This window comes from Ornithodoros turicata, unplaced genomic scaffold (genome assembly GCF_037126465.1).
Source record: "Ornithodoros turicata isolate Travis unplaced genomic scaffold, ASM3712646v1 Chromosome88, whole genome shotgun sequence".
In the NCBI taxonomy this organism is placed as follows: Eukaryota; Metazoa; Arthropoda; class Arachnida; order Ixodida; family Argasidae; genus Ornithodoros; species Ornithodoros turicata.
In genome coordinates, this window is record NW_026999396.1 from 176,096 (window position 1) to 248,184 (window position 72,089).

At 46.0% G+C, this 72,089-nt stretch overlaps 1 long non-coding RNA gene across 5 annotated transcripts; it reads left to right on the top strand.

The window, feature by feature from the left end:
• Window positions 1-19,075: 19,075 nt before the first annotated feature.
• Window positions 19,076-27,160, top strand: LOC135374646 (uncharacterized). Of its 5 annotated transcripts, XR_010417045.1 has the most exons (5): window positions 19,076-21,298; window positions 21,865-21,895; window positions 22,092-22,292; window positions 23,459-23,666; window positions 27,065-27,160. It is a non-coding gene; the product is annotated as an uncharacterized LOC135374646 (long non-coding RNA). The 5 variants fall into 5 exon arrangements; XR_010417044.1 differs by having other exon boundaries at window positions 19,076-21,895; XR_010417042.1 differs by having other exon boundaries at window positions 21,865-22,292.
• The last annotated feature ends 44,929 nt before the right edge of the window (window positions 27,161-72,089 follow it).

The window sequence follows — 72,089 nt, forward strand, 5'->3', positions numbered from 1 at the left end:
TACTACTATTAACGCGTGAAGAGTTTAAATTTACCAATTTTCCCAAGTTGCAAAGCATCTCGTTAGCACTAGTGGCTATTACATCAATATCAGAGCCACTGGAAAACACGCTTGCATCGTCCGCATACGAAATAAATTCACAACTGACATCAATGTTAATTATGTCATTTAGATATCGGGTATCAGATCCGGGTATCTCAACAAGGAGCCCAGATGCGTGGTTCCCAAAACGTACCATATTTTACAAATGAGGCAAATTTGCGTTTTTTTTATGTCCTCAAAGGCAAACATTAGGATCTTCACAACTTCCGATGCAATGCTACCCACCCCAGACAATATGTAAAAAAATGTGTTAAATAGTTATGAAGATACGTGGCGTCAAACTGCGTAGGAGACGCAATGGTCGAAATGTCCACATCAGAATGATAATTCAGTAAAATAGAACCGCCGATTATTTTCAGCTACTTCAGCGCCAATATGCCTCTTAAGGACGAGGTTTTAATATATGTTTGGAAGAAAAAAAATTCACCACCGTGCATGATCCGGCGTGAAATCACCCTATAATAACTGAAGTATATAGTTCAGTGTATCGCAGACGTTGCGTTTATTGAGCAATGCATCATTAGTCATGAAGCAGTCACAACTTACAAGTCATCTTTACAGGTGAGTTGTACTGGTTGTACATGCGTGTGGGAGTATTGGTATTGGTGGGAGTCTTGTGTATTTCTTCACAGAATGCGTCGCACAGTAGAAATTTTAGGAGCACCACCTAATGCAGCTGAGGGTGCATGCGTTGTATTATGCATGCGTGGTAGTTATACTACGACTGGAAACACTCTACTCCTTTAAGATAACAGTTAACGGAATCATGTTAAATGCGTAACTCATTTCAGCTGTCTAAGAAGTGGCGTTCCACACGTGTTTTCCAGCACCACCACCACAACCACCACCTGCACCACGTTATCGAAAATCGTGAGCGTCAGAAAATCGATTTGCTTAGTCACGTCACGTCAACACATCATGCTGCGGTATAATCTGCAATAATCATCCGAACTCCTATTACATGAACGGATTGAGGAATCGTTAACACATATGCTTCAACGGGGAGAAACGCACATCCGAGAAAAACGAGAACAAACAGAGTCTCACCTGGTGGACAATGGGCGTACGCATTTGAATTTGTAGCGTGGAGAAAGCTTGGAGAATCACAACTGTTCAAGCAGCGTCGTCCGCGTGCCTTGCCCACATATCGTGCGACGTTGTCTCGTTCGATGCCATCTATTCCTGTGATATGTTTGACACAAGTGAAATATGAAATTAAAAAAAAAACTACAGACACCCAGCACAAAATGAGACAACTAACATTTGCTAGACCGTGCATGATGAGAGACTGTGAGACGCCAGAAGCCAGAGTGACCGTTAACGAAGCGAAAGAAAAGACGCTTTGCACACGGAACCATGCACGTGTTCTCAGAAGGCAGGACCCGTATAACAATTGAAAAACAATAAGCGTCAATATAGGCGTAAAGAGCTAATACTCCAACGCAGATCCTCAGTTTATCCGTCAAGACGAAATCGTATGCGTCAGTATATCAGAGTAAATCATGTCATCGGTCCCATTTACGCATGAAACTCCGCCCGTTACGCTCACAGCGAGCGCGTTTACGTGTAAAACAGGGCTTGGAGGATACGGCATCTGCGATTTTGTCGAACTTTACGCTTAGTAAGGGTAAGATTGGACGTAAGCGTAAATTTATCCGTTTCGTTTCTGAGAGTGTACGTCATCTATAGTAGTGACCTATTGTTCAACATACTTCCAATTGTGTCCTTGATAGGCACATACTGGAGTGATCTTTCTTTCTTGTTTTTATCTCTACCAAGCCGGATTTGCTTCGGAGCAACATAAGCAATGTGACCTCGAAAGCACTGTCTTCTTCTGTACTCTGTGTGAAATACGGTAGAATTAGATATACTGCATCCTGAAGCGTCAAATCTCTGATGAGGCTCTCAACTTTTTCTGTCCCTAGCTGTGGTTCCAGTTCTTTTCGCACTAATTGATGTATGTTTTGTTTACATAAGTTACTCAGATGTTTCATATTCTGTACAATGCTTTGGATGGTGGACGTTGGAACCAGGTGCTTTGCTTCAAGTTGAAGATAAAACAACCCTAGGTCGTACTCAATAAGTTCCTCTAACTCACTTCAAGATAGTTCAAGCCTTGGTGTTTGGCTGGTGGACGCAACAGAGAGTGACGCACCTGACTCAGACACGTTCATAGAATCTTCTAACTGGACTTCTGGTTCGTCATTAACTGGGGTGTTCTCTAAACTAAGCCAGGCCTCCACAGCTCCCCGCATTTGCGGCAGTAGAAAAATAAAATCACGTCACAGTCACGTGGTATTACATCGTCAGGCATCATGACGGATGCCCATTGGCCGAAGGAGGATGCGCGCTCCGGGATTGGTTGATAGAGTTTCGAAATATCTGACAGCTCACTTTTCGCGGGCAGTCGGCCAGGCGGACAGCTCCAAGCAAGGTCGCTGCGTCTCCACGGCTCGCCGATGTCGGTTGACCACAACGACCTAAGAGAAGTGTATGCGCGGGTTTGTTCGTGAGTTATAGTGACTCTGGCCACGTACTGATCTCCGATAAAGTGTCAACCTACGGACATTCTTGTCGGGTCGGAACTGGAATGCTTGGTGAGCTGACACCTGAGGAACACTTTCGAGCGCAGCCGCATTTTCAAATACAGTTACTAAGAAGAGAGTGTTCGTAACGACAAAAGTATTTCCCGTGACTGTGTGACCTACGGTGCATCGCCAGAATGAGAAGAAGATCTGTGAAACGCACGCATTCGTGGACTTCGCAAGCCTCCAGAAGTAGACTGTGTGTGTGCTGTGCAAGTTCGAACTTGGTTTGGTAGCTGTCTATTCAAGGAACGAAACGTCCTGTACGCACGGTGAATATATGAGTCAAACATTTTAGTCTATATGTTGCATCAACAAATATGTATTTAGCCTATCAAAAATGCCGTAGTTACTCTATTTTGGAATAACGGGCGCCAGGTATGAAAACCAGTAGAAGTCAATGGCAGCCAGGGCCGGCGGAAAGCCGAGCCAAACGGAGAGGTTGCTGATTGGTTGACTGCTAGGCATCACGACGCATTTTCATTGGTCGTATGTCCAGTGTTGCCTGAGTTATCTCAAACTATGGGCTCTATGGGGAGCTGTGGGCGCCTGACTAAGCGTCGCTTCTGACCTGGTACGGCTTGGGCTCGACTTTCCGTGCGTTCGAGACAAGTGCGATGTAAAGCTTGATTTCACAGAAAACGTATTCTGACAGCCATCATAAGGACAAATTACCGCTTCTCCGTCATTTATGTGTTCCTTTAGCTGTTTCGCACTATGCATCAGAGAGTGAGACACTAGGTATGTTCAAGCTGAAAGCGGCATTTCGGAAGTATATTTTTCTCCCGATACCGACAACAAGAATGCAACAGTGCGTTTGAAACGTCGGCAATAGAATGTCGTATATACGTATTTTTTACGAGTATAGGTGGAGTTGACGACGGCAAGCTTCTCTCCGTCGTTTTCATTCTTGTAACATGTCAATTACACCTAACTTATTGTCTGCGTCCTTTCATTGAATTTTGTGCGTACTACTTACATCTTCATCCAGCCCACTGACATGGTGACGACGCGTCGCAGTATTTTGTCAGACTGCGTCAGTTTTTATGGCATCAGCTACCCTATTATCTGGTGGTTTCGCCATTCTACCCTCTTTATATTTAGCCTATGTCGACTTTCATACCGCTTAACTCAGAAGTTGTTTCAAAATCATCATCTTAGTTTTTAAATATACTTCATCGACGATGGTTCATACTCTAGTACATCACAGATTCAACACTCCTCATATCCTGATATATGACTCCTCATATGACGTCCAACAAACTCCTCAAAGCAGTCACCGAACACTTTAACGTTCCTGGTCACAATTTTGACAACATTAAACTATATATTCTAGAAACTGGGTTTAGATCCACACGTGACAGACGTGATAGGGAGTCTTATCTCATATACAAGTTTAACGCTCTTGACCCGTCTGGTATCAACAAATCACAAGGCACCCTAGAAACACTTCGCAAATAAAATATACTTTTCCCTTCTACCTCCATTATCATCTGTTATATTCTGCATGACCACTGCTTTCTGCTCTCTTTATTGCGTGACACAACTTTGTATTACAAATATATATATATAAAAAAACCTTTGCTCGTTCTGGAATTTTCGCCACGTTACCACTAACCTCCTTATCTTTCGCTATGCTTGCCAATTCTTCCCTGTTGTCCCGTTTCGTCCACGTGTTCGTGAACCTTCCATTCTTCTGTAACCAGTCTGTAGCCTAGATCACTACGTTCACATAATCCCCTCCACACTCTAACAAAGCAGCCATTCACTCCGGCCGTGGAAGCCCGTACGGACCCTTTCTTCCCTCCGGGCTGTTGGCCCACAATTCGCATGAACCTTTAAACACGTCATACCTAACCCTTTAAATACCATGCCAATGATGAGGACGGTGCCCAGAAGAAGAACAGTCTTTGTTCGAAATATCGGCGGCTTCTGTCCAGAGGCAACTCCCTTCCTACATCTCTACTGGTTCGCTGGATTTCTACCCATCTGTGATCAACAATGCTATTTCACTTTTGGAAACTCAAACATTGTCGTCACCGCATACCGCTGGGGGAGCGGCGGGGCCGAAGGCTTAGTCCCTGTCCGAGGGTCAGTATCCACGATGTGTTTGAAGCAAAGCGTCGAACCGAAACGGTTTTTTTTGTTTGTTTGTTTCGGGTTCGGTTATAAGGTTTCGGTTCCGCTTCAGCTTCGGAGTTCACATACAGGGTGTCCCAGAAAACGTGTCATTGGATTATAATAAAAAAACTACACCACCTAGAGTCATGCGGTTGACGGCATTTGTTCTTACTGGGTTTTTGCCACCACCTCATGCGAATGTCGTGTAACGTAAGTATAATTATGTCAATTTTTGCGAGCACAAGTCGGAAATTTGCCTAGCAAAGGTCACTTTTTTACCCCACCGATGTGAAGAGCGTGTCTTATTTAGTCAAATTAATGATAATTGACAGGGATATTCAGAAGCTATCCCATCGGAAAAAATAGCCGAACATCATGCTCTACGGAGGTCGCAGAGAATAGCGCACGATGAATTTTTCAGCGCAATATTTGTCAGTCCGACGAAAGGAGGGTGGAAACCCAGCCCTCCCCGACATCGCAGAACGAGATAAAACATGCACGGCTTATCACGTCCGACTTTGGCTGGTATAATGCTTTCCCTCTCCCAATTTTAGGAACTGTTACTTTTTCTACTATCACTCTGTGGGCTCGCTTCGGAACCTCCTTTCGTCGCACTCAGAGCGATTGCGCTCAAAAAGTCATCGCGCGCTATTGTCCGGCGCTCCGAAAAGCGCTATTTTTTCCGATGGGATAGCTCGTGAATATCACTGTGAATTATCATGAATTTGAGTGGATTCGGCACGCTGTTCATATTGGTGGGGTAAAAAAGTGACCTTTTTCTTGTCAAATTTCGTTACAAAGTAGTGCGTTACCGGTAACGCGTTACATTCGAGTAGTGAAATATGGCAACGCGTTACATTTGGGAGAAAAGTAATGAGTAACGTAACGTCATTACATTTTTACTAACTAACGCGTAACGGCGTTATGCGTTACTGCGTGTTCGAGGGACATTGCTTCATCGTCTAAACTTGAAAGCTTGAGCGAGGACCGTGCCTGCAGAATCCGGGGATTTTTTCTATTAATCTTCAACAATAACAAGAAGGTCACATCGGCACCCACGAAGAACGCAGGTTGAGATGACACCTTTGTTTACCACCTCTATTTTTCACTCCCTCTGGTACTTTTCAGACGAATGGGTCAAAAGCGACAGAAAAATAGCCTCTATACCCTCTGAACAAGTAACAAAGTACCGAGGGATTGGCTGTTTGGATTTGTACTGTGTGAGATAAAAGGTCACCGTCTCTATCAACCTTGACAAGGAGCACAACTAGTTCTGCGTTGCAATAAATCGTACATGTACGTAAGTTGTGTTCATGCGTGACGCTTGTTTGTGCCCAACATTGCTTGTATTAATTTGCGGAATGCACTTATGTGACTCAACCAAAAATGGTACATATTATAAGGACAACTGGTGAAGTAACGCAAAAGTAACGGCATTACTTATCAGAAGTAACGGCGTTAGTAACGCGTTACTTACTACCGCAACAGTAACGAATAACGTAACGCGTTACTTTTTGAAAAAAGTAGTGAGTAACGGTAGTGCACTATAAAATAAAAGTAACTTCCCCACCTATGTCTCCAAGGTCGAAAATAAAGTGTTTGTTGCTGTTTTGTATTGCCAACTGTAGAATGGGACAAGCTTGTCCACATCACGCTTCAAAAACGGCCGAGTGGTTAAGGCGATGCACTAGAAATCTATTGGGGTTCCCCCGCACTGGTTCGAATCCTGTCGACCGCGTCAGAGTTGCGACGCTTCAAACATAAAGAAAGGAAACTGTTATAGCGGCGATCACCGCAAACACGAAGTTCGAGTCTGGCGACCGCTACATACCATCAGTGGCAGTTATCCAACTTTGCTGGTGTGATGGATGCGTTTAAAATGAAAAATGTTCGTCACTGCCGCTTCCCTCGCGGTGCGCGATGACGACGACGCTTGAGTTAACTGGTGCTGACGGCCCCATTCCGTGAAACATTCTATCGAGCCAGAAAGGCTCCTTTTGCCCCAAAGATGTTAATCAAACTTTTGGGAAGATAAGATACCAATAACATAAATTACCAATGACAGTAATTGGATATAATCACCCGCCTATTTTAAACCTGGCGACAGTCACCATTTTTTAGGAAAATCTTTAAGGAAATATCCAAGACAGAAACCCCGAAAAGATGTGCATTTGCCTAGAAAAAATAGGAAGGCTAACCTCAGGGACCAGCTCCCTGTGGCATCCTAAACATATTTGAAGCCAGAGCCTCCAACGGAAGCGGAACCGAAACCGAAAACCGGAATCAACCGGAATTTTTAGCTGGAACTCCCCGACTAGCTGGAACTCAACCCGACACAACCCTAATTACTAGCTCCATCTTGGAGCTGAACCGGAACCGAGGCGATAACACTTCGGTATCAGGTTCGGTTCGGGTTGATGTGTGGTGGGGGGGTGATGTAAGGATTCGAGCGGTCTGCCTGCCTGGATTGGCGGCTCGTTGCTCGCGGATGCGATGAAAGGGGGCCCTGTTGCTCGAAAAGCATATATGCATAAAGAAATGCAACTAAGAGACCTTACCTCATTTTTAGTGGCTACCTATAATTTGAAGCATATTCTAACCTCGAACCGGTTTGGAACAGGATTACAGACTCCGAACCGCGTAATCGAAACGATATACAAGGTGCTCCAGAAAACGTGTCATTGAACTATAATAAAACAACTACGCCACCTAGAATCATGCGGTCAACAGCATGTGTTCTTATTTGTTTTTTGCCACCTCCGAATGTGAATGTGATGTACTCCAAGCTTAATTATGTGAATATTTGCTAACTGAACTCGGAAATTTGACAAGTAAAGGTCACTTTTTTACCCCACCAATATGAACAGCGTGCCGAATCCACTCAAATTCATGATAATTCACAGTGATATTCACGAGCTATCCCATCGGAAAAAATAGCCGAATATCATGCTTTTCGGAGCGCAGGACAATAGCGCGCGATGACTTTTTGAGCGCAATCGCTCTGAGTGCGACGAAAGGAGGTTCCGTAGCGAGCCCACAGAGTTGGAGAGTGGGGAGTTTCGTCGCCACAGGAAGGTTGGCAATACAAAGTCTCTGTGTTGTGTGTTAGTTCCTTTAGTTTGTGCCAGTGTAAAAGGAACTACCTCCATAGGTAGTTCGCCTGCTTGATGACAATACACACAGTCATCTCGGTGCCAGGTCTGTGGGATCCGTGGCATCCCTGATGTGGCAGTGGAGGCCGTTCTTACTGAGTACAGTCCTGTTAACAAAGTAGCTCGCGTGAAGTTCCCTCAAAAGGGGCTAGAGGGAAGTGAAACGGACAACCGGAAATGCGGACCCCAGTGCTAAACTTCATAAGTGTGCCTCGTAAGTGCTTGACCGTGAACTATAACGGTATCAAACAAGTTTGTATGCGGTGCAGCTTAGAGGGACACTTTAAGTAAGACTGCGCGACCCCGGTGTGTGCTCGCTGTGGTGATTTTGGGCCTGTGAGTGCGATGCTTCGTGTAAGCGCTGCGATGGGGATCACGCTGTACCTGAATGTTTGGCTCCGACGTGGGCATCCCGTGTTTCTGGTGGCGGTGTGCTACCAACTGCTCCCGTTGGAGCGCCTCCCGTGTCGGCGCTCGCGCACGAGAGTGTCACGGCTGAGGTGGTACATTCAGCTCACGATACCGTTAGTCTGGCGGAAGGGCCATTCAATGTTAGTGATGGCAGTCATAATATTAGTGGGGATGCAGTTAGTGGTGCCGATGCCGGTGACTGCGTTCTAGGTGTCTCTGCTGTTAGCGCCGTTACCAGTCCTGCTAGTCCAGTTAGTGTTGCAGCTGTAGTAGTCAGCGGCGGTGCTCTTGATCCAAGAGACTCTTCCCCAGTTGAGCACGCATGCTGTTGCTGATGGCATTGTGGGAGGCTATAACTCCCAGATTACCGAAGCGATAGGTGACGAGGATGACAGTGTTGCGTGATCAGATTCCGAGGGCTTGGTGATTGGTGAGGACACTAAGATAGTGCACGTGGGTGATTGGGATTTTCCCGTTCCTGTCGCTAAACGTAGGCGCCTGTCCTCTGACGGCTCCCAACTGCATGATGGCTATCAAACGGCCGATGAGCCCTAGTGGTAAATTAATAATAATGTAACGGCATATCTTCTTGTGATTTCTTGCGTCTTTACGTGCCTATATAATTGGTACCAAACGTACACAGGCAGCTGCATTTCGCGCTTTGTATTTCATTTTTTTTATACTTTTTTTAAGGCCTTTGCTTTGGTGTGTTACACGCGCTGGATACTGTATGCAGTTGAGGGTGGATAACAGTTATATATACTTTTTTTACTACATCAATATTCGGGCCAAAGCGGGCATCCTGGAGACAGGGTAATCTGGAAGCCTTCATGGCTGGCCAGTTCCAACCTATTATTGGTCTCCCGAATGACATCAGTGCTTAGGTGGCTTGTGAGTCACTTTCTACGTCCGTGTTCACCCTTTTTATCCATTTTTGCCATACCTGTTGGGTGCAATGAAACTGTATTTCGAGTTTGAGTCGTGCTGTCTGATTTAGCCCCCGTCAGTTTGTTGTACCGTACTCGCACACCTCGTCTTCTTCGCGGCTACTATGCACCCCTCCGACTGCAGCTGTACAGCGATAGCGTTGCGGACTCTTACGTGTGCGAGTGGTATCTCCAGTTACGCACGCTGGATAGTAAAACGCCTTACTGCTGGGTATAGTGCAACGGAACCCATGCTCGCCAGTGTGGGCTACGACCAGTTATGTCTGCGCTAGGTTCCCTCCGGAGAAACTGAAGCTTCATGTGACTCATTTCACGCCAAGTTCGGAGACACATGCAAAGTGCAACCTCTGCTCTTCTTTGATCTCTCACAAGGGTGGGAACACAACAAATTTCCGGCGACATCTAAGGAAGAAGCATGTCGGTGTCAATCATCGACGGCACTTACAGACAGAGTGGGGTTGTTGCAAATAAGGGAAAGAACGAACTTGAGGCACAGCACGTGCGACTTGACGCTTTTTTTTCCGGAGGTTCATCTGGTCGACATCCTAGCGGAGCATCCAGCTTCGGTGCCTTGTGACTCCTCTGGCTTCCCGACAAAGGACCGCTGACATTCTGCCACCAGCCATGCCGAGCAGAGTTGATCCAGCGCTTCCTTTCCGCATGCCTCTCGTCAAGAATCCGCATTAGTTCATCGAATGCCCCTCAACGGGGCATTTACAGCACGGTGGCGTTACCGCTTGAGGCAGACTGTCTTCCCAGCCGTCGCTGTCTCTATATGTGATATAGTTCAACATGTCCACTGGAAACATGGAGTGCATGGAGGTAGCAAGAAATAACCACTCCGGATTAATTACATATTAACACCTTAGTTACGCCCTAACTGACTGGAGTCTGCGATATGCCGACCTAAAACGTGGGCATCAAACTTGACGCCATAACAATTCGTGAAAGGCACGCGATGGTGACAGTTGCGGCTACACGCATGTCTGTGAACTTCCCGGGTTCGAACCCTGGTGCCGGCTGTGCTGTCTGGGGTTCTTCCTGTGTTTTCGTGAGACGTTTCCGGACAGCTAGGGCTCCCGCAATCGTTCGATGATACCTAAGGACATCAGGCACAGGGGTCATGCCCGCAAGATAATCAAATGAAAAAGAAATCAGTGGGGTTAGCTTGAGCCAAACCATGTCACCAACATCACATTTATTTGATTTTGAAATCTCAGTCGTCGTCGTCGTCGTCGCTGTATAGCGGCAGGGAGCCTGAGAGGCGACCGCTTTGATTGTGGACGCTTTCGCCACACCAGAAAACTTGTGTAGCTGGCACAGATGATAAGTAGCTGTTACCAGAAACCAGTTTGTGTTTGCGGCGATCGTCGTAATAACATATTACTTGCCCATTCAAAGCCCATTCAAATTTGAACGCGCGGCCGATAACAAGGTCGTCGGGGCAGTACCGCTTGCGGTCCTGTTCCGGGAAGATCTTTTCGTGATCTTTCAAAGCCTCATATACTGGAGAGGGGCACCTTGATGATGGGGTCTGTCCTCGGCTGGATCGTGTCTTTGATTGCGCGGCCCATAAAACTGTCGTCGGGGCAGTAGCTCTTGTGGTACTTTTTGTCTCATCCTCCAGTTGGCAGTACGGCAATACACGTATGACACTACATATATTTGTAAATGGAGCTACCTCAATAGATAGGTTCCATATTGGGCGATAATGGACCACCAATTTGATCCCCGGTTGATCGGCTGTACCAGCAATGGCAATTCAGCCGTTAGATTTTTTTTTTTTTTGTGACGCGTTGCCATTGGGCGTGTTCTGCGCCGACATTCTCGTCAGTCCCGTGGAAAAAGAGAGCAATTATTTTAAAAACGTGCGATACGAATATTTAGGTGCTTGTAATATTCGTCTCACATCACGCTTAACCACTGAGACGTTCTCGGTGCGACCACGCTAAAGGGATAGGTTGCCGAGACCGTCTTCGTGAAAACTGAATGGTAAAAAGATTGCAAAAAAATCACGCCTAAGAAAAGAAAAAAAAGGAAAGAATGTATGAAGAAAAGGAAAGAAATGATGTTGTAAATAGAATCCCGTTAGCGTGTGGCTTTGTATACATAGGTCAAGCATCTCAATTCGTTAACCAAAGGTTGGGCCAGCATGCAAACAGCCCAGACTTAAATTTGTCGGATCATCTAAGAATCTGTAATAATTGTCAACACCTATGGTCCCAGACGGCGGTGCTGGCGTGGGAACCACACAGGCGAAAACGTGTTTTTGAGAGAAGCGTTGGCCATAAGAGTGTGGGCAATTTTATCAGTGTGCCGTCTGTATGTATCCACCCGGCCTCCCCTCCCCCTCCCCCAAGCGCCTTCTTTAACCTCCTTCAACTCATTTTGTCCTCAATTCTCAATTCCCCTCTCTCTGTATTCCCTCGCACCGTCTACATGTTCATGAAGTTCGTTGTTATCAACTAAACGTCTTGCTGGTTTTCAGCCTTCGTGTTTGTGTTTGTTTACGTGTCTTGCCCATCGCCCAGGCTTGCCTATCATGGAATTTATCCACCAGCTAGCCTGCATTTACGCCATTCTCTCTACAATTGCAGACGTTGAGCTATGCACCTCTATGTGGTCAAGACATTGTTGTTTCGTGTAACCGACATCGAGGAGGCTGTCTTGGCTATTCTTTCAGGATTTTTTAAACTGTGTACAAAAAGCCGTACAACACACTGTGCTCACTGGAAAGGTTGTGTTTTAAGGTGACTGAGTCGCGCGCCCTATCCCCAGTGATTCGGTTTTTCAACTGGCACAGGAACATTCTTGACAGCTCTGCTTAGACTTTAGCCTCTCACTGCTGCATCTTCAGGCTGTCCAGCTCCAAGCGAGCTTCTTTGAGGCATTTGACTTAAGCTTGTCTTACACGCACCAATTGTATCACTCAAGCATTGTTAGGTTCGTCGTTTTTGAAGCCTCTGTGTACACAATATATTCTATTATATCCTTTCTCTAAATTTGGAAACTACTGTAGCCAATGCAAAGATTTGGAGTAGTCAGTTACTGGGCTTTTCACTTTCCACACAAGCAACCAACAGCTTTATACCAACTGCCTACGGGGAAGACTTCACGCAAATAATTTGCGTGCATTTTTTCTTTACCTTTTGCGCTATGTTTTTGTGTCAGTGTAATTAACTGGCCAAAACAACTCCACTTTGCTGTGCAGCTATGTACTACATGTCGTATCACTCAAGGCAACGATGAATAGTAACTGACTGCCAAGCTGAGCATTGCGTCCCTCCTTTTCAGTTTCCACCGGTGTGGGCACTTAATGTACCGCCGTACCCTGCAGGGCAGCGTAAGAGGTATGACCCAACGCTAATGAGGCTGGTGCCGTAGCTTTGAAACCGCGAGTGAGAGGAGAGAAATGGAGACCACAGTTCATGATCTAACGGGTTGGCGTGAAAGTCTCAGCTCTGTGGTATCACTCAGTGCGACTGGGCACACAATCAAAGAAAGTCGTCTGCAAGCCCTCTGTCAGTTTTCGTTACACTGAACGACTCTGCGGCAGGGACCTGTCAACTATGACTGCAGCTTATAGTGAGAGCAGAGAAAGTGTGCAAGGCGACAGTCGGTCATAGTGCCCACGCACAGGAAACAACAATGTTGGAACATTGGAAGAGGTTGCGATGTTCCATTCTTCTGTCTTTGATGTTAAACTTGGCCTGCAAAATCTGTTGAATAGTTTCCTTGTCCAAGTTAGCTTCCTCCGTTATTTCTTGAATACGTAGCCTTCGGTCTTTTCAAATCACATCACGAACTCTCAACATTTACATTAACTTCTGTGTGTGGTGCCCGGATGTATTGTCATCTTGCACGCACAGTTTCCCTGCCCTCCGAAAATCGCTTGTGTTGGTCAAACGCATGTGACGGTGGCAAGCACTCCTCACCTGGCTTCAGTCAACAGTTGGAAAGCCTCTGCTACAGATACACGCAGCTTCACGGAAAGCCTTATGTTAACTCACTGCTCAGTCTTGCATTCCAGTTTCCAATTTCCAACTGTTTCCAACTGCGTGCTAGCGGAGGACAACATTTGAAGATGCGCCCGGTCGCATTGATTGCGAGCATGGACGTGGAACTTGTCTCACGCCAATATGTTGGGTTACGCTGTCTTGCAGCTTCTCCATTTCTCTCCTCTCACCCGGTTTCAAAGGCATGGCATTGCCTCGTTATTTATCTTCCGTCACCTCTCTTTGTTAACAGTACAAAAGCATGCTTACGGTGCTTTAGTTCCACCCTTCCTTTCCAGAGCGCAAGCTCTTCTTGTATTTGTAAAAGCAGTTTCCGATTTATGTACGCCAGTGCCACTCAGTGCAGGCTATTTCCATCTCAAATCGAACAATCCGGTACACTTGATGTCTCGAGGAAAAGAATATATGTTGAAGCCATCGGTGAGATAGGAGAAATAAACGCTTTCGGAATTCTCTGCGCTGCGCGGTTCGGGAAATAGGAGAGGAGGAAGAAACTGCCTCTCAGAAGACAATGTCGTCGCGCGCAGGTTTGAGCGTTCCCTACAGGGCTATTTCTTGTTGCATTGTAGTAATTTCTTGATCTCGCTTTAGACCACCTAGGGCACAATATGTTCCTTGGTTGGCGGTGGTGTGTCGGTTTTTGTTTCTCTGCAAAAAAATGTCAAAGTTGACTCAAAGCACCGAAAAGCACCGTATTCACTGCAAGTTTGCGGGAGATGTAAAAAACGGATAAGATTGAGCTTTATGCCGTTTAATTTGTCATTCATGGGGCTATCAAATTATATATCATTTGTCACTGTATTCTGTCAGGAACGTAAGCGATACCTCATTAAGTAGCACCATACCATTGAAAAATGACGAACTTCGGAAGCCTTTATCTAAAAAAAACCACCAAAAATTATGCTGTAAAATTGTATATGGCGTAGGTAGTCCCTTACACTATGCACAGCAGAAAAATCAAAATTCGGAATTCTTTGCCACTATGAATTCTTTGCCACCCCTATACACGGGGCGCATTCAAGTGGTGGCCCCGTGGCCCGCGTGTCGCAAAATCGAATTTTCCAAAGGGTCTTTCAACTTCTACTCATCTGTCTTCAACTTTCAAGTGTTCAACTTTCTGTCTTCACATGAAAGTAATTAGTACAGTTTGAAGCCGTTCTTAGCGTTTATGTTCATAACAGTGCTGTAATCGCTGAATGTACATTGTGGAGCAACCAGATGTGCTAGCACTTTTTTGCGGGATGTCACACATGCATTGCAATGCTGGGAGCCCGTGAAGAACAGAATGCTTTTACATCTTTGTAAGAGGTATATCTGTTCAGGGTAATTACAAACAAGTCAGGAGAGACGCAGTGACCCCCAGCATTCTTTGAAACATTTCCTTTCTTACCGCTCCATGACCTCGGACGGTGGAAATCACACACAGGAAGGTGTCGTTGTGTAGTGTCTAACGCACACATTCAAGGCTAATTCATGGTGCCTTTTGTGAACCTTACTGAAACAGCCCGACTGGCGCCACAGTCCAATATGCTCTTCGGTTCGACATGCTGCGACCATGGGAAAATCCCAGTCGGATTAACTCTCGGAAGACACCTCGATGGCATCTTTGTTGTACAGAGCTGACCGCGTGTATTGCGCTGACCACCGCCTCACACACAGGAAAAAAGTGCTTCGGACAAAGAACTTCCGCGTTGCTTCAGAGATCGTCGTAGCTGCCATAAAGAATGTGGTTCTAGCGGATCAAACCGATGGCGTATCAGAAATGGCCTAGCTGTACAGAAGCTGCTTGAAGTGCTTCACAGCAAAGGTGGCTGAATCACAGCAAATCCAGCAATGTCACCCACATTCCAAGGAAGCTCACAGAGTGAGCCGTTTGTGCACCAGCCCGACATGGTCGAAGAAATCATATCATCTGAAGCCATTAACGTCACACCGCTTAAGTAAAGACGGAAGTTGGTGAATGCATATGCACAGCGGAAACACTCCCAAATACGTGAATAAATGGGCAGAAAGAGAGGCCGTAAACTGGAGACCCCTTTCGGCGTTGCCTTGCCAGGAACGTCCCGGAGGAGAGGCCAGGATTGCAGCGAGTTAGCATGTAACGTGAGAAGAACCTATCAAGAAAACCTGTCAAGAACCTGCCATCAAACGTAACGTTAAGGAAAGTGGCTCCTACAACAGCCTAAAGCAGTTCATGACACGAGCACTCTCATCCACCCAGGATGGATGCTCTGCATTACTTACGTTATCTTCTTACCTTCGTTACCTCGTATTCTTCGCTGTCAAATTGTTTTTATTCTGTGTACTGTAAAGATGCTTCGATATGATCACTGTGGACAAATATTCCTCTTATAAAGACGCAAAAGTATTATAAAGCATTCCGCTCTTCACGGGCTCCCAACACTTGCAATGCATGTGTGATATCCCACAAGAAATGCGACCACATCTGGTTGCTCCACAATCTACATTCAGCGCTTACAACACTGTTATGAACGCAAACGCTCACAACAGCTTCAAATGCTAGCAGTTACTTTTCATGTGAAGACAGAAGTTGAAAGTCCCTTTGGAAAATTCGATTTCACAACAAGCGGGACACAGTGCCATCGCTTGAAAGCGCTCCGCGCATAGGGATGGCAAAAAATCCACAGCGCGCCTACCAATCAAGTCCGAATTTTGATTTTTCTTCTCTGCATAGTCCAAGGGACTACCTATAACATATAAAATTTTCGACGAAAGTTTTTGGTGTTTTTTTTTTAGATAAAGGCTTCCGAAATTCGTCATTTTTCGGTGGTATGGTGCGACTTAAAGAGGTATCTCTTACGTTCCTGAGAGAGTAGAGTAACGAATGGTATATGATAGCCCTATGAATGATAATTAGAGGGCATAAAGCTCAATCTTATCCGTTTTTTATATCGCCCGCAAAGTTGCAGTGAATATGGTGCACTTCGGCGCTTTGAGACAACTTTGATATTTTTTTTTTTTTGCAGACAAACAAAAACCGACACAGCACTGCCAACTCAGGAGCCTATTGTGCCTTAGGTGATCTAAAGCCAGATCAAGAAATGACTACAATGCTACGATAAATAGCCTTGTAGAGAACGCTCAAACCTGTGCGCGATGACAGCGTCTTCTGAGAGGCCGTTTTTTCCTCCTGTTCTATTTCCGGAACCGGGCAGCGCAGAGAATTCCGGAAGCGTTCATTTCTGCTAACTCACCGATCAACATATTTTTTTCCCAATCATTCGAGACATCAAGTGAATCGGATTATTCGATTTGAGATGGAACTAGCCAAGGGGTATTTCCAAGTGTGATGTGTCTGCCTATCTCAATATTTGAGAGCGTTCTCATTGGTTTCGGCGTCTCTGATTAGTCGCAAACCCGGTACCCTCGATCAGCATTTTCGGTACGGCTTCTCGAGAAGGAGCACCAGAGGGAGAGCACACGACGACAACTTCGCCTGGCATTCTAGGGATCTCAGGATGCTAGGAAACGTCTTCGGGGTGCATCCAATCGCACTAAGAAAACTTTTCTGGAACTCATCCTACACGCAACCAATGTCATGACACCTCCTGTTCGGCATCGCGCAAACACCTGCGTAAAACCCATGTTGCGTGAACGGCCCGTTACGCAATATGCAGTTTTCTTCGCGTTACTGTGGCTGTTTCGAATTTTTCCAGTGATATTTTTTTCCGTAGTGATTCCGAATTGTTAGGGAATTTTGTGACACAGATCCTCGTCCACGATCTTTGCGAAGAGCTGACGTTCGACGTTCCGTGCGTAGACATCCCATCCAGGCAAGCTGAACGAATAAACACGTAAAAAAGCGCAGGGCAAGTCGGAACCTAAAGTAAAGCAGACGAAGAAGAGTGCGTGCTTACAAGACCAGTGAACGAGACGCCCTTCTGAAGCTCAAGTGTGTCGGCCGTAAGATACTTCATGATACCTCACCACCTCCCAACCCGGCTTAGTTGTCCCGTCTCACAACACGATGACTTGCAGCTAGCTGACCGGGCATCCGCAGCATGAAAACTTTTCTAAAACTGTTTGTCATGAAGTAGTTTTGGGGGCTCATATCGAAGCAGTACGCGTACCTGGTGCTGTTACCGCGTCAACGAACATGCATGCATTTAGGATCCGACAAACTATTTGACGGAGACTGCAGATTATTCCGCAGTGGGTGCCCTTCCGCAGGACTGAAGTTTGTTCTTCAATGAGAATTGGTCTTCTACTGGAGGCTGTTGTTGATTGGTGTTCGGAATATCGGTGCTCCCGACTTGAGGCCTTTACTTCACTTAATGTGACACAGGAGTTCTTTGACGCAGATTGCAACATTAAGCGAGCTTTAAAGCCGACTACTTTTCAGTGAGTTTAAAGAGGTCAGAACAGAAGGTGTAAAAGTACTTCTGTAGCCTACACTCCGTTCCGCAGATACTAAGTACTTCTTGAGTTTGTACTCGACAAATCCCGGTACACTCCAGAAATGTCATCTGTAAAGAAGTATCCTAGTCGCTTGACAGTCGCCATACGTATTTATTAGTAGTCGGAGAACCACTGCCGTATATTCGGTTGTGCTTCGTGATGACGAGACGCCATTGCCACCCCTTGTAGACATGGAAAGCGTGTGTTTTAGTCGTCTCCACTGGGGAATGCTCTTGTGGCGAAATACGACGAAGAGTCGACAAAGCGCCACTATAGGGACTAATCTCTTGTCGTCAGAAAATCAGAGTACGTGCATCTGAACTTCGAGAATTAGCCGAGGCAGGCCAGAAGTATGGACGACACAAACGCGTGAAACACCCGGAAATAAAGAATACAGGTATCAAAGGAAAAGGTGTTGACGTCAGGAATGGAAACTCTGTTCCATGTCCATGGGAGGAAGATTACGCCTGTCGCATCCTCCAGTTGTCTACAGTCTCTTGTGGAGCGATCTCGCGGCTGGCTAACGTCTACTCGTCTTCCCCGCCACGTTCAGGGTGAGCGGCAAATCATGTTCTCGCCAACTCGCTAGGACTGTACTGCATTCTGCAGCGACCCTCCCGTGTTTGGATTGTTCGCGTGGTATGGCCAGTACGAAAAGTAAACTCTCCTAGACAGTTCTTATCTAGCTTGTAGGACTGTAACGTGAAGTTAGTGCCTGTCCAAAGGGGACTACCTCCATAGGTAGCTCTCCTGCTCGATGACAATACACATCGTGCAGTTGGTAATACGAGGCGAATGGGAGCAGCTCCTTTTGATGACGCGGTCCGCCTCCAGGTGGGCCGTGTGTTTGAACGCGCTGCCCGTCAAATGCCCGACGAGGCAGCAGTCGTCAGGCACTTGTGGTGCCGTTTCCGCGAAGTTTTTTTTTTTCTTGAGGATTACATTACCTCAGCCATGGCTTCCCTTGAGATAGTGCCTGAAATACAGGAAGGTCGGACAACCAATCACACCATTTTCATTCTCACTTACATCTTTCATTCTCTCACCGATTCACATATGAGGCTGAGCGATGTGGATAAACGACTAAAACGGTGAGTGAGAATTAGCCGAGGCGGCCGACAAACACTCGTTGTCCGTCCACGTCGAACTTGTTGTACTCGAACTGAAGGGAAGTCAGAGGACTCAGGTTCGATACTTGTCGTCAGCACCTTTTCCCCGTGTTACACGTATCTTAATTCCACGTATCTCACTTTGTATTTGGGGCAGCAGCTATCCTATTGATGTGTTGCTTCACGATGGCGTTTATGTCCATACTGCCTGAGTAGTCAAATTTTGTAGCCCACCTAGCAGTGCCTATCTAGCAAAACAATTGCTAGATACGCTAGCTAGCGTATTTAGCATCAACAAACAAGACCGCCCCCGTCCCCGCCCCATCCCGCTCTTGCGAATGTTAATTAGGGCTAAACCACGTGAGCGCCAGCCCACAGATACCGACCTCACTGTATCATCTGAGGAATTAACCACGTGGGCACCAGCCCACTTTCACGACTCTATCTGGTAAGCCATCCCTGCAACATGCCTTTCTTAATATTATAATTAGGTGCACGCCCTACTGTGTTGGAGTAAACCACGTCAGAGTGATACCGACCTCACTGTGTCATCTGAGGAATTAACCACGTGGGCACCAGCCCCCATATCGTAAGCCAGCCTCCAGCAAGTCCCTCGCACGCGCAACACGCGCTTCTTATTATAATTAGGTTGCATGCCTACTGTAGATTAGAAGGAACTACATAAAAGCACAGTTGCAAGATCGTATTTTAATTATGACTGAACTACCCCCCAGTCCCACTACAGCAGCACCCCATCATCTCACGAAGGTTGAACCAGCCCACGAAGCTGTCGTTATACTTCTTAATAAGTTTACCTCCACCCTCTCGCAGATTTTAAACCTGACCAGTTGTGGCTGACCACGTGGGGGCACCAACCCCTTTGCTTGCCTGTAGGATGCACTCACTGAATGTCATCTTAATTGTGTAGTTCCATCAGAATGATATACCTCTTGTTTTAAACAAACTACGTTAACAATGAATAATTAGCTTAGTTATGAAATCAGAAATGTGCCATAACCGTTCATCCATCTAAGGATCTTAGTAAAATGAAATAATAATAAGATTACGAACATTAATTCTTTATGGATAGTTGCACAATTCTTACTCGATCCTGCAAAAGCGTATACGAAGAGGGGAGTCAAGTCCTGTAGGTCCCATAAACAAATACAGAGGAAGCGTGGACCTCCACGCGAAAGCTTGTACAAATTAAACTTAAACAAAAATCTTCAGTGTCGGCTTCTGTATTTTGTTTATTGGATCCCTGCAAGGATAAAACGATAGCTCGATTCGTACATGGCACAACATTGTTCAAATATTTTTTTTCTTATTACGTTTTAAAGTCGACAAGTAGGACACCTCGCTATCGTCTACCTAATGGAAATGGTTGATGAGCCAATCGACTCCTTCCGAAGTGCGAGGAGACAGTATATACTTAAACTTCAGAGCGCTAAGAGCGTAACCGGAAATAAAAAAAAAAGCCTACAGCTCTGACCTTCGACAACCGATCGAAAAAAGAAAAATGCACCGGCCCCCCCGCCACAACATCGTTGCGAATTGCAAGGATATGGCATAGCTAGTATTGAGAAGTGATTATGGACAGGGTGCTAAGGGCGTGTAACCGACAAAAGGCTTACCGCTTCGAAATTCGACATCCGACGCATCATGGGGGAACATCATGATATTCATTGTAGAGATTTCATTAAACATGCTTGGACTTGCAGTCGACCAGGCTACCTCTCCCCATTAATCCGTTTTTGTGTACGACACGGATTAACTCTCGAGAAATGATAAGATCACTTTTCCGTATTCCATTAAGATGTTGTTGTGTTAGCGACGCTTTGCATATTAGACGACGGGATGGCTGAAGGTCACGCTGTTTCCACTCAGACTGTGATATCTCTTCTGCTGATTTGCATGAGTACACGAGCAAGTCGAATAAACGCTCGAAGATACACGATGTTATTGCAATAGCAAGCATTTGCATATAAGACAACTCGTTGGATAAAGGTCGTACCTTTTTACTCTAGCCGGTGTCGCCTTTGCAACTCGAAAACAGGAAAAATAATTACTATGCGATACATGTTGCGCCGCAGGAAAAAGAAGAAGAAAAAAAGACGCAGTATACTAATGACAGCCACCTCCATGCTGACTGCTTTGACTTCTGAACAGAGCGAGCCAGCCCGGGTAAAGCCGTAATTACCTCTCAAGGATAAACGATAATATCACTTTCCTCATCACGTCTTTGGGGCGAGACGGTCGACGCTGCACTCTCATAGGCAAACGAAGCGACTTCTATATAAGACGGTTCGTCCGCAACGCTTTCCGGACTGAGCTGGAATGTCAAGTGAATGCCACTTGATTGTTTTCAGGTGGATTCACTTGACATTCCAGCTCAGGTTTTTCCGTGCGGGTGTTTGACTGGAAAAGCAGACTAAGGTGAGTACATGCTTTTTTATCTTCTCTTGTTATAAGTTCTTCCCCTGTGAGCGTGCAAGGTCACAGCCATTTATGGAATGCATGTAGGTGAAAGAAAAAAAGAAAAGAGGTTCATTCCTTCCCGCTGCCGACATGCAATCTTTGTGATTTTAAAGTGCACCTTCTTAGATCATCGCAGTAGATGAAATGAAAAAATAAACGATTGCAAACAGTACAACATTATTTTTTTTATTTAGGACATTGCATTGCGTTGTATGTTTTGGAGGACATTGCTAATTTACAAGTCGGCTTCACCTAACTTCTACGTGCGTTGCGGGAAGTCAACGTTAGGAAATGCTCAGTCTTGCTGGATTGCTTGTTTCTTTGCATTTCAATTCAGCGGAACGGTGTTTTTTTAAATTGTTTGACTTTGGTTCTTCATAAAACATATTTTCCAGTTCATCGTCTTTGTTGTAACTACTCCGACGAGGTTGAAGGGTCATCTCACATTTTGGGCTTGTAAGATCGACTTCTTCTAAGCATTTTTTTTAGCTTCTCTTTTTCATTTCATGTTCGGGTAACAACAGAACACTTCACCTGCACGTCAATGGCAAACAGGTCAGAAAGAAAGGAATGTGTCTACCTTCATTTGTGAGATGTAGCTAGTCTTCACCCAACTCCTACGTGCATTGGGGGAAAGCCTACTTTAGGAAATGTTCAGTCTTGTTACTGCATGTTTCTTTGCATTTAAACTTAGCGAAACGGTGTTTTTTTTATCGTTTGATTTTGCTTTGACATAAAACATATTTTCCAGTTCATCTTCCTTCTTTTGCTGTAACTACTCCGAAGAGGTTGAAGGGAAGAGTTTGACATCTTCCTTGACAACAAGGCAAAAATGTGTGCTATACAATGGAGAAGAGGTGGAAAACTTTTTTTTTTCAAGTTAATCCACTCGGGATTCCAGATGAAGATTTTTTTTCTCCGTGAGAGTGTTTGACTGGAAAGACAGACTGTGGTAAGTACATGGATTTGCCCTCCTCTTTTGCAATACATATACTATATATAATGCTTTTCTATGAACATGCAAGTCATTTATGGAAATGCAAATATGAGGAACGACAAGGTTTCATGCCTCTCGCTTTCAGTGGCGACATGCAGGTCTTTGTGATTTAAGGAATGCTTTCCTAGCCCATCACAGGAAGTGAAAACGTTTGCAAACAGTTACATTTTTTTTTTATTTAGATACAAGGACAGTGAGATCACAGCCCTTTTAGATAGTGAGATTCCATAGCCAGAGTGATGTCGACCAATTGTTCTGCCAAGAGAGTAAATGTTGCCTGGGCAACGGCGAAGTTTTAACTCACGTTCTAAGCACAAACAGCATACATCTGAGCATTCGTTATCGTAATAGGTCCTTGTAAGATTGGCTGTCTCTAAGCATTTTGCAGCTGGCGTGTTTCGTTTCGTGTTAGGGTAACACCAGAACGCTTCGGTTTACCGTTTTCACTCCAAATGCGTACCACAAGCAAGTCAGAAGGGCACGAATGTACATAAACATATTTTTCCAGTTCAGCTTCTTTGCTGCAATTGCCCTGATGAAGCTGAAGGGAAGAGGATGGAAGCTTCGTTAGCTCGATGATCACCACAACAAGCAAAAACGTGTGCCACACAACGGAGAAGAGAACACACAAACATCTATCCATGTCTGTTCACTCACAATGAAATGAGAGGGCTTAGTACAAATGTACATTTTTATTTCCCTGATACATGAGCGGTGATTTTTTTTTTTATGCTCCATTGTGCACCAGTCGATGTTTGAAGAGGTCAAGTGTTAGCTTGCTGATGTAGCCTGTTAAGTAGTGCCAACCTTCAGACTCGGCTTGTTCCATGAAACATAGACTCTCGGCAGCAAGATGCATAGCGTCAACCTCGTCAGCATATGTCAAAATTTCGTCCACGTGACGTGACCATTCAGCAAGTAAGGCAAAAGGTGATTCCGAGGCAAACGTACAGGCGGTGTGAACTCTGGCATACATTGTTTTTGCAGTTTTCCAAGTAACCCTGTCAGGAGGTTGATCTGGCAGCGCTTGAAACAACACCATATCCGTCACAATTTTAAAAGCTTCCACGAGCGAAGTTCTGCCTACTTGTGTTAACCCACATTCCAATATCTCTTTGTAGGAGACGTGTTTGAGACGACACACAGGCTGCATCCGAAATTCGTGTGTGTAACCTCTTCTCCATCTGCCACACACATCTCTACCTAGCACAGGCTGCTCTTCATCTGCGTCTGATGATGACAACCATGCGCCATCAAGCCGAGGATCAACCTCAGGCCATGTTGTGTCATCGGCGGCTGACTTGTCTTGACTGGTCATTACAAACCAAGGTAATTTTCTGCAATCCACTTCTTGTCCAGACTGCCAGTGAACTGAACCAAGTACTGAGCTTCCCATTTCTAACTCGTCGTTTTATGATCTTCTCTACTTTTGGAACCTCTCTCACTCGTACAATTTCACTCTCATAAAACCCACCAATGATGTCTTCATTTTTAAGATCACGTAATAGGTACGTGTTAGGATACCCTAACTTGATCGCTCTCACCACGAAGAGTTCTGACGTAAATGACCCTAAATAACGTTTTATTAGCTGATGTCTGTATTTTGCTATTCGCACTACGTCTCCAACGCTGTAGCGCGGCTTTTTTGGTGGTCCAACCGGGCTGGGGTACAGTCTCTCTCGGAAAATGTGCTCGTTTTCTTTCTTTACGTCCACTGGTCTGGCAGAAAGCGATCTGTGTACGCGATTGTTGTAAGCTTTCACTACTTGAGGTAAAATGTTCACATATCGCTTGTGACCCTGGAAAGTGAAGATACGGTACAGTGTGGTCACAATTGTTCGCTGACATCGCTCGGCGATACTGGCCTTCATAGGAGAATTTGTATGGATGAGCCGGATCCCCCTTGCTTTCAGAAACTGTTGTACCACCTTGTTTGTAAATTCTGTTCCACGATCTGTGTGCAAAAGCTTGGGTGTCCCAATTCTTTTAAAGGCAAGTTTAAAAGCTCGAATAACCTCGGAGATCGTTTATTACGAATAGGTACAATGCAAGAAGCCGAGAGAAAGCATCTATACAAAAGAGCAAATAGCGAAAACCATCGTTCTGGTTCTTTAGACTTTGCAAATCCTTTAGGTCAGCCTGGAATAGTTCACGAAGTCCAAGTGCAATGGTTTTTCGAAACTTCGTGGGTCGCTTGTATTCCTTATGCAAACTGTACACATCACTTGTCTCCAGAAATTTAGTGACTTTGTCCTTCTTTTCGCCTATGGCTCGAGCAAGTCTCTGCACTCCACCAAAGCTGCCGACATGTTGCGGGTCATAGTAAGCTGCCATTAGTACTTCTTCCTACTGCAAACTCTAAGAGCATCGAGTGATAGATAAGCGTTGATTGTAGCTGAAACGTCTCCTCTCATCCAGGGAGGTTGCCTGTTGTGAAGTTCGTACTTCAAAAGCTCAACAATAGATGAGTGTGGCACCACCTTTCCGTGACAGATAACTCTTCCGTACTCGTCGTAAGCCAGAACCGTTGTCATCAGCTGAAGCATAGCTAATACCTTTTTATGATGTCTTGGAGGGAAGTGTGACAGTATTTTTTCTTCTTCGAAGTAGCCTCTCTCCTCGGATTTCAGTACGGTGTCCATGTGAGCTGTCGTGCGCGCTTCGCGGCTCGTGTGAGCGGTGGTGACGCACGTCGAGGTGTGGAAGCTTCACTTACGGAATGAGGTGAAGGAGTGGCCAGAGTTTTCTCTGCTGTATGTTTTTGAAGACGAGATGGGTGCACAATAAGTGCTGGTAAGTTTAGCTTGACCAATAGCGGCAAAATCCGATCAAAATAGGGTGGTCTTTGAACATTTCTTGCTTTCGTCACGAGATAGTATACGAGGTCAATTATATTAGTATTGTCTACTCGCTCACCGTCGACAATTATCTGAAATGTTTTCCTATCCCATGAGATCGTTGGTTCCAGAAGACGTAATAGGTTTTCTGATCTGATTTTATAGCCACTGCTCATGAAATCAACGACAGTATTACTTTTTTCCTCGTCTGTGTTTCCTCTTCTCTCGCTGTTGTTGAACCCAGTGTAGGTGTGCTCTCACTCACAGTGGGATGTAGCAAGGAGTGAAGATATTGGATTATCTCTTTTGCTTTGATATCGTCTGGTTCATCTTTCTTCAATATCTGTGGGATGGGGGTTCCCGGTAAGGCACAAGCTCGTATTTCTGCATCGACTACACTCCGATTGCTTTTGCTATCGCCCTTCCACCTAAAGTCGAGAGGAGACCCAGCAAAGGTGGCAAAAGGAACTGTAGAAAACCACCAGATTGTTGCAATACCTTTCGAACTTTCTTCACTCCTGTAGTGTCTCGTTTTGCCAAAAAGCGGATAGGTGTTGCATAAGGTTGCAACTGATTTCTCACTCTTGGAGCTACCTTAATGTTTCCTTTACAAAGATTCATACAAATCTCTCGAATAGCAGTTAGTTGCTCTCTCGTAGCATGTTCCAGGAGAAAATAACGTTGCTCCGGCAACTTTGCATCAGCAAAGCAACTGAAGGAAATGAATATTCTTCTTGACACGTTTCATGTTTTATATACTATTTGTCGCTGGTCGTCTGGAAATATATTAGTCCACACCCTAATTGGTCTGAACAGTTTTGGGATAGGGTCAATTACAAGGTATGAATATGGTTTCTTGCAAGCATCTTTATATATACTTGGCAGTAGTTCACTTTCTTTCGACCAAACAGTTGTCGTGAAAGTATTTGCATTTGGTCCGCAGTGCGGGCGGAACGACATAAAATTAAGGCACTGCTGTTAAACTGAATGCATCTATACAGAGGATCATTAATAAATAAATATTGTGTTATGAAAATAGCTGAACAGTTGAGGTGGTGACAGCCAGCTACATAAAAATTGCAGATTTCTTTGAGCCTTTGTTTGTCGGCTAAGCAATCATCAAATATAATTAAAGAATTTCTTACAGTATCAGATTAGTAGGAATATCCTGACTGAAGGTTACCTCTGAAAATTATCAAAGATTGGTTGTTTGTACAAGTATATGTACAATATATGATCAAATGGTTTGTCGAAGACAGCAGCTCTATGTTTAATTAGACGTGTAACAAGTGTCGTCTTTCCACTCTGGCTTTGACCTGATATGGTCATTGAGACCGGAGTGGTAAACCTATAAGGTCCAACCTCAGCCATCTTTTGCAAACGAATGAAGCATGCTATGAAATCACAACATTACATAAAGGAAGGTTACAGCAAAGACGAGCCTGTACATCACTCTCAGATTGGCTAAACTGAAATACAGACCTTCAAGGTTGTAGACATTCAAGGTTGCGCACAGCCGTGTTAGTTATCAGACCAGGAGCATTCCATAATGGAAGGTTACAACAAAAGCAAAGACAAGTCTGTGCTCTAAGCTTGCCCAAAGTCGAAGTACACACGTTCAAGGTTGTAGACATTCAAGGTTGTGCACGTAGGTATGTTGGTTACCAGACCAATGAAGTTAGATAGGACACGCTGAAACATGTCTTCACGTATAACGTTGCAAGGATGTAGACGTTCAAGGCTGTGCACACATGTTAGGGAGCTGCATGCAATCGCTATATAAGAGCGGACATAGAGAGTGGTTCTTCATTCAGAACGTCAGACTGAGGAGGTGTGTTACATATTCCTGTGGAAGATGTAAGAGTTTACAAATCTATTCTTCTCTTTCAGTTCATTCTATACAGCAAGAGGAGAAAGCAAATTGTCATCATAACAGCGAAGCCTCCATAACACAAGTAAGCTATGTCATCCGTCATGGAAAAGTTGATAAACTGAAAAAATGTGGTGACGGTGAAATTCAGAAAATGAGCAACATACCCAAAAACGAAAAGTTTGAAGTGCGGACATTCAGAAAATTGACACTATGTATGGCGAGGCCGTATACGTGGAGCTCCGCATGGAAAACGACAAGCCAGTGAAAGTGTATCTACCTGGACGCTTCAAAAAATTGTCGGAGGAAGAGCTAGAGGAAATGCGACTGCTTCCAAATCTCAAAATGGAGAAGAAAGAACGGTTTACCAAGATGGTTAAAAAAGTCATTTCGCCAGATATTATCTTCACCAATTCGAAGAGAAAGTGATGAGATATGGTGACGTGTCACTTATGTGCCCAGCACGAACGGCAGTATTATGCAACAGCATTAGGTCTTCAGATTCACTTGGCAAATGTTCACAATCTTCAAGCCCCCTGCATTCCTTTTGTGAGACTTTGTGCACACTGCGAAACTATACTAATCGGTTCGAGCTACATTACACGACAGGGACGTTAGCGGACATGATGTTACAACCTTTTTTCACGAGTACAGACAGTACATTGCTGATGTCTTACGACACTTTGGTTTCCCACTGCGCTATTTTGTATTGCTTAAAGTGGAACTTGGTCGTCACACGCCAGGACGATGAGTTACAGCTCGAAATTAGTTTCGTGCCTTCCAAAGTAGTGACAGTATGGTCAGAGGCAGATGTAGAACCTTCTATCACTCAAGTGGACTGCTGAAATAGCACAAATTTGGAAAACCTCGAAGTAGAAGGTTCAGGTTTTTTTTCTCTTTCGCATTCATGCCTGTATCATGAACATTGGACGTTTGATGCCTCAACTGATTGGATGTGCCCAGTTTGAGTTACCGCCAAGAATTTGAAGCATAAGTTTCGTTCTCTGTTGTGTGTGGACTTTGGTTTGCATGAAGATGAGCAGAACATGTGTTTTGCCTTCTCTGTAATAGCTGCCACTGCATCCTGCTACTGGTTATCGCAGGCGTAGGGCATCTTCGTACAGACCATATATTTCTGAGTATGTTTTTCCGAAAACATTCCCGGTAGCTTTCCCCAAAAGAGGTTGAAGCATTCGAAAAAAATAATGGTATCAGTATCAATGTGTACGCCTACGAAAGGGAAGACAAATCTCTGTACCCCATCAAGGTTTGTCGATGACGAGCGTGAGAAACATGTGGATCTGTTGCTAATCGACTCTCATTTTCTGCTTATCACAAATTTTAATGGATTATTTCAACCTAGCGGACGGTTTCATTGCAAGAGGTGTATGATGGGCTTCTCATCAGACAGAATCCTCAGTGATCATTTAAAGATGGTTTGCATCAGAAGGTTGCTAAGACAATTTACCCTAAGAAAGGAGAGACGGTAGCATTTGCCGGGGAACATCTCATGTCGGAAGTCCCTTTCTACTGTGTATATGATTTTGAAAGTGTTTTGTCACCTTGTTTGGAGAAACAAACGTGTATGAGGATCACTGTCCTTCCTCATTTTGCCTTTTGGTTATACGTGCATCCGACTCACACGTGTTGCAAAAGCATCTTTTTCCGTGGGTCCTAATTGTGTCACAGTATTTATGGAGCTGCTGCGGAAATTGCATGACGAAATTTTAGGATGGATACATGCTTTTGCACCTCTAGAAATGACTGAAGAGAATGAGCGTCAACATACAGCAGCCACTCATTGTAATATCTGCAAAGAATCCTTTGCTAAAAGACAAAAAGTTCGAGACCATGACCATGTAAGCGGAGAATTTCGACAAACACTATGTCAGACGTGTAACCTGAAACTGAGAGTGCCACCCAAGATTCCAATCATTGCACATAATGCTAACTATGACATGAGTTTTCTCCTGTCTCATTTACATCTGCTTAAGAAGTCAGACATCAACGTGATTGCCACCAGCTGTCAAAAATTTAAAGCAATTGACATCGGCTCTTATCGATTCTTGGACAGTTTGAGTTTCTGAACGCAAGCCTTGAAACACTGGTGAAAAATCTACGTGATAAAGGTGAATCCAACTTTCAATGCCTTCGCCAGTTTTTTCCAAATGAGGAACACTTTCAGCTGGTTGTTCGTAAGGGGGTCTTCTGTTATAACTTTGTCACCAGTTTTGAAGCCTATGATGAGCCTTCGCTACCACCTCGAGATAAGTTCTTTAACATTTTGAATGGAACCGAAGTAAGTGAACAAGACTACAACCACGCGCAGAATGTGTATGAAAAATTTCGGCTCAAGAGTCTTGGAGAGTATTCGGACTTATACCTTCTGACAGACACACTGCTTTTAGCAGATGTGTTTCAGAACTTTCGAAAGTGGACACTCGATGTGCACAAGATTGAACCGTTCATTTTGTATCCCTTCCAGGATTAAGCATGTCTTGTGCACTAAAAATGAGTCAGGTAGAACTAGAACTAATTAACGACCCCAACGCGTACCTGCACATCGAGAATGGCTTACGAGGAGGTGTCACACAGTGCTCCCTGAGAAAAGCAACTGCGAATGTGCCAGGAACAGAACAGTTTGATCCCGAAAAAGAAAAAAAAATAATTAACTACATTGATGTAAATGGCCTGTATGGAGCAGTCATGAGAGAACCATTGCCTTACGGAGGATTTGAGTGGCTCACTGAGGAGGAAATTGTTAACTTGGATATAGCTCAGATACGAGATGATAGCCCTGTGGGTTACTTTCTTGAGGTAGACCTAGTGTATGACCGAGCAACTCATGAACGCCACAGAGATCTTCCCGTTGCCCCTGAAAAAATGTCCGTTCGTTATGAGCTATTGTCAGACTATCAGAAGGTGCTCATGAAGAAGTTCAATCTTCCACAGAAAGCTACCGAAGCAAAACTGTTGCTAACATTATGTGATAAAGAGAGGTACTTTCTCCACTATCGCAATTTGCAACTGTATCTGCAATTGGGGTTGCGTCTCACTAAAGTTCACAGGGTTCTCAAGTTCAATCAAAAGCCCTTTCTGCGATCCTATGTCGACTTCAATCACGAACTTCGGAAGCGAGCTACAAACGCATTTGAGAAACAGCAATCAAAGCTAATGATTAATAGTGTATATGGCAGGACATGTATGCAAGTCAGGAAATTCGTAAATTGTCGCCTCACAGTAACAGATGAGCAAGTGTTGAAGCTTCTACGTAAACCAAACTTGAAACAGTTCCGCCCTCTGAGCTCTCACGTCATCTTGTTCCAATTTAGTCAGTCTGTTCTTCGCATGAAGCAACCGCTGTACCTGGGCTTCACAATATTGGAATTGTCTAAGCTGAAGATGTTTGATTTTTATCATAACCATCTTCTCCGTGTAGCCCCTGATACACGACTGCTATACATGGACACTGATTCTTACATTGTGATGCTGAGTGACGATAAAGTACTCCACGAACTAGCTGACGAGCATCTAGACAACTCTGGATATGACCCTGATCACCCACTCTATTCGACAAAAAACAGGATGGTACTAGGAAAGTTTAAAAATGAGCTTCCTCGTGATCACATTCTTGGCTTCTGTTGTCTGAAGCCAAAGCTGTACGCCCTCGATCTGTGCAGCAAAAAGCAGTACAATCGCGCTAAGGGTGTTAAACAAAGTGAAGCACAAAAACTACTCCATACTTCTCTATGTTATAGCGTATGCTCTCGAGCAGGGCACAATGCATAAAGTTAAACAGAACCTCATTGTGCACAAGACAATGTCAACAAAAAGTTGTCAGTGACAAAAATAGCCCTCAATCCACTGATACGAAACGCTTTCATTTGTGATGATGGAATTGACACGCTACCTTTTGGCTATGGTTGAATTTTTTTAATGTGTACGGATTGGGTCTCTCTAATGAAGCGATGGTGTTGGGGTGTGCACCGTCACGAGGTTTCATTACAGAGTTGGCATACGGAGTAGGAGGGAACTCATCTGTTATCACCCCCGCAACAGATGTTGCCCTTCTATTCCTGGTCCCACAGAAAAAAATTGTAATAAAGATGTTACATCCATATAGCTATGGTTTGTCATATATTAGAACAATGTCATGTTAGAACCATGAACTAAAGCTACTTGCATTATTCCACATCTATGGTTGTCAGTGTGGGATTACTTACAACTGTGAGTTAGGAGCTAGAGGATATTTGTTAGCCACGAGTGATGACTAAGCTGAGACCTGGTTTGATGAATTTCATGTCTTCCTGAAGTAATGTGTAGCTCTTGATGTGAGTGAAAGAGAGACAGTTTGCTTTCCCATATTGCTGCATGCATTTGAGATGGAAATAACAACTGACTTTGTCTGCAAGTCACTGTTTGTAAATGGACCATCTCAGACGAATTTGATTATATGTGCGTGAAATAACCTGTTTTCTAAGAATTTGATTATAAGAGTATGTGATAACCAGTTTTCTAATAGCATGTATGTAATCTATAACAACGTCTTTGTTTGCAAGTCAGTGTTTGCAAATAGCCTGTCTCAGATGAGAGTCACTGTTTGTAAATGATCCGTGTCAGAAAATTTTTGATTATACAGTCAAACTTCTTTACAACGAAACTCAGGGGACAGCAAAAAAAATTCGCAGTAAAGGTATTTTCGTTAAAAAGGATGTCCATTATTGGACCTATAGGGCTCCAGCAGGACCGCAAAAAAATTGCTGTAGTGGTATTTTCATTAAAAAGGTGTTCGCTATAAAGGAGTTTGACTGTATGTGTATGAAATAACCAGTTTCTAATAGCATGTATGTAATCATCAACAATGTCTTTGTTTGCAAGTCACTGTTTGTAAATAGCCTATCTCAGATGAGATTTTTTTTTATTACCAATGATTCATTATATAGTGTGCAAATTAAGTGACAAATAAAGCTCTTTTCCTGCAAACTGGAAATTTTATTGAATGCTCATAGTACACTACAGCATGACATATCCTCTGTTTTTCTTGGGAAATTTTTCGAACAAGTGTTTCTATCAATCTGTCATTGTGTCTGAAGTTGGTTGGTGAAAACTTCTGAGTGCACTCTTGAAGAGAGAAACCACAGGCTAGAAGACTACCTACATACAAGCAGTACAGTCCACATGTAGCAGATCCATATCCCTGAAGTCGTTTTGCATTGTAGGTGAAAGGAAGATGTTGGGTGAATAAACTGGTAACTTTCTTTGCAAACTGGTCGTATGCCGTAGCTGTCGAAATAAGAAATGCTGTTGTTCTTAGAGATGTAACATAAGGTCCAGTGTTCTCCAGGAGAGGATCTAGGAGCTGTGTTTACAACATACAGCCCTGGTTCAGCTTTTTGACTTGCAATTTCATTGCATGCGAATGTTCCACGAAACAGTGGTCTTGTGCAGTGATTTCGAGCAAAGGCTGCATAAAATTCCCATTCCTCCATTTTTTTTTCTATACGAATTTGACTCGTCTGTCTTTGTTGATTTCTAGCACACGAGGTGTTTCTGAAACAAAGAGAACTGTAACAGCCTCTGTAAGATTTCCACCAAATGTTAGGGTGAGACGAACATTGGCTTGTACCACTGGACTCAGCGACTGCACTTCCACATCTGGAGTGAGATGGTAGTAGAGCATAAACGTTTCTTTCTCATATGCAGCCGGAGCTAGAGGTATGTCTTTCCGCTTCAGCTTGTGAAGCAAATTCATATATCCTTTAGAGTAGATCGATCGTTGAAAGTCAAAGTCATCTGTGTACTGTTGTCCACCAACATCAAGCACAGCTCTCTTAAGCTTGAAATTTTCAAGTTTAAATGGATTCCTTTGTCTGTTACCCTGGTAGGCTTCACTTCTAACCATCAATACTGTCAGCTTTGAGGGAACTCGTTCACTGTAAAGGTCATCGAAAATCACTTGAGATTGATTTGGAGCAATTGTCCTGTACTTAATCTCTAATCCTCGAAGGAGGTATGATGCTGGAGTTGTCTGAAGTCTTCGTTCGATGCCGACGAGTACACTTGGAGAAACCTGCACACGTCGCAGGTACAACACAATTCGTGAAAACTCTATAGTGTGTTTTTCAGTCTCGCTGGCAGGTGCAAGAAGTCGAAAATCATCTGTGTTCTGACGAAGGACAACTCTTATGTCGACTCCATTGAGAAGAAACTTTTCCTGTTGACATATATCACTGAAGATAGGGGAATAAAGATCGCAGAGTGCCGAACCTTTGGTCCGTTTGTAGCGTGCAAAAATTCCTTTTGCCTCAACAGGAGCGGCAAAATTTTCAGATTCTCCTACTGGATCTGGTTCGTAGAGCATTGCAGAGAGGGTGTGGAGTTTGAGTAACAGTATTAGCATTTGTTATTATGTCAAGTATGAACGATAGCATAATTTTCGAAGTTAGAAACCAGTGTCGAATTAAGGTAGACGTGGACATGATGAAAGAGCGAGGATGCAAATGCTTGCACAGGTATCACACTATCTGGTGTCACTGTACTGCCAACTGTACTTGATGCTGTATCTCCAGTTTTCCGTACAATTTTGCATTGAATGTGTAGAAAACTAGACTGCAAGTCAAAGAATCCACCTCCGAGACCTGGAACATTATATTCGATTACACCACTTGCTGTAGGGGCAGAAACTGGAAAAAACTCCACATATTCTGACTTCTCCAAGGAAAAAGTTTGTTGGAGGAAGAGAAAACAGTTCCAATTGGTTTGTGGTGCAGAGGCAGGAATTCTTATGTACTATTGCGATGCTAGACATTTTCTGTAGTAAAAAAATCGACCTTTCTTCGCTTCTTCAGGGATTTTACTGACCGACCCACCCTCTTACGTTTGCTTTTATTGTTGACAGATTGTTTTCTTTTCCTTCCTTTTCCTCTGAGCCTCTGAAGCAACTCGTCACGTGTTGAATGGATTGTACGACCAACTCCTTTCCTTAGAGCTTCTCTAAACGTTGATCCCTGCTTAACTTCTTCTGCTATGTGTCGTCCAGTGTCGAGGAGCTTTCGACCCACGTAGGGAGCTACCTTCTTCGTTAGTATAGGTATAAACTGCTGCACTAAATCAGAGAAATAACCAGATCCGACTTGATAAAGAGGAGCTGAATAATTGGCAGTGGTTGATCACGTTTGCCCGTCCATAATGTGCTATGCAACAGGGGTGCCTGTGTTATATACATTTTCGAAAATGCAGTGTCACTCCAACACGTCCTGAGCCGGCAATGAATGGAATGAAATCACCTATCTCGTTTGCCAGTTCGATTTGAATGGTGGTCAGTTCTTTTGCTATCACATATTTATAGTAAAGATTAGTGAAAGAATATGAAATCACTTCATTCCGACTCTGCACTCTGAAAGGGAGTAAACGGAGAAGAGGTGCCGTGATATCACCGACAGCTTCATTCTCGATGATGTCACTGTAAATAAAGATATAATTTTGTGCTGGAAAAAAGACAGACATCCCGCTGGGCTACAGCAAAACTTGAGAAGGGTTGTCCTTTTTCCGAATCCAAGCATCAGAGCCAAATATGGATGAAATGTGACATAACCCTCGCTACGACCTTCCAGCTGACAAACTCCATTGTATGGATTATAAAACAAAACACGTGCACTTTCTGGTAGCCCTAGCTTTGTTCGGTATGCATGATTTATTGCATCAACTAGGTCCTTTCCCGACTCGTAATACCCTTCTGGAATTTCATATTTTGTTGTACGTGAGCGGTACGTGATTAAAGTAATTTTTTCTTCTGTATCCTCTTGATACTTCAATACTTTTACTGGTTGACCTTCATCCACTTCCGAACATCCAATAATCTTTTCAGGAAAACCAAGCTTGGCAGGGAGAGCTAGGCTCAACTCAAGTCCGGTATTGAGTGGCAGTTGTAGCTCATAATGTCCAGTGACACGTAGAATCCTTGCTTGGCTTTTTAAATGTTTCGTTAGGAATTGTCGAATTGGTAAGATAATGTTTTCTCCTGCGCGAAACTTAATTTGCTCTGTTGTGAGTGTAGGAGCAAAGAGACTAGTTTCAGATATAGCGTTAACAGTGTCCGTGACGTTCTTAATTGCAAACGGGACATTCACCTCTGTCAGGGCAACTTCCCACTTCCCATCTAAGTGCACGGGATGAGCAAGTTTAACTCTGAACTTACTCATCGTGTTATTAGGGAATACATCGGTGGAAGCGTTTGAGAGTAAATTGATGTAGAACTGGTCTGCCATTTTTTATTGTTCTGACTAATCTCCGTTTGCATGCACCGTTTTTATAAGACTGAGGCGTGTGCCCAGTCTTAGTTATTTACATAGTAGGTGTGCATGCAACTAATAAGAAGCGCGTGTTGCGCGTGCGAGGGACTTGCTGGAGGCTGGCTTACGATATGGGGGCTGGTGCCCACGTGGTTAATTCCTCAGATGACACAGTGAGGTCGGTATCACTCTGACGTGGTTTACTCCAACACAGTAGGGCGTGCACCTAATTATAATATTAAGAAAGGCATGTTGCAGGGATGGCTTACCAGATAGAGTCGTGAAAGTGGGCTGGTGCCCACGTGGTTAATTCCTCAGATGATACAGTGAGGTCGGTATCTGTGGGCTGGCGCTCACGTGGTTTAGCCCTAATTAACATTCGCAAGAGCGGGATGGGGGCGGGGACGGGGGCGGTCTTGTTTGTTGATGCTAAATACGCTAGCTAGCGTATCTAGCAATTGTTTTGCTAGATAGGCACTGCTAGGTGGGCTACAAAATTTGACTACTTGCCTGTACCAAGATTTATCCCGCCTTCCTCAGAAGCTTGTCAACATTGTCTTTTTTGTTCTGAAGTGTTGCGTCATCACATTGCGCCATAGTACGGAGCCTGTATCACCAAATCAGCATGTCTTTCACTTGTCTAAACTGAAACGTCGTCGTCATTGCGTATGGCTAAGGGGAAGGACAAAGGAATGCTTTACTTCTGAGTGCTCCCGCCACACCGGCAAACTTGTAAAACTCGCGCTAATGATTAGACTCAAATTACGTACTTGTAGCGATCGTTTGCAGTAACAGTTAGAGGGTGTTAGGGGTCGTAGTGTTTCGGGAGTACTCAGTGGCTCGTGCAACGTGGTCACGGATGTCCAACATCTATAATCTTCAGCTCCCTGCTGGTTTTTCTTCTCGGATTGGACCACACCAAGAAAGAGACTGAGAGTGCTTCTTACCGCGCTAACCGAGGAAGCTCTATAGCAAGTGCGATGTCGTGACACCAGGCAAAATCGCCGTTTTGTATCTATCAGCTACATAGTGAATATTGTCACCCAGCACTTTAAGCAATTTTTACATAACCGCTTCCGAGTTATGGATGAAATAAACTTTGGGAAAGAGTGGGAGTGGCAGCCTCTAGTGCAAGTCAGAGGAGGGAAATTACGAGTGCTACAAAAGGAACTCTGCTACTGTAGGAAAGCTGGCCGTTTCGCATTTCAACCAGGATAAACTTGTTCATGCCACTCATTTCCTCGTCATAGGGTTTTAATCATGATTCTTAGGAGCTATCACAAAAAACAAAACTGTAGTGGGACAATTGTGTGTGTAACTACATAGATAGAATGGTTTTTCCTTGTTTTGGGGGTTTGGGTTTTGTGTGTTAAAGAGTGGCCACCTTTAGGTGATGTAAATAGAATACCTGTTAATAAAATTTTCTGAACAGTACGCTAGCGGTGAGGCACGCCGTCTTCGCGTGTAAGCTACTGGCGTGCCTGTGGTCCTGTTTTAAGAAATATCTTGGAATAAGCAAGTCAACGTTTGAAGAAGCTGTGGGGATACATATTGGGAAAGTAACCAGACAAGAAAACAAATTTTACATGCTAATAGCAGTCGAAATCGCGTATCAAGTATGGGTACACAGGTGCAGAGTGGTGCATTGTGGTGACTGTAGGGGTAAAGAACGAATGAGAATTATAATCATCTACTACGTACAGCTCGAAGCAGAGTTAACTGGAACGCCGCTTCGACCAGCGGAACAAGGGGCGACCCAACCTGGCGGCATCTGGTAGGAGGTTTTCACATTTGCATTCTAGTCGGAGGGGGGTTCGCTCTGGCGTGCCAAAGAGTGCGCAATCACGCTCGCGTTATCCACGCTGCGCTCCTTTGTTTTGACGACCATGTCTGAGCAATTGCGAAGAATCGATGACATCCCGATGGTGCGCGCCTGGTTAGCACGTGCGAACCAGTCGTCTCTCGCCTCTCCTAAACCTCCAAAATTAAATATAATGTGGTGAAGTGAACCAGATGAGAAAATTTTCAGAAAAAAATGATGTGGGGCAAAAAAAAAAAGATTTATGAAAGATGGGAGAAGCACATTAGGGGAACGTGCAGTCGAGGTAGGGACGAACGTCTTCCGACGAAAACTGAAGTCAGGACAAAGGTCATGGTGAATTTGTCTAGCTCTGATTATCATTCAGTACGCCAATGATACCAAACCTTCACGCTGGCTCCCCGCACAGTGTGTCAGCATGCACAAAAATATCTGCGTGTACTAATTGGCTGTTTTTCCGAGAAAACCCCGAAAACCGTGAGATGTGACACTACGGAAGCCTTGCTTTCTTATTATTTAAAAACTCATTACGATTGTTTCGCGAACACCATCGTTAATTATTTCAGACCTCTTTGCATCCTCTATTCTGAGCATATATACTTGGGATGGGAGTGATTGGCTGAAACGATAAGGAAGATGAGCTCACTTATTTTGTGACTCATCTAACCAGTCAACAATACAAACTGCGCAGTACTCTTTTCCCGAGTAGAGATAAACTACCAAGTGTGGATAGCATGTTGCACACCTATACAAAGCTGTCTTGCTCGGGGTCCGTCACATGTTTTACGCATCGTTCGAGCGGGTGTTCGCAGAGTTCTACACAGGGTGCTGTGGAATTCGGAAGGCGCTGGCTAACTTCGTCTGTGCTCTTCGAAGAAACGCATGGAAACTGACCTGATTTTGCGGGCAGGAGTTGGTACTATACTAGTTCTAGTTGTAGTCCTATAGTTTTCTGAGATAGTTACGTGGGAGCCAGTGCGTGTGACTGGAGAGATGTAAAACTTCTGGAAATTTTTAATCGCTCCAAAAAAAGAAACAGCAAAAATGGAAAGAAACATTGTTACTGCTGAGGAGAAGCACTGCCGGGCAAACAATAGCATACAATGAGCTAGAAGCTTTTGTAGTGCACATCCCGTAAGCATAAACGAAGAGCAGAGCATCCCATGTGGCTGCTGTCTACTCAGCGATAGGCCAACCCGACCACTCTGTCTAGAACTCCGATATTATGTGAACGTGATGACCATCATTTGGAGCGGACAGAAGGAGCTCGAGGTTGGTGGTAGTTGCCGGATTAGAGGCACCTACGGCACTGTTGGCGGGTTCGAACGCACCAAAGGCACGAAAATTTGAATTTTTGGATTTTGCGGTCTGGAAATTTTTGGATTTTGCGGTCTGGAAATTTTTGGATATTCTTTCGGTGACGAGAATAAAATAAAAAAAAACTTTTTTTTCACTCAAATTTTCGGTTTCTTTTTTACGGGGCTTCGCATCTCTAGACTGGGCTTCCGCCTCGATGCGAATACATGCACTCTTTCATTAGAATGCAAGTCACGCTCTTCACCATGCAGGACGGGTACGCGGGACTTTAAACGTTAATCGTCATAACAGCCAATGTATGTATGTAGAGTCTGAAAAAAACAGAAGTTGTTTTTTTTTTTTTTTCAGATGCCTAGCAGGCTCACATGCGATGTGGAAAGATTCAGCTTACAAAATGGCGTGGTTTTCGAGACTCCCAACAAAATCTACTCCTCTGAGGACATCCGGCTTTGTTTTTCTCCCTCGCATATTCCTTGCCCCAAGGATCCTCTAAGCACGTCATCCGTCACATGAGCGTGACGTCCCCGATGGGAACATTGGGGCGCAGGACTGCGCTGTTGCTGGGAATGAAGGCAGGCGTTATTTATTTATTTATTTTTCTGGGACTGCACCAAACCGTAGCCGCGTTGTAATGCCTGTGTTTACATAGACGCTACTCTGCATAACGTGTGATTGCTACTCAAAGCCATCACAATCTGCAAATACTAGCACGCAACAACCAACTATTGCGCAAACTGGTATGCGCAGGGAACGTGCGGCTCCGCTCTTTTGCACGTCACGAGAGAGCTCGCTGCGGCCTTTACTCAGGGCGCACTGCGGCATAGAAAAAAAAAAGGAAAGATTATAAATCACGCGGCGCGATTTCTTCTGAAATATGTTACATGGCGGTTGTAAAGAGTACTAGAAATCATAAGACTGTGTTTCCACGCTCGTGTTTCGATTGGAATATCACTACAAGTGGTACAGAATGGTGTACCCAGAACGCCGTGAATCAGACGTACGTGTACAACAACAGATATGAAACTATATGAAACCAATCTGTGGTGCAGGAATAGCTCTCAAACGTACGATTCAAGATGACTGGAACACTCAGGCGATAAAAGCCAACGATTGTGTGCTTACGAATGAAACGTGTTTTCGCTTGAAAGCGAAAAATAAAGCAAAATAAAGCGTGAAAACGCTTTCTTTTGAACGGGAGTTGCAGCCGGGACAGGAACACCTTACCATACGTGGCTTCTGCGATTGTCCTTGTATGTGAACGATAACTGATTTTCGGAAAGCAAAACACACAGAGAGCAACCCGAGAAACAAAGCCCCGTAAAACCTAAAATTTAGATATGGTCACCTGTTTGGGCAAGACGTAATGGCGTTTTCGATTCCAGCAACCACCAGAAGGTGGCTACGCTCGCCTAGAGCAGGGCAATACACAGAGAGTTTGGCCATCTTTTGATGTTTTCCGGCTTTACGGGCGGAGCCTGTTTTGACATCATAGTCGGTGTTCCACCGCCCCAAAAGTCTCAATTCAAGCGAAATCCGCTTATGAGTCAGCAGGTAGGCGCCATCTTCATGCCGTCCACCGTCGACATGTACTTTTGTCGCGCTCAGTGTAGTCTGCCTGGGTCTCCGGATTATGACAAACCATAGTACCGAATGGCGTCTGTGAAATAGGGCTTTATTACCAAACTGAAAGGATTCAAGGACGAAATGATCTGGAAGAACACGGCATGCACCTGTCTTTCCTCTTGCATCGTGACCAACGCTATTGCATTAAAATGGATTCGGTGACGAGTTGACGACTGGGCAACAATAGGGCCTGGAGAGGGAGGTCGTTCAGCCGTGACGTGGCTTGGCGCTGTTCCAGTTAGGCTCCTCCTAATATCCAAACTCTCTCTATAAACGGCTCTCGTCTAGAGGAAAGAGTCACGCCCTGTGTTTCCTTCCTCCATGGTTCAGGACACCCTCCCCCTCCCCCTCCTCAAGATCAGTTCCTCCGTGTCATATGATGTGACGTAGCTTTGCCGCTGTACGTGACGAGACTTGATCACTTGCTGGCGAAGTGTTCTCAAAGGGGTCACACAAACCCCGCATGGTTGCACTTACCCTGAAGCTGGAGCTTTTTGCAAAACTACAATCCTGCTCGCACGTCATAGAAAACGCCATTTTGCTGACACGTGACTTTATTTACATTTCGATTTGGCACTTGCCGACATATTTTCGTCGTCATAACGCCGAAAGTTGCACATAAACTCTGTGGTGCTTCTTCGGCAACATGGTAGCCCATTTCTCCCTAGTCTAACTACATCGCGTCGCCTGAGTGAGTCTTAACGCGCGGTCCTCATCACACTTTTGTAAGTAGTTAACAGCGCGAGACTTCATGTGGAAACCTGCGCGTTTTACTTCGCGATTATCGGATAAAAATAACAACCGTGAAAGGCATCTAACACGTCGTGCAGAAACCGACAACCGATTTGTTTACAAACGGTTTGGCCCCCGATCACGGGCACCGCCACCTTTAAGGTCACGTGTGCCTCGACGTTTCCTCTGATATGCGACCAGAACCTGCACGAGACGCATTCGTTCGCCCAGCACGCTTTCGTCTACGGAGCAATGCACTGGACGCTACCCTGGTTTTCTTGAGATCCCATTCACGGGAGGAGGGTGGGGAAGAGGGGGAGAGAGTGCTGCAAAAAAATCAGCTCATACACGGCTCTGATCGAGCTTCTCTGCTAATTCCATCAACCGTGGAGGGGGGAGGGGAGGTAATTTATTGGCAGAAAGAAAAAAAAAGAGAAAGGGAATCACCCGCGGGATCAGTGCAGTAGCTAAGAGACAGAGGTAGCGAAACAGAGTAGAACAATTCCAACGTTAATTCCAAGTGGGAAATAGTACACGCATATGAAAGTATTTGAAGGTTCTTCTAGTGCTATGGAACAATCCACCATCCTAACGCTTTGCGGTAGACGCCCTGCAACTCTGACAGACACAGGCTCGGCTCGACGTTGACTGTGACTACTCCACTGTGCCAGTGACCACGTATTTCAGAGTGCATTGCCTGCAACCAGGGACGGCGAGCGAAATTACAGACACTGGGGTTGTTCTCCGATGTTCTCTGTTTTCCCCCGGGCATGACCCTTAAATGCTACACATGCATACTTTTTTATGCATATGTAAACACAGTGTGTATTCTATTCTGCGCTGTCACACATCTCAGCTAACAACTGCATTGGCACCAGTGTTACCACCAAATAAGGGGTGACGTAGCTGCCAGGCTCTACAGTATGTCCAGAGCAAGTTGAAGTGGTTGAACAGAGCAGTATACCATTGATATGGTAATGGTTGGTAAGGTTCTGTTTGGCAGTGTGAAACAAAGTGCAGAGCTGCGTCAAACATTCGTTTATTTTTTTAGAGGCGAACTGCAGAGCACTTGCTGGAATTGTTATTGCATGTTACCATGGTGAAAGACTACAGCAGCCATACGCATGGGCACCCCTGGTTTGCGAGAAGAAAATGAAGTATGCAACGCAACTCTCGTGAATGCAAGTTTATGTAATCCAAGTAATGATTATAAGATAATGAACAAAAGTGTACACCTCTTAAAAGCATCCTGGCTTATTCGGATGTAAACAAGAAAATGTCCCCAGAATGTCATATCAATGATAAAGTAAACTGAAACCAAATAACAAAAAAAAGGAAAAGAAGAAACTCGCGAACCATATACAGAGCCCTGATGGTAGGCAAGACAATTCTGCAAAGAGGAATCTGGAAAGAGGCTGCACAGCATTTGTCTACTCTGATTAGTGAGCTGCAGTGATCGTGTTCTCTGACCTCAGGGGTTTCAGGCTCTGCCGAGAAAATTACCTGTAAACATGAAAGCAGATGAGGGAAGAGAAAAGAATTGATACATAGGTTCAATATATATATTTTGTTACAATATGGTTTCTAAGGTCATGATAAACGGAGGCTATTTTTATCCACCGTGCATCACCTGAGCTTAGTTCTATTACTTCCTTCCATTTCTTCCACTTACTTCTATTTTGTTCTTTTTTTTACTCTCTCTCTCTCTCCTTCATATGTGCCGCAAGCCGCCGCAAGGTTCCAAGTCACGCAGATGACAATTAACCAATTTACGCAGTCGTGAAATCTGTGATACCATTAGAATCACACGGACTGAGAGATCTTCGTTAGCCCCAATAACGAAACGTGCTCACGCTTTTGCGCCGTTTAGGTGGGTCTTATTTCCTCGGTGTGGACAGGTATTGTGATGGCACTACACCTTCATTCAAATGACCCTGAGCTCGGTATCTAGTACGTTGAGGAGCTTCAGCGTCCCCCTCATAATCGCAATCATGGAATTGTTCGCTACAAACACAAGCAGTCGATGGCACCGCGCAGTCAATCCATTCTCGCCATCGAATTGGTTCGTGGCATCAAAAGATGCCCGTCTCGTCACCGAGAAGTATATGACACTGGAAGCAGGGCGAATATTGACATGAAGTAGGGCAACCAAACATCCAACATCGTCTCGGTATGTCGGCGAAAACCACAGGATGCGACTGCGATAAACTGCGACCATCGCGCGGAAGCTGGCGTCATGGAGATTTCCACTCGCGATGAACGCATATGCGGAATACTACGGCGCATGCCATTGGCGGGACCGGTGCGATGACGTGTCGCGGAACCGGCCGTAGTTGCGTCAAGTTGCTCGCTGCGTCTCCGCGCGGCAACTCGCCAGGGCGCGGCGCGAGCTGTGCTCCCTTCGCCCCTCAGTTTTAATTCGCTCCCGAGAAGACTCCTCGAATGATGAAGGAAAAAATTTGGTTCTATACTAACAAAATGTTTTCTTTCTAATGAAAACTAGAAAAAGTCATTTCAAACTCCATTTAAGTCTAGGTGATTTCGATACACCCTTTGAAGGGCAGTACAAGAGCTGATAGACACGAAAAAAAAAGGTAGAACCCTATTACTCAGCGCCTTACTTTGCCTCCTAAACACAGGTTCCCTAACCTTCATAAATGTAGGTACACATACTCTTTTGTTCTTTTTTGTCCCTTTCAATGTACAGACTGGGAGGTGGGCGAGGACCCGTATAATAGCGGGTACTTTCCGGTTCTCCTCAAACTCGATGTCATAACATATAGGCCAGATACTTATACACGCCAATAAAAGATATCACACGCAGACCTGAATCTCTTGCAGAGGAAAGCAAATTTGCCACTTCACTCCTTGTCAAGTTTAGATGTTGTGCAAACAAATAGCCTTGTAACCTGCATGAGCCTTGTAGCCGATCTTATCAATACCATTGTCAATGCAGCCATCCAATCCGTTACTCAAACGTCTAGTCGCGTCCCCAAGCATTCCGACGCTTGGTGCACAAGGGACTGCGTGAAGAATCAGAAGGAACAAAATCGAGCGTGGAGTATATTCAGCAGATACCCAACTACGCAAAGTATACGTATTTTTTAAAGCAAGAGCAAACACAAGACGGATTTCACCAAGGGGCGAAACGCGAGTCATTGAATAACAGGTTCTCATTTCGTAGTAGTAACCCTCAATCAAAAATGTGTGGGACATACTGAGAAAAATTACGGGCGACTAAACGAACTTCTGTATTCCCCTTTTGTGTGTCAATGGCACACCGTCTCAAAACATTAGAGGGACAGGTCAATGCTCTTGGCAAGCCTTTTGAATACATGTCAAGTTCCTTACATTATTACAGAAAGAGTGCATTGCATTACAGAAACGATGTTTTACAGTGGAACATGATACGACCAGTCTGAACTGCACAAAAACATATAGGCAGAACAACACAGCAACTCAAACCACCATCGTGTTTATTGTTCACTAAGACTGAAACCACGTACAATGTACGTGCGTAACAAGGGAGAAGGAAGGACGGGAAAAAACGGAAGGGCTACAAAGAACGAGGTCACGAAGCGGTCAAAGAATACGGCTGAAAGCAGGATCCATTGACACATACGCGTTCCATTTATCGAGTTCATCCACCAGCTTGCCCGCGTATACGCAATTTCATCCTAATAACTGTTAGTTTACCGTGATGTCTTTCATGTTTGTTTTCCTCTTTGTTCTTTTGTTTTTCTTTTTATTTATTTGTTTTCCTTTTTCTTTGTTTTTCTTTTTGTTTGCCTTTAGTTTTCCCCTTTTTTCCTGGGAATAGCAAGCCGCCATACCGGTGGCTAACCTTTCCCTCTTATTTTTTTATATATAATAAATATGTTCCCCCCCCCCCTTTTATTCTTTCATGACATGTCGTCTTTTCTGGCAGATTACTGGGAAGATGCGTCGAACTGGACGTGCACGTCTTTTCATGATGCGCCATACTGAGCTGTTTAAGGCGTCCGCTCGCTGGTTGTAATCGGGGTCGTGCTGACAACCCTGAAATGGGCCGTTGGAATCCCACCACATGTTGTGCTGTTCGAGATTTTCCCTGGTTCTTCCCAAGTATGTCCAGGACCTATGCTAACCCCATTGTCTACCACTCCTTTCTGTCGTCCTCACTCCATCTGTTCATATCGGTACTGCGCTCGTAGCCGCAGTTGCTTGGCTGCACTGACAAGGAATTTCGATTAAAACGATCCGACAATTCGTGTTATGAAGATGTCACGTTTGTCACGTCCACCGAGGCAGCATTGCTTGCGGTGCTGTTCACGGGAAGGTTTTTTTTTTTCTCTAAATATCCCCACTAGCATCACATCACATTTATTTCAGCTTTCATAACCGAAACGTAGTCGTCATTGTCTGCCGCTACGTTGCGGGAGAGGCAAACTTCTTCATTCCTAACGCTTCCGCCACACCGGCAAACTTGGATAACTGGCACGCATGATATGTGCCAGTGGTGTAAGTCGGAAACCGTGCCTGTGGCGATGTTCGCAATAACTATCGCTTTTGCGTTCGCGGATGACATCTCTGTGATCGTTTCTCGCGAGTGTTCCCTAGGGCCCGTTTTGAAGGCGTTTGATGACTACGGAGCCGTTTCAGGGGCAAGACTGAATTGGTCAAAAAGTGCAGCACTGTTTTTGAACCACCAGCCTTCCTGCGGAGCTCCTTTCTGTGTTCCAGTGAGGCCAGAAGTCAAATTATTGGTGTGACTTTTGATTGCACTGGAATATCTACCGTAAATTGGCCACGAGTGTTTAACCGTTGCAGAGCTGTCCTGCGGCAGCTTAAGTTTGTTGATTTGCCCATCACGTTTCGTGCTCATCTGCTACTGGCCTGGTACTACAGTCGCTTGTGGTTTTTAGGAGTCGTTGCCACGCCGCCACCACTAATCTGTTCGGTGGAGTGGGTCGCGAGATCCCGCTTGCACCGTACACGTGACCAGGGCGGCTTAGCCTTGCCGGTGGTGCTCGACAAATGTCTTGCACTTCAGTCGCGCGTTTATTTCGAGGCATTGCACACTCCCGAACACCCAGCGTGCGCATTAGTGCAGTACTCTCTGGGCTGTGCTACCAGGTGGTTCGTTGAGAGCCCTAGGTTTCGGCCTAGGTCCGAAGTCCTGCCTCATCAATACAGTGCTTGTGTTGATGTTGTACGGCGTTTGCGACTCCAGCTTCCGGACGCTGACCTCCAGTTATGGGCTGTCAGCGATTTTTATACAGCTATCCGGGAGTTGGAGTCTGGTCCCCCAGTTCCTTCGGTGCCGTCGAAGCTATCTTGGCGTCGAATCACTGCGGGCTGGCTAGATGCACGCCGCGCCAGTCTTCAGTGGAAGTTGGCCCACAACGTTCTTCCTCTTCGCGAGCAACTACACCGCTTTCACATCTCTCGCTCTGACGGTTGCCCGTCTTGCGGGATGTGTGAAACCGCAGAGCACTGTTTCCGGCGTTGTCGTGTTCCTCTTTTGCTGTGGCGCAGAGTAACCCAGATATTTCAGCTGTCGACTGTCGCCTGGGCCACCGTACAGTTCCTGGAACCGTTGCCTGTTCCGCGCGTTCAGCGTATACAATTGGCTTTATTAATTACCGAGATCAACTTTCAAATTTGGATCCGTCGTTGCCGGCTGGCTTTCGGTGGCCCAGACTTCGGAGACGCAGCTATATTTCAGGCTGTCGGGTCAGGGCTTCCTAGCCACATTGTCCGTGAGCAAGCACTGTATGGTCTTGTGGAGTGCTGTCGCCGCTGGCTGACGTCTACTCGTCTTTTCCGCCACGTTCAGGGTGAGTGGCAAATCATGTTCTAGCCAGCTCGCTAGGACCGTACTGCACTCTGCAGCGGCTCTCCCGTGTTTGGATTGTTCGCTTGGTATGGTCAGTACGAAAAGCAAACTCTCCTAGAGAGTGTTGTTTTCTCGCTTGTAGGACTGTAACGTAAAGTTAGTGTCTGTCCAAAGGGGACTACCTCCATAGGTAGCTCTCCTGCTTGATGACAATACACGCAATCTACTCCCCGATTTTTTGTGGCACAAGGCTGAGGTGCTTTACGGCATTCCGTTCATTCGGTGGAGCACGGTCCAGTTACTGAGCTCGCTCCCAGTTCCGGTCTGCAATAGACGCCAGTTTGTACTCCTGGCGGTAGAAATAAACTACCAGGTCCGGATAGCACGCTGCATAGCTGTGCACGGTGGCCGTGCTCGCACCGCCGTTGAGGTACTGAACAGGGTCAGAGCGGGCATCCGTAGAGTGTTATACAGGAAGAGAGCAGTTCTTGGGGCCGTCCAGTTTGGTAGGCGGTGGCAAACATCAGCGACCCTCTTCGAAGAAAGCAATGGTAGGTATGTCATCCGCTTCTAATATCCTTCGTGCTGCTGTCCCACGAGCAACTCTCCGTGAGTTTTGGTTTGGTGCGAGGTGGCATCTAGCACGTACATCAATCCCAGACCTGCCGTGAGCTCGTCTTTGGGTGTTGGCATTGCGATGGTTGTAGACTAGTGCGTTTGTTGCGTTAAAGGGAGCCAGCCAATATGGCTGGTCTTCCACGATGATGTCAATACATATATCCACAGCCACGGTCCAGTTACTGAGCTCGCTCCCAGTTCCGGTCCGCGATAGACGCCAGTTTGTACTCCTGGCGGTAGAAATAAACTACCAGGTCTGGATAGCACGCTGCATAGCTGTGCACGGTGGCCGTGGTCGCACCGCCGTTGAGGTACTGAACAGGGTCAGAGCGGGCATCCGTAGAGTGTTATACACGGAGAGAGCAGTTCTTGGGGCCGTCCAGTTTGGTAGGCGGTGGCAAACATCAGCGACCCTCTTCGAAGAAAACAATGGTAGGTATGTCATCCGCTTCTAATATCCTTCGTGCTGCTGTCCCACGAGCAACTCTCCGTGAGTTTTGGTTTGTTGCGAGGTGGCATCTAGCACGTACATCAATCCCAGACCTGCCGTGAGCTCGTCTTTGGGTGTTGGCGTTGCGATGGTTGTAGACTAGTGCGTTTGTTGCGTTAAAGGGAGCCAGCCAATATGGCTGGTCTTCCACGATGATGTCAATACATATATCCACAGCCACGGTCCAGTTACTGAGCTCGCTCCCAGTTCCGGTCCGCGATAGACGCCAGTTTGTACTCCTGGCGGTAGAAATAAACTACCAGGTCTGGATAGCACGCTGCATAGCTGTGCACGGTGGCCGTGGTCGCACCGCCGTTGAGGTACTGAACAGGGTCAGAGCGGGCATCCGTAGAGTGTTATACACGGAGAGAGCAGCTCTTGGGGCCGTCCAGTTTGGTAGGCGGTGGCAAACATCAGCGACCCTCTTCGAAGAAAACAATGGTAGGTATGTCATCCGCTTCTAATATCCTTCGTGCTGCTGTCCCACGAGCAACTCTCCGTGAGTTTTGGTTTGTTGCGAGGTGGCATCTAGCACGTACATCAATCCCAGACCTGCCGTGAGCTCGTCTTTGGGTGTTGGCGTTGCGATGGTTGTAGACTAGTGCGTTTGTTGCGTTAAAGGGAGCCAGCCAATATGGCTGGTCTTCCACGATGATGCCAATACATATCCACAGCAGCTATCACACGACACGCGTTCCGCTTTCTGTGGGGCGGATCCGTTGAATGGGTCAGTAGGTCCCACGAGCAACTCTCCGTGAGTTTTGGTTTGTTGCGAGGTGGCATCTAGCACGTACATCAATCCCAGACCTGCCGTGAGCTCGTCTTTGGGTGTTGGCGTTGCGATGGTTGTAGACTAGTGCGTTTGTTGCGTTAAAGGGAGCCAGCCAATATGGCTGGTCTTCCACGATGATGCCAATACATATCCACAGCAGCTATCACACGACACGCGTTCCGCTTTCTGTGGGGCGGATCCGTTGAATGGGTCAGTAGGTCTCAACTCCACGGAAGCCGTGATCTGGGTGGCTTGGGAGTTCCGGCTGTGCCAGAAAAGTGCTTGGCGCTTCAATCGCGTATTCTCTTTGAGGCGCTCCGTGCGTCACAGCACCCGGCCTGCGCATTAGTGCAGTATTTCCTACGATACACCACCAGGTGGTTCCTCGAAAGTTCCGAGCTTCGCCCCAGGGCGGAAGTACTCCCTGCTTATTTTTGTGCTTGTGTTGCTGTCGTGCGGCGCTTGCGTGTCGAATGCCCAGATGAAGACATTTCCTTGTGGAGCGTCCGTGATTTCTACGCCGCCTACAGGGAAATGCGACCGGGTCCCGCAAGGCCAGCAGTGCCAACGAAATTCGCCTGGCGGCGTATCACAGCTGGCTGGCTTGATGCACGGCGCGCTAGTCTCCAGTGGAAGCTGGCCCATGGTGTCCTCCCACTGCGTGAACGTTTGCACCGTTTTCGGATATGTCGCACGGACGGTTGTCCGTCTTGTGGCATGTCTGAGACAGCAGAACATTGTTTTTTGCGATGCCATATTCCACTTTTACTGTGGAGTAGGGCGGCGCAAATATTTGGGCTCCCAGCAGTTGATTGGGCCACCGTAATGTACCTGGAGCCGTTGCTGGTCGCACGCGCAGAGCGGAAGCAACTAGCATTGCTGATTTCGGAAATTAACTTCCAAATTTGGATTCGCCGGTGTCGGCTGTCCTGTGGTGGTCCAGATGTTGGGAGCATGGCTATTTTTCAGGCAGTGAGAGCCGGGCTGCGTGCACATATCATGCGTGAGCAGTCATTATTTGGGTCTGTGGAGTGCTGTCGCCGCTGGCTTACAGCGACTCGGCTCTTTGATCATGATCAAGGTGAGTGGCATATCAAGTTCTAGTAAGCCCACTAGGACTGTACTGCTCCCCCGTAGGGACTCTTCCGGAGTTTCAGGATTGTTCGCAGGGTATGGCACGTACAAAAAGCAATCTCCCTTTGGAGCGTTGTTATCTGGTATGTAAGTTTGTGTAAAAGAGGCTACCTCCATAGGTAGTTATCTTGCTTGATGACAATACACACATATCCAGTCTGTGTGACTGGTCTTCCGCTCCGATGCCAATATATGATATTAGGAGGACTGCTAAAGGGAGCCAGCTAATGGCTGGTTTTCCACCATGATAGCAATACATATGTATATATATATATATATCCTCAAGTAATGAAGAGACTTGGGAGGCCGTATAAGGATTAAAAACACTTGCTACTTTTATTACATTAACAATTAAGGGGTACTAGAAATATATTTACAGTTAGGGGTCGACGTTTCGGCAGCAGCGCTGCCTTCAACAGGACTAAACTTGAAAATAGGTGACAAGGGCTTATATACAAGGGAAAGGGGGGAAATGAGAGGGGAAGAGTGCAGGTGGAGCGGCGTTGGTGATGTTGCAGGAGTATTGTTGCTAATGGTCCATTGAGCACTTTCAGGGGCGTTGGCTGTCTTCCAGGAGAGTTCTCCTTGGTCGTCTGATAAACCTGAAATGATGAAAAAGTGACGGCAGAAGGAACGAAAGAGGGTCGGGGGACTTGGTCTACGAGCTAAGGCTGCGAACTGTAGACAATACGCCAGGGTCTTCGTTTATCGTGGACTGGATTTGTGGATTGGGAATGATTCACGCTGTTGCCTGCTACGGTCCGAGGGGAAACCAGATTGTAAGATGTACACGCGGATGTCCTTGAATGAGTGGCCGGTTTGATTGAAATGACGCGACACAGGGAGATTTGGTTTCTTTGTAATATCGAATCTGTGATTATTAAAACCGATTCGGAATGATGTTGTAGTTTGGCCAACATACTGTGCTTTGCATGCGTTGCATTCCAATAGATATACTAGGTTGGATGAGTTGCAGTCAGAAGTAGTTTTGATTTTTACTTGGAAGTTGCTGTTTGTGCTTCGTACATTGTCTGCAGTCTGCATCACAATACAAATTTGGCATCTTCGTCCGTTGCATTGATGGCATCCTTCAGTTGTAGGAGGTGGCTTATTGACTTTTGCGTTGACTAAGTGATCTTGCAGATTCCTTGCACGATGGTATGCTGTGCGAGGTGGTTCTGGGAATATTTCTCCAAGGCGCTCCGACTGTGTTAAAATTGGGTGATGACGTTTCAGTATGCTTTTAAGGTTAGGGATCGCGCCATTGAAGGTGACTGTAAGATTAACCCGCTTGGGGTGTTCGGGGCGTGTTGAATCTTTTAGAAGTTCACTGCGAGTAGTACGGCGGGCTCTACATATCGCGTCCTTCACGAGATCCTGGGGGAAGTTTCGGCTGACCAGCGTGTTTTGAAGATCGTTAAAGTTTGCGTCCAGCTCGTCATCTTGGGAACAAATGCGCCGGTAGCGGAGGGCCTGACTGTACGGGATGGCCAATTTAGTATGTCGGGGATGGCAGCTGTGAAATGATAGGTACTGTTGGGAGTCAGTCGGTTTTCGGTACAGATTTGTTGCGAGCGTGCCATTGCATATGCTTATATGGACATCTAGAAAATCTATGCTCTCTCTAGAATAACAATGAATGAATTTGAGAGTGGGGTGCACGTTACCGAAGTTTTCAAGAAACGACAAAAGCGAGTCTTCAGAATGTGGCCACAGCATGAATATGTCGTCCAAAAAACGCTTAAAAATTAGGGGTTTAAGTTGACAGGTGCCAAGGAACCGTCCTTCTAGATCACCAATGATGATATTTGCGTAATTTGGGGCCATCTTCGTGCCCATGGCTGTGCCGTTAATTTTAATGTAATGCCTGTTGTCAAATTCAAAATTATTACATGTGAGTATCAGAGAAATTAGTGTTTCTACGACAGCAGAGTCGTACGGTTTTTCAGAAAATTTTTCATATGCTACGACAGTGGCATGGATGCCGTCATCGTGAGGAATATTGGTGTACAATGAGGTAACATCGAGTGTTACAAGTAGGGAACCGGTCGGGACTTCGATATCCGAAATTATTTGCAGGAAATGGTTCGTATCCTTTATGTATGACGGCAATTTTGGGTGGATGTCTTTGAGGAGGTGGTCAACGAACGTGGAGATTTTTTCGGTTGGTGTGCCATTCGAAGATACTATGGGGCGACCGGGATTTCCTGGCTTATGAATTTTAGGGGGCATGTAAAGTCGGCCTGGTTTGGGGTCGTGTGGCAGGAGGTACTCGAATAGATTATCGTCGATTTTCTTTATATATATATATACATACAAAGGAAAAATAGCTAATGCTCTATGGCTGCACGCAGAGCATATCTTTACAATTTGGTCGTGCACACCCAGCCGAGTACAGCTGTTTCGTCCTGTTTGGGACTCGAAAGGCCGGCGTAGGGAAGTGACACGATCTTCGGTCAGAGGTTACTGCAGTTCCCTAAGCCGGGCTAACGAGTCCCAAATAGGACGAAACAGCTGTTCTCGGCTGGGAGTGCACGATTGTATATATATATATATATACACACGTATATATATATACAATTTGCATATATAATGGAAGGAAGAAAAAAGCCATTAAAGAAACAAGTAAATTACACTAGGCGTATTTGAAATTCAAAGTTACAGATTAAGATGGCTTCTATGGCTGCACCAGGAGAAACAGATACTCATGGAACGATGTGACAGCACCAGAGGACACCTCGGGACCGAAGAAGGCGGAGCTTCCGCCAAAACGTAGACTTCCCCAGACCCTTAGTTTAAATGCCAGCTTAATAAATAACTTTCCCCCACTCCCTACTTCAGTTTCTGGTGTCTTTTTCGTCTATCTATATACAACACCCTGGTCGTTCGAACCTTCATTTTTTAGCGTACATATATATATATATATATACACGTGGACTGGTGCTGTCGCATCGTTCAATGAGTATCTGTTTCTCTACGTGCAGCCATAGAAGCCATTTTAATCTGTAAGTTTGAATTTCAAACACGTCTAGCATAATTTACTTATTATTTTTTTAATGGCTTTTCCCCCCTTTTTATAATTCACTGGCTTGCACTGTGGCATTGAGGAGTGCTCAGTCACCCTCCCAGGTGTATATCGCTCGCTGAGTGACCCCTGGTTTGCCAAACCCGAACGATGCGCAGCTACCCAGGGCCGACGAGCCGCAAACACGGCGAAACACGTGTCCTCTGGTGCTGTCGCATCGTTCAATGAGTATCTGTTTCTCTACGTGCAGCCATAGAAGCCATTTTAATCTGTAAGTTTGAATTTCAAACACGTCTAGCATAATTTACTTATTATTTTTTTAATGGCTTTTCCCCCTTTTTATAATTCACTGGCTTGCACTGTGGCATTGAGGAGTGCTCAGTCACCCTCCCAGGTGTATATCGCTCGCTGAGTGACCCCTGGTTTGCCAATCCCGAACGATGCGCAGCTACCCAGGGCCGACGAGCCGCAAACACGGCGAAACACGTGTCCTCTGGTGCTGTCGCATCGTTCAATGAGTATCTGTTTCTCTACGTGCAGCCATAGAAGCCATTTTAATCTGTAAGTTTGAATTTCAAACACGTCTAGCATAATTTACTTATTATTTTTTTAATGGCTTTTCCCCCCTTTTTATATATATATATATATATATATATATATATTGTCATCATGGTAGAAGACCAGCCATATCTTGTAGCTGGCTCGCTCGATATATGTATTGATATATATATGCATTGGCATCATCGCCGCAAGCACTCTGTCCGGATCACGCCACTGCGGCATATCATGCGTGCCAAGTTTGCCGGTGTGGCGGAAGCCTTGGGAATGAAGATGTTCGCCTCTCCCGCACCGTAGCGGCAGACAATGACGACGGTGTTATGAAAGCTGAAATAAATGTGATGTGATGTTGGTGGGGATTTTTAGGGGGAAAAAAACTTCCAGCGGACTCCTGATCATTTCATTGTCTTCATCAACGGTCGATCGGACACCATTTCTCTCCATCGCCTCAAACCTGCCTACATCGATCACATACCCTCACTACTTTTAACCAGCGCGACGCTTCCAGCTGTGCAGACTACTTGTGCAGCCTTTCATCAGACCACTACCAGCTTACATGTCAACCCCCTTTCCTCAACACGCCGCCATGTCTCCTGGTCCCCCAAGCTCCATCCTACCACTCTCTGCCACCGCCAGATCGCTACTGGGCGGAGCCTTGTAGCAGCCGCATAGTCACCTTCGCATCAGCGTCAGCGCGCGGGATGAATAAACCATCTCGGGCCAGTTGGAACCTGATTACCGATCACCACGGAATTAGTTGTCTTGCTCTCCTTAGATTTTTACACATTCATTTTACGAGCGCCGCAGGTAAAACTCTCGAACATTCTACTAACACACACACACACTCTCTCTCTCTCTACTGCAACGCCTCAAAATATATTTTTGTTATATAAATTATTATAAATATTATAATATATATATATATATATAATTATAATTATACAAAAAATTATATAATTTATATTATATTATATATACTATTCATTTGTTTGCATATTTTTTAATTTTTAGTCGTTGTTCGTAGGATGCAATCACTCTAAAATTATCTCGTGTGATTTTCCAAGATATTTCCCACGTTTGACTGCTTCAGCAGGGTTCCTTGTTCCGACGGACATGTGGAACAGCAACAGCGTTTTACGACCCACAGGACGAAGTTGAAAAAGGGATCAACTTGCCTTACGCCATGTCAATTACGGAACCCTTCGTCATACTAGCTGCTTTGAGATGCATCTCCTCGTCTGTACCCAGTGTTTGGACAATCCTGACGGACAGTATATAGCGGCCCTAGATGCGAAAACCTACTCGACCTACACTATACTAAATCATTAGTGATGTCATCCCATGATTGTTGACGTGCAATCACCACCTGATGACAACCACCTCATACCACTGGGTCGCTGTCTATGGTTATGATGGGTTCCAAGCCGTCTTAGCGTCTGAAAATGACGGCTCTGACTCAGTCGCAATACGTGCCCATGATACTGAGGGCAATAATGGCCTCCGGCATACGTCCTCGCCCTCCACGTGAATACCTCATGCTTCTGTACGATCAGCACGCGGCTCTTTCTGAAGGACGGTGTCAGAACTTTCGCCTTCTTGCGACGCAATAAACTATTGAGGGTCCACTTTGTGCGTGAACATACATCTGGAGGGAAGAATCTGTGCTCGATCGGTTGCGCTGAAACATTGCAATGACTCCGTTATTTATTTATTTTTGTTTTGTTTTTGTTTTGGACGTCATTGTTTGCGTTCTTACCATTTCAATTCCATTGAGACCGTCTCGGCCACCTATCCCTTTACCGTGACCGCACCGAGAACTTCTCAGCGGCTGAACTCCATGTGCGAACAAGGTTGCGACATCTGAATGTTAGTGTCACACGCTCTTGAAATTATTGCCTGTTTTCTTCACAACATTGGTGCAAGAGTGCCGACAACATCGACGCAGGACGCGCCTCATCGCAGCGCGTTACACAAAAATGTAACGACCGACTTGCCGTTGATGGTATAGCCGAACACCCGTCGATTCCTTTCTCCAAAATATGAAGGACCGGCTCCCGCTTCGCTTGTCCCACATCACCACCTCCTCTCAAACCATAAAATAAATGTTCATTTGGATGCTTAAACGGTACAGAGAGATTCAATTCCAGTCTAGGACTTTCCTATGCGGATTCACGGTGCCCAGAGTCTGGGCACACAAAACAGGGTTACAGCGCTGAATGAAAGATTCGCTGCTTGCTGATGCAAAGATCAGCGAGCGGCCGATATATTTTGTCCCTCAATAGACATTACACCAGTTCACCAATTCACTAGAGTTAGTGTGCCCGTAGTTTCTTCACTTAAGTGGCACGTCTTAGAGTCAAAGCTTCAGTATCACATCGTCATTCCCGAGAAGAAATATGCTCTGATGGCGCTTCCATTGTCCACACAACTGTATTAGGCCGAGCAGTCGAAGATCTTGCTGCAGCCGGATCTTTAGGTCCACTATGCAAGCCCATAAGACTGTGAGTTTCGTTTCGGCTCTCGTACACTGCTGGCGTCTGAGAGCTCCACAATTGATAGATAACCTCTACTACCAAGAGTACCAAAGCGGGCTCCTTGCGAGCGGGCGCTGGCAGCGAGTCCATGAACTGCACTGATGCGTAAGGCGCACCTGCTAGCTGGTAGGTGTCAGCCACCCTCCTCCACATAGCTACAGCGTTGAGGCACGCATAAAATACATGATGGTGGTTTTCTACTGCAAAACAGGTTACACAGAGTATGGAGCGTGTAGGGCCAACATGTCGTAACCTTGATCTAACAGGCAGTGTATCATGGGAATGCTGCCACGCTACGTCAACACGGGAGCCGTCCACGATGCCCCACGAGATGCGCCTTCGGGTGCGCCCCGCTGTGCCAGAAGGAAGCGGCTTCCAGATGTCACAGAGCGCTCTCTATAGCTCCCTTGAGGTCCACGTTGAGAAATCGACCTCAGGTAGCGATATTCGTATGGGAGCCTGGTACTTGCGCGTAACCTTGTAGAAGGGCCAGAGGCGTTCCGCATGCGGTCGTGCGTGGTCATCCGCGCCCCCAAAGTCCACAACAGCCGTCCCCGCCAACAGAAGTCGTGCGCCATGTGGGAACGGTCTCGGAATATTTGGAAGAGCATGGACAGGCCGAGAAGAGCACTGACGAGTAGTACATTTAGTATGCTCCATCCGCCCTGTTCAGGTTCTCTTGTAGTGACCGATCTTGACACCCGCTGTGGCAATGCATTTCTGAAGAAAGAAGAAACCAAGCGTTGTGCTTTTCGCGCCATCCTGTGACCAGGCCGGAAAGCAGTGCAAAAGTACAACAGGCGGCTGCACACATCTCACTGCGCTGCCTCAAGATCCAGCTCCCGCTCCTTGGTCCTCTGGAGCATGTGCTCTATGAGACGCAGTTGCCGTGTCCAGTTGGCAACCAATCGGCCTCTCCTGGTGATGTGTACGCCTAGAATCCGGCCTGTATCGCTCAAGGGCACACCGCACACATCCAAGCAGTGCAAGTCCTCTCCAGTCGGCAGGACAGATGACTTCCTACTGTTCCGGAGGCAGGTCCGTACATTTCGAGGCTGACCAAGACATGCAGAACGGCGCCTACAGACGAGACACACGGTCAGATCGTCGGAGTAGGTAAACATCGTCGGAAATCGTGGACTACCAAGCACGGGAAGACGAAAGAGGAAGCCCTCCTTGGACACGTAGCGTATGGCCACTTCAAAGACGAGGACATACATTAGAGGAGAAATCGGACACCCCTGGCATACTCCCCTCTTCTGCGACAGGAGGAGATGGTCTGCCGCTGACAAGGACGCAACTCTTCATAGAGGTGCAGAACTGTTTAACGTAGCGTCGAAACTCCTCTCCGAATTCAGCCCTCTGTGCGACGAAATGCATAAACTCATGGCCAACCCGGCCAAATGCTTTCTCTTGGCCTCCCGAGAATAACAATTCAGAAGCATTGCGGTCCGCTTCCCAGTAACAAATGTTGCGCACGGCGAACAAAATAAATCTAATTTAAAAAAGCATAAAAGCAAAAAAAATCATCAAAGATCTAAGAAAAGACCTTCCCGGAACAGCACCGGAAGCGGTACTGCCCCGACGACCGTTTTATGGGTGGCGCATTCCAGGATACGGTCCACCCAGGGGCGGGCCGCGTTGTCGAGGGGCCCCTCCCCGGAATATGAGTGAACGGCTCCCATTTGCCTCCCTCTACCGCTTAATAGGAAAATTTAATTAATTATGTGTACATCGCCGCCAGTGTTCTTTGTCTTTGCCGTGGGCGGTGTCTTGTTTTGGTAATTTTGCTTTACCCTTTAGTCAATTCAATGAGTTAAGTAAATGTGTATCTATAAGCGTAAACAGACAAAACAATCACTCAAGCCGTTCGACAAACACTCTGATTACAGAGTGACACTAAAACCAAAAGAGAATACATAAACCAAGAGGCACACTCCAAAGAACCTAGCAACTCAGTGGGTCCACTCACCTAAAATGGTCACAACTATACAGAGTTACATGGGAAGACAGTTCATATACAAAGGCAGTTATATACATACAGAAAAGCACACAAAACTAATATACGCCGTGTGGGACCTACGCAAAAAAACATGTCCACGGCGCTGTGTGGTTGAGGGGTCGCAGCATAACCACTATGTGACCGTTCGCAAGAATATACGTGTCGCAGTGGCTCCTCCAGTGTGGCTCCTGCAGTGGCGGCGATAGCAGTCTCTGCCGAGCTTCCGAAGTTCTGCCTCTAGTCTAGACTTGAGGGAAATGCGGGCACTCATCATCAAACTCACAAGACTCGCGGGCTATGCACCGTACACGCACAGAGTTCGCGCACACAACGGATGATAGCACAGCTCGGCTACCAGGTCGATGAAAGCGGCCTGCTTTGGCTTCGGCACCGGAAGGGGACCAAGAAAACGCACCGTGTCGAAGCACATGGCGGGGAACCGTTAGAGCGCAGCCAACCTTTGCCACAAGGCTGCTGCGTTGACGCAATCGTAGCAGACATGGCGATGGGGTTCTACGGCGGCACATATGGCGCACGTACCTGTCCGGGAAAATCCTATGCGGCGGAGCCTCTCTCACTCATGCAGGACCTCGTGCGAAAGCTCTGCCAGAGGACGTCCACCCTTGAGAACTCTATGTGGGGTGACGGCAGACATCGCCGATTCGCCTGTGGTTGATTGCCGTGTACAGGGTCATGTTGGTTGGATGTAAGACCTGACCTCATAATCTAAATGTTACTCCCACGACCGCCGTAAACGCAAATTGGGTTCTGGCGACTGCGTCGTATCATTAGTGCCTGCTATACAGGTTTGTTGGTGCCGTGGAAACGTCAACAATCAAAGTGGTCGCCTCTCCGGCTCCTTAACGATATACGACGACGATGACCCCAAGCAGTACACAACATTAGGCCTATATTGGCTGGTCATTGGCGATACAGTTCCAATATGGGCCCAGTTTCGCCAAGATTTCCCCCATATTGCCTGAAACGGGGCAATATGAACCCCGTATTGCCCAGTTTGAGCCAATATTGGGAAAATCCTGCCAATACCGGCCCCATATTGCCCATATACACGCCATAATGAATGAAAATACAGAAAATGGTACGTAGCCTTGTTGCACAAATTCCCAAGCAGTACGGCAAGACTGGACATAGAAGAGTGTGAAATGCCGAATTCAATACGTCGTTACACCCAACAGCTTCCCGCAGATGATACACATTGCTCCAAACAGTCATTCACAGAACATTCACTAGAACTCGACAACTCAACTTCCCACATTCTGGAAGCAGCCGCCATCTTGCTTCGCGATGCCAATGCCACTCGGTCGAACCGACTAAGAGCGAGCGTGGTCGTTTGAGCGAAATCACGCGTCCTACAACTAATCGGATCAGACGTTTCATACGGGCTGAAATGTCGCTGGTTCCTCTAATGATAACGGAATTACAGCAGGTCGTGTAAAAGACACAATGTTTGATAGAAAGGGATGGCTCTTGTGTAGGTGCTTTCAAGTTACTGGTGTGAGTTGCTCTGGCGTATGTTTGTCACCGTCAGGAAAGTGTTTCAGTCCGTTTTACTCTCGCAGCGGGTTGGAAATTTTTGGTTCATAGACTGTTGCGATCCCAATGAAGGCTTCTGAGGGTTGTTCAGTTCCGTGGGACTGACTGTCTCATTCAGCACGACGGGCGTAGCACCCGCTCTTCGTTTTTGAGGCGATGCAGTGTTGTTTTTTTTTGTAATTCTACGCAACGTGGATCAATGAGATATACGGAAATGAGAAAGCAAAAAGGAGAAAGAAGTCAGCGTGAGTAGTGAATATTAAACCGGATGCTTTACTATAGCACGGGCTCCCCGATGGCATTATCACAGAAATATTGGCAATATTGGTGCAAAATCAGCTTGCCAATATGGGCAGCGCGTATTTGTCCAATATGTAGCCTAGTTGCACTACCCATATTGGTCCAATATTGGCGTGCTGCTTGGGCGGCTACCAGGAAGGTGAATGCGGCCTGCTTTCGCTTCGGCACCAGAAGCGGAGCAAGACAACGTCCCGTATCAAAGCATACACCGGAGCCGGTAGAGCGCAGCCACTCTTCAACACAGGGCTGCTGCGTTGACGCAATCGTAGAAGACATGGCGATGGTTTTCTACGGCGCCACATACGGCACACGTATCCGTCCGGGACAATCCTAAGCAGCGAAGGCTCTCTCTCACACAGGCGGGACCTCGTGCGAAAGCTGCCACAGGACATCCACCCTTGAGGACACGACAGACACCGCCAAATCGCCTGTGCTTGGTTGCCTTGAACCTTGTATTGCCAACTGTAGGATGGGACAAGCCCTGGGGTCGGATTCACAAACGCGATCGAGAGTTACGCTAAGATGCGCTAAGACGTCGTAGCCTGCGACGCGCGTACGACGGCGTCGTAAGCGCGATTCACAAAGCTATCGTAGTGGAGAGGGTACCCCCTTTGGCGAGGAAGAGGAAGTTGCTCGCTTCCTGTCACGTGCACCTCCGAGAGAAACAGCCAAAGGGTGCGAGACTATGTTTTCGCTATGGGAACGATGACGAAAATTTGTAATTGCACCAATAAGAGTCGTCCCATTAGAAGAAGACGAAGTTGTTCGTCCCCAAATGTTTTGTTACTGCACGTGCTCTCGGTCTTTCGGTAGCCATAATGGATGCCATGCAATCACAGGCGAAACGCGTTCGATGACACAGCAAATATATTCCCAGTATGTTCGTCTCGGGGAGGGGGTGGGTGAGGGTGTTTTGTAAGCGGTGTGTGGCACTCAGTTTTGCAGCTTTTATGGCTTCGTTTGCCTTTCTTGCAGGTAATTTGAAGGGGTGTCGGGGGTGTCTTAGCGGGGTGTAGGGGATGCTTGAAAAATCCCTGCGACCCGATTTTATGGAGCACAAAGTTGAAGCATTTGTTGAAGGTTACCAAGCAAAAAAGTGCCTCAATGTCACTTCGGGGATGGTCTCGAAGGTTCTGTGGCAAAGTGCAATGCGTTAGCGCGTATTACGGAGTCTTTGTTTGCCGTCTCGAAAAGCACCGCTGCCAAATAACGCCGCCATCTTTCTTCGTAAGACTGCTCGGGAGCTCTCGCAGGATTCCGCCATAAGCTGCGAAGATTTTGCGACGCGCGCCCTTCGTGAATCTACACTTCGTCGTAACTTTCCCGTACGACGGAGTTACAGATTCCATCGCACGAGCTCTTTGTGAATCCGACCCCTGAACCTGACCTCACCATCTAAATGTTACTCCCACGACCGCCGTAAACGCAAATTGGGTTCTGGCGACTGCGACGTGTCATCAGTGGCTGCTATACAAGTTTGCTGGTGTCGTGGAAGCGTCAACAATCAAAGTGGTCGCCTCTTCGGCTCCTTAACGATGTACGACGACGACGACGATTGAGTTTTCAAAATCAAATAAATCAGATGTCGGTGACACGGTCTTTGCGTACTGCCAAACGCGTACGAAATGCGATGCCACTGCAAGGGATGTAGGACGCGACTCCATTTGGAATGCGGAATATGCACTCTATCGCGTGTTTTAGCAAATCATTTTCCCAGCTGATCGCTATCCCAGCTGTAAAATCAAAGGTCCACAACATCGTACCAGCCACTTCAAGGGAATCGAGGGATTCACTTGCCATGTTTTCCGAAGCATTGCCGTTAAGACCTTCCGATGTGCTAAAACCTGCTATTTGTTCCTAAGCCAATGAAGCTGAACGCATGAGTGTCAGCGTGCACCACCACTCGGACGATTCTTGTTCGTCCGTGTAGTCCTAAATCCCGGTAACGCAGAGTATAAGGACAGTTTGCCCATGCACCGTGCGCTATAGAGCTTGGTTCATACTGTGGCCTTTCATCGCGTGCCCAGACACACACACGCTTGCGTATACGTACGACAGAAGACTATTATTTGGTGCTGGTGATTGTGAAAGGGCTCGCTGTTGTCGGCCTCAGAGAGATGGGAAACGTCACAGGTGACGATCGTGGGCAATATGCGCCCAGGGCCGATTTCCATGGGAACTGCACTGACATATGTCTGGAAGCGTCTCAGGACAACACAGGAAAAACCCCGGACAGCACAGCTGGCACCAGGTTTGGAACCCAGCACATTGACATACAGGCGTGGTGCCGCAACTGTCATACAACGAGGGCATTTCAGGAAGAGTTACGGCGTAAAGTTTGACGTCCACGTTCTAGTTCGGCGTATCGCAATTCCGTTGCCTCTGGGCGTAACTAAGGTGTTAACGTGCAATGAATCCTGAATATGTCTTTCTTTTTTGTTATTCATTCTACGTAAGACTTGCAAGACGTATCCCAAAGGAAGACCTCGAACGTTCGTACATCATAGTGAACGAACGGCGGCTGCGTGATGTGCATAGCATAAACAGCACATACGAGGGTGGTTTGAAAAGTTTGGTAAAAAGCAACTAAAATTCATTATTCTAGGAAAATTCAGCTTTACTTTTCAACATAATCTTGACTGAGGCGTTTCTGAGCTGCATCATCCCATCAAGAAAAAGTTTTGCCAAACTGCCCAAAACAAGCATTGTCCGCGGCAATAACCACCGGATTCGCCTAACATTCCTTCCAACCGAGCCATTTGTTTTTAAATTTGGAAACAGCACGAAATCACATGGGGCAAGGTCTGGAAAATATGGTGGGTCAGAAACCAACTCGAAACCCATGTGGCGCGCTTTTGCGATCGTGAAGGATGATATGTGCGACGGCGCGTTGTCTGTGCGATACCGCACCCACTTGTGTGCCTATGCTGACCGTGAGTACCTTCTTCGAGCTTTCGAAAAACGATGCATAGTGGGCTCCAGTTATTGCCTCTCTCTTCTCCGACCTGTCGACTATGTGATTCCTTGAGAATCCCAACAAACTGTCGCCATAACTTTTCCAGCCGTCAAAATAGTCTGGGTCTTCTTTGGCGCACTTTTTCAAGTCATCATATGAATCATCAAGTCGTCAATATGAAACGCTCTAGCGCCACCGAGTGACTTGTAAACGCTGTACGCAATATACTTCACACGAGAAACCTGCATTACTTCCTTCGGTAACAAAACGTAATGACACTTGTCTTACGGTTCATCAGCAGGTCATCGGGAGAAGTTGATGATTCAGGTTTTTTTTGCGCATGAGCAACTACGGCTATAATGCGCCAATACTGTGATATATGATCTCTTTATCAGTTAAAAGATAACGATGAATTTAAAACTGATATAAACATAAAAAATATATGTGAATTCAGATATCTCTTAGGTATCCAGTGTCCCTAAAACACTTGTAAACTCTGCTAAAACTTACAAGCGGCTCATCGCCCAACAAAAGGGCTGGGTGAAGAGGAATTCTATACTGGTAGAACTCAGAAAAATGAATTTGGCGATGATGTTCCTGGAGAGGGCAGCTGATGAGAATGTGAAGAATAGACAACTGCTCAGCACAGTGCACACACTGAGGTGGGTCCCTCTGGAGAATTAAAAATCCATGTGTGAGAAATGTGTGGCCGATACGCAGACGAGACGTGGCTACTTCATAAAGCCTCTCTTTGAAAACTCCTGCAGGCTTACCTACATTTCACTTGATCAAATGTAATTTATTATTTGTCTGTGTGTCCCAGTCATGTTGCCATTTTAAGTTAATTGCTCTACGCAAGGCAGACCTCAGATCCTGTGCTGGTACGTCAAAGGGGGTTATGTCACCTGAGAGTGTGTTGGTAGCCGCTGTGTCCGCGAGCTCGTTACCGGGTATCCCGACGTGGCTGGGCACCCAGCAAAGTGTCCAGGAAAGACCTGTGTTTATTATGCAGCTAGACAGGTGTTTTGCTCGCAGAACAAGGAGGTTTTTTGGTGGTTGCAGGCTACATATAGCCTGCAGGCAACTAAGTGAATCAGTATACACAACTGATGACCTGATGGAAAGTCGTAGTATATGATTAAGTGCCAAGATTACGCCATAGACTTCTGTGGTGAAAATGGAAGTTGTGTTTGGCAATCGATGCGATCTACAAGATGTGTCTGTAACCATTGCACATGAGACACCGGTGTCCGTTCTGGAACCATCTGTGTAAAATGCGACATGGTCCCCAAAACCTTCTTTTATAGACAGAAACTCTTGCAGGAGTACGGCTGTGGGAGTTTCGTGTTTCTTGTACTGCAATAAAGATGTATTCTGTTCGGGCGGTGGTTGCTACGGAGCAATCCTCCCACTAGTTCCTACGGGCGTAGAATCGTACTCTGAAAAACCGTGTGTTTCAATTTCCTGCAGGTTTCGCAAGCTGAAAGGAGGTGTACATGACGGTTTGTTAAGAAATAACTGTTTGCAGCGTGTCTGAGTAACACAAGAGAAAGCTGGGTGCTGTCGATAACTTCGTACTTTTAGTGCATATGTGGAGGCAAGGTAAAATCTCCGCCTTTCTAATGACCACTCGTTGCACTCCACATAGAGACTCTCGACCGGCGATGTGCGAAACGCTCCCAAGACCAGTCGCAGTCCCTGGTGGTGGACAGGGTCTAGAGCTCTGAAGACGGACTTTCGTGCAGAGCCGTACACGACAGATCCATAGTCAAGCTTGGAACGGATGCAAGATGTGTAGATGCGACGCAGAACCTCACGGTCTGCACCCCAGGATCTATGTGACAAGATTTTGAGAATGTTCAGCGATTTCCCACATTTACTTTTTAGGTTCCTTATGTGAGAGTTGAAAGTGAGCTTGCGGTCAAAAAGTATACCCAGGAATTTATGCTCAGATTTGACCGTAATATCTTGGCCATTCATTTTAAGTTCTGGCTCAGGAAACATACCCCTTACTCTTGAGAAGGGTACGCAAACCGTTTTCTCAGGTGAGAAATTAAATCCATTCTCAGATGACCATTTTGCTAATTTGTTCACACAGAGCTGGAGCTGTCTCTCACATCTTCAAATGCTTGTAGACGAACAAGATATCTGAACATCGTCAACGTATAGTGAGTACATGACGGATGGCGGAATAGCGTGCACAAGAGAGTTCATTTTGACTATGAAGAGTGTGACACTCAGAACGGAACCCTGTGGGACACCGTTCTCCTGAATAAAAGAACGTGAGAGTGAAGTGCCCAACTGGACTCTAAAAGTTCTGTCCTGTAGAAAATTTGCGATGCAGCGGAGCATACGGCCGCGTACACCGAAATTGTACAAGTCGCGAACGATACCATATCGCCATGCTGTATCGTACGCTTTTTGAATATCGAAAAATATGGAAATACAATGCTGTTTTCTGACAAACGCTTCCCTGATGACAGTTTCCAGCCGCAGCGGATGATCAGTGGTTGAGTGGGCGGCTCTAAATCCGCACTGATACCTGTCGAGACATCCATTTTCTTCGAGGAAGTACATCAGGCGGTAGTTAACCATGCGCTCGAAGGTTTTGCCTAAACAGCTTGTAAGGGCTATAGGCCTGTAGCTACATGCGTTGGAAGGATCTTTCCCTGGCTTCAAAAGTGGAACGACTGTCGCCACTTTCCAACGAGATGGGAGTTCACCCTGATTCCAAACTGAATTGAAAAAGTGCAGAAGACCTTCTAGTGATGTTTTTGATAAGTGCTGCAACATGCTGTACGTGATTCGATCTGGCCCTGGTGCTGTTTGTTTTGGAGACGACAGAGCACGCAGCAGCTTCATCAAACAAAATGGTTTATTAAAAGCATGTCTGTCATTGGTGCCATATGTAATTTTGAATTTCTCAGCATCATCTTTGACTTTTAAGAAATCCCTAGTGTAGTGAGAGGAGGAAGAAACGCTCTGGAAGTGTTCTCCCAACACATCTGCTTGTTCTTCTAAAGCTTGGCACACCATACCATTCCTCTCCAAGAGAGGAATAGAGAAGCTTGTGTAACCGCCCTTTATTTTCTTTAATCGATCCCACACAACCTTAGTTGGGGTATTGCTATTCAAGGAGGAGACAAAACCCTTCCACGATTCACTCTTTGCTTGTCGGCGTGTCCATCTCGCTTTTGCTCGAGCTCTCTTAAACGCCAGTAGATTTGCTGGGGTTGGATACCGCCGGAACTTGCCCCAAGCACGGTTCTGCTCTTTTCGTGTATTTCCACAGTCCTCTGACCACCAAGGCTTGCAACGCCTGGGCAGTTGACCTGATGACTGTGGAATGGACTTGGTTGCTGCTTTTACTAGAGTGTCTGTTACATAGTTATTTGCGTCATTAATGTTCAGCCCAAGGAGGGACTCTATAGAAAGTGTGGCTTCTTGTTTAAAGAGGTTCCAGTCTGCTAACTGTATCTTCCAACGAGGTGGGCGGGTTCTAATAGCAGCTGATGGTCGATTGATCTCTAAAACGACAGGGAAGTGATCGCTACCATAGGGGTTTTCGTCCACTGTCCATGAAATGTCCTGAAATACAGATGGACTGCACAGCGAAATATCTATGGCTGAAAAGGACTGCGAAGCAGCATTAACATGAGTAGCGTTTCCTGCATTGAGCAGGCAGATTGGCAATGATGCTAATAATTTCTCAAACATTTTGCCTCGGGTGTCAACTCTGGAACAACCCCAGAGCAAATGATGCGCATTGAAATCTCCCAGTAGTAGAAAAGGCGATGGGAGCTGATTAATAAGATCCTCAAGCTGTCTCTGTTCGACCCTGACTGATGGCGGTAGGTATAAAGAGCATACCGTCACTACACGGTCAGTGCAGATCTGTACAGCAATGGCCTCAAGATTTGTGGAAAGTGGAACGTCTCTCGTGGGAAGTGTTCTGGCCGTGAGAATGGCCACACCTCCGGAAGCACGTGCCGTGTCTGTTCGGTCCTTACGGTAAACGTTCCACCGTCGGAGGTGGGAAGGGGTGTCTGGAATCAAATTTGTTTCTTGGAGACAGAAACAGACAGCATGATGTTTGTCTGCCAAATCATGGACATCATCAAGATTTTTCAGCAAACCCCGGCAGTTCCACTGAATAATGCTCTGGGAACCCATAAGAAATGCACAGAAGAGGAAAAAGAATATGGAGTGAACGGCTACTCTAAGGCGTAAAGACCTTGTGGAACAACTGTCCATGAATGCGGAGGGATTAAGGAGCTTGTATTCTCGGTGGAGGAACCCTTTGTTGTTGTTCCTTGGCATTTCCTCCTTGTCCTCGGCCAGCTTTTTTCCCTCTCTGTTCCTTGCCCATGGAAAGACTTGGGAGACTCGAAGACGACTTCTGAGAGCAGCAGTCGTCGTCATCGAGATCCATGCTCTGACTCGTGTTTTGGGACAGGCCCATCGCAATCCCGTCCCAAACGGAAGGGGATGCAACAACCTCCTCTGAGGTTAATATTGCATCTCCCTGGCTGTTCGTCTGAGAGGCCACTGGAAGAGAACCCTCAGTGTCCCTCTCTTTGTGTTGGGGAGTGTGGAGGGGAGCCCCAGAGGTCTGGGTCTCCACCGATACTCTGAGTGGTGCCACTCCCCTGCGCACCACATCAGAGAAGGTTCCTTTCTTCTGGAACGCCAATTGTGCCTTTGCTGCACTGTATGTAATATTTTGCTCAGTTTTCAGCTTGAGGATCTGTTTCTCCTCCTTCCAACAAGGACATGATCTGGAGTAAACAGGGTGGTTACCCTTGCAATTGGCACACTGAAAATCATTGCTGCACGACTCTGACGAATGGTCTTTGCCAGAGCACTTAGCACAGACGGGCTGCCCACGGCATACCTGAGAACCGTGGCCAAACCGCTGGCACTTGTAACAGCGACTCGGATTGGGGATGTAAGCCCTCACATTGCAACTGAGGTAACCGGCCTTGATTGTGTCTGGCAGCTTGTGGAGCTTGAAAGAAAGGATTATGTGCTTTGTTGGGATTTCTTTCCCATCCCTACGCATGACTATTCGCTTTACAGCTACCACACCGTGCTGTTGTAGGCCTTCTTGGAGTTCCGATTCCGAACAGTCAAGAAGGTCGCTCTCAGAAATTACTCCTTTAACAATGTTGAGACTCCGGTGTGAACTTACTGTGACAGATATCCCATTGATGTTTGTCAGTGAAAGAAGCGCACTGCTTTGCTCTCGCTTTTCAACGTGGACCTGGATATCTCCAGAGCCCAGTTTCTTGGCATTGTATTCTTTACCTATCAGCTGTTCAAGTGCTTTCGCTATTACAAAAGGAGATACCTTTGACAGTGTTTTTGTGTCATCATTAGAGTGGACAACCAGAAACTTTGCAAACCATGGTTCGGGTGTTGAGGTATTTAGATCAATTTGCTGGTACTCGGTGCGGAACCGTTTCCGATTCCGATCTCGGGGTTTTAAGGAAGAGGAAGCCATAAAGGTTACAATACAATTCGATGCAAGGGTCCTGCCGCCCACCACGGAGCCCAACCAGGGGACCGCGTTTGACGCAGTAGCAGGTACGCCTACACTATACCCAAGTGCAGCTTCTGGAGAGTGAAAGACTGCCCAAGGTTGACCCTTGCCGCCAAAGAAGGTGAAAAGAGGAAAAGGAGAGAAAGAAGGAGACCAAGGAAGAGAAAGTGATGAAAAGGGAGATGGCGACTAGCTGAATAATCCTGGCCGGGCCTTCCAGGACCACCCGACTATGGGAAGCAGGGGCCAAAGCGGTGTGTTGTTTTCCCGGAGGGGCCCCGAAGGGTCCAAACCAACCTCCGAGTCCACTCAACTGCCAGGATCCCCGTTTCCCCAGACACGGGAAAGCCACGCACAGCTATACGTGGGGGTCTCCCTCCTGCGGCGACCCAACCGTCAGTGCAGGAGGGGGCTACTGCGGCTGCTGCCGGGCGGTGGGGGCACCATGTTCCCGACGCCGGGTCGGGAGAAGTAATTCGACTTCCCCATGTACGATTTCTATGTTCTTTGGAGATGCAGGCATACCCTGTTATGTCCGTCTATCGGGTGTTGCAGTGGTCAGCTGGATGGGCCATTCCGTGTTCACATTTGCGCGAGTTTGCCACAAACTAAATCCGAAGCATTCCAAACCATTGAAACTGCATAGCGTCCAGCGAGAGAACAAGAACACGCGGGACTGGATGCCTCCAAACGTTTCTCCTCCGTTCAACACCTCGTTCCTTAATCAAATGACTCTCGCACAATCAGCGCGAAGTAAAACTGACATCAGTACTCGAAGACCTATGAGCAACCACATATTTACATATATCGTGCAGCTAATTTAGGATTTTGGGAGCAACTGGTACCAGTGCCAACAATGTTTTTCAAGTGGCGCGTTTCGCTGAACTGTCGGTGGATGAGCTGGACTGGATCGACTGGATCTATGACGTCGCTTGTATATGATTGGAAAAAGAAAGAAACCTGCCGGTGCCGAAGCTGTTTTCTTTTTAGGAAAAAAATGTTCCCTGAAACAGCACCACAAAGGGTGCTGCCCCGATGACTTAATGGGAGTTTTAGCTGACCCCTTTGCGTTCCGCGCTGCCTACGGTGATCCTCTGAACGCGAGCGGAACCGGGGTCAGAAAATTGGTTGTGGCCCCAGGGCGGTCATCCCGTTTTCCCTTTCTGTTCAACTCTCTGTCTGCAAATGATCAGCTAAGCCTTTTCCAGTGAAAGCAAGACGGTACTCTTTATTATTAGTTTTCATTGTATTTGAAAATAATTACATGACTATTGCTTTCACAATAAACCTGAATATTAAAAAAGGCCGGTCAGCTTTCCAACAGCCAAGACTGGGCCGACTTTGGTGCAAGCCTCTGATAAATAGGAAATTTGCGCTTGAAGCTATTTGCCCAGACTTCACTTCCGAGCTTTTGGAGAGTCCTACAGGAGCGATACCAAATATCCAAAGTGTCCTCTAAAATCTGTTGCTGCTGTCCACTTTGAACTGGACAGAAATTGAACGTTGATTTTGCTGGGAAGTGTTCGGTGTGGAACGACGAGGCTGTCTTTCCGTACGTGGTTCATTAAACGTTGATGAAATGGACTATGAAATGTCTCGTACTCATTTCGCTCGAAAACCCGGTCCAGTGGCACTACTATTGCATTTATTTACCCTGCACATCCCATCAGGCCCCTTTTACGTAAACCATATCGTGGGACACATTTGAGTACATAGCAGTGTGCTTTCAACAAATCCGTGAGCTCTGTAAGGCAAGCCGTCAAATAGGGTTTTGGTAAAATAGCAGGCAACTGGGCCTTTTCAGATTTCCGCCGGAAAAGAAAGAAAGAAATGCAGAGGCAGAATATGGCACGCATGTACAAAGTCAGTGCAATCCCTGCAAACTACCACACATGTTTGTATGGATCCCAAGTGTCAGGCTACATTGGTGTTGAGCCTCCACTCATGGAGCATTACCTGACTCCCAAGCGTTACTAAATTGGCAACCACCATTTTTGTGACGTGGAACATTTTGTATCCCACTGTATCCCACTCTGTATCCCACTCCCCTCTGTACTGTGTGTGCATTGCCTGGATAAGGTGCTCACGCGCAAAGCGCGACGTATCAGCTCTTCGCATGCATCGTCGAGGAAAACTTGTGCCACAACGTTGCCTAGGAAATCACAAACAACAAGGAAAATGTTACAGGAGAAAGTCGGAGCAGAGGTAACGGAAGAGAAAACTAGGTCTTGCGTAACGAGCCGCTCACGGAACCCGTTTGCTCCATTCAGGACGGGAAATGTCCTGACATTCATTGCGTCTAATTTCAGTGCCAGATAAGGTTTCTTTTTGTTTGGGGGTGGGGCAGTGTAATTAGAGGCATCCCGGAGACGTTTCCGACCACCCTAGCATCCCTAGCTTGCCAGGCGCAATTGTCATCTTGTCCTGTTCCTCATGATTCACCTCCTCAATGATACAGATAAAATGGTTAAAAAGCAAGCGAGCTGGTGGCTAAGATCCATGACCATGATCCATCGTCTGTTTTTCGTCTTTTTTTCCCAGTCTCGGGTTTTCGTCATGGATCCTCAATGAGTCCGGCCGGAAATGCAGATCGAGAGGCGCTGGGTTTGTGACCAATGAGAGACGACGAAACCAATGCACAGTAAACGTTTTTACACTTTTTTGGTGTAAATGGCTTGTCCTATGGCGTACACCCTTTTGTGTTGCCTTTAGACTGAAATGATGGGTGTTTTCTAATACACCCTTTAGTTAAGTGTATTCCTAATAAAACACTGTTATAATGGGTGTTTAAAAACAAAAACACCCTTAAAAGGGGCGTATTCGATTGAAAACACCTTTTATGATGAAATTGTTTTCTAGCAAATATTCCTTCGCAAATAGTTAGCTTAATAGAAGCATCCACGGCAGCATTCCGAGACCAGTGCATGGCAGAGACATACAGATCGACATTCTTGCTTCTATGGCAAGCAGAACCGTGAACACAACAGACTTCCAGCCGTAGAACCTAAACAGGAGCGCAATGCGTCGCAGGCACGCCTTGCTAGCTTGGTAACGCTATGGGACCAACGTGAGAGCCGAGGCTTGAAGAGACCTCGGGCACCCTCAGTAGCCTATAAAGCCGTCTTGGATGGATCATATACTGGAATACAATTTCTTGGGGCACGATGACGGGAATGCGTTTTTAGAATTAACACCCACGCTTGCAACGAGTCAAAGATACCAGCTAAATTCCTAACATCCCTCCATGTCAAATAATGTGTTTTTAACTCAGGTTATCGTCTATAAAGTGATTACTTGCTGAGCGGAGCTGTGAAACCAGCATTTTTCTCTGACGAAATAAAACACCATTTCTAGCACCATATTCCCAAATGGTGCGTAAAAAAGGTGTATTAGATGGTAAACACCTGTTTCAACACCCCACTTTACATCCTTAATGATCAACATTGGAATGTCTATATTACACCTTTAGTAATGCTCTTCTTACACCTTTTGCGGAATAGAAAAGGGTGTTTTTATAAGAGTACATCTTTTTGAGCAAATACAGTTGTAAAATAATTTACTGTGTGGATACAGATAGGCTGACACATCTTAAGTCTAAATTCTATTAAATTCGCAGAGTTTTACAGATGGAGAGAGCAGTTCTTGGTGCTGTGGAGTTCGGAAGACGCTGGCTAACTTTGTCTGTGCTATTCGAAGAAACGCATGGAAGGTACGTTGTCCACTACTAAGCATTGCTTTCCTTCGTGCTATTATTCCGTACGCAACTCTCCGCAGTCTTGGTCTGTCGCATGGCGACGACAAGCACGAACAGCAATCCTTAACGTGACGTGATTTCACAAGCAGGAGTTGGCATTGCAGTAGTTCTAGTTTTAGTCCTAGCTTGTTGAGGTAGTTAGATTGGAGTCAGTCCTCGTGACTGGTCTTCCGACTCGATGCCGATACATGCGGGGACGGAGTGTA